We start from the raw sequence: 72,089 nt of genomic DNA, 5'->3' as shown, positions 1-72,089 counted from the left end.
TGTTGATATAATCAAGTTCTAGGAAGGAGACATAGTAGGGGTGTTTTGATGCTCAAATCAGCAATTTAACAAATGTAATTGTTAATTTTTTCTTTTTTCTCTCTATACCCTTTTTCCTTCTAATAATTATTTTTTAATATAATTTTATTTACTTAATATGAATATAATAATAAATATGTAATAATTTTCTTATTATTTTTCTTTTCATTAAAATATGAAAAATAAATAAATCACTTCTTTTCATTTCTTTTATTTGTAAGAAAAATAATAACTTTCATTTTCATAGGATTTTACTTCCCTTATAATTTCCTTTTTTTTTTTTTTTTCGAAAGATAGACACACGACTTAATAACAGGAGTGAACGCTTGTTAAAATTATGACAATTTTAACAAAATCCTTGTTCTCATATAAAGCACACACTTATATTTCCATTCACTGTACTTTCCCATCTTTCTTTCTATAGAATAGGCCGTAGGAGTTTTAAGCCAAAACATGAATGTTCAAGAGATCCTCTTCTTCAAGCATACCATATAGAGCTAAAAGTAAGTAATAACATACTAGGTTACATAATATGCAGCAACAATAAGGACAAGTAACCTTATATCTTGTGTCACAAGGGATATCACTATGCTCTTGCATTTATATGATGCAAGGATATAAAAAGAAAGTTTAAATAGAGAAGTTGGTGAAACTAGTATAAGAAGTCTAGCACGTGTGAGAAATTGTATGGTGAAAATGTGATTTTATGTAGATATTCTATATGAGATGATAAATTAATTAAAAATAAATAACTGTATTATTATAATGATTTAAATTGCTTTTAAAATTTATTGAATAGTTATTATTTTTTTTATCTCAATATTAGATAATTATTATTATTTTATAAGAATTTTTTAAAATATTTATTATATATATATATATATATAATTTAACTTATCATTTTATGTAAATTATTCTCACCGTTTCATTTTAAACGCTTTTAATTAAAGTTTTTACTTAATAATTAAGAAAATAACTTAATAATCTCAATTTTATAAAAATATACTAATAATTAATTAAAATGCTTTTGTAATACCTTTAAAATATAAAAATGTCAAAAAAATGCATCGAAATTAATAATAGACAAGGATAAATTTAAAAAAAATATATTTTCTTAATTTTTTTAAAATGATAAATAAAGTATGAATGGGATGGAGGGAATATTATACACGATATCTACGCTGAGGCTAGGAGTGTGTGGTTTTGATTCTGATTTAGTTTTGGATCTACTTAGGAATCAGAATCGAACTAAAATTTTGGTATGATTTCAGTTCGATTCTTCATTGTTTTAATTTCAGTTTAATACGGTTCTCAGCTCTTTAATTTCGGTTTGATTCAGTTCGGTTATTTATTCTTGAAATAATTATATGTAATTATTTTATTAAAAAAATTATATTTAAATTAGTATTTAAGTTTTGAATTGAGTTATTCCTGCATAATGTATCATATGATACATTTCTATAAAATGCATTTATAATTTAAGATTAAGTATATAATGTAATATAATAGTATAATATATATTTCAATTATTTATTAATTTTATAATATTTAACTATAAGATATAATTATAATTATAAATTAATATATATATATATATATATATATATATATATATAATGATTAAAAATTAAAAGTAAACATTAAAGAAGAAAATTGTTCAAATACAAGTTTAATTGCTCCGTGCACAGAATGTAGCATTCATTTGTTCGGTTTCACTATGGATTAATATATTTATTACTAAAATGTAACACTCCTCCCCACTCAATCTATAGTGAAACCGAACAAATGAATGCTACATTCTGTGCACGGAGCAATTAAACTTGTATTTGAATAATTTTCTTCCTTAATGTTTACTTTTAATTTTTAATCATAAATTTCAAAGGGAAAAACTGCAAGAGTTTTCCCTAAACTTTTAATATCAACTTGTTAATAACACCTGTTAATAATGATATTTTCAATTGCAATAATATTGTTGATAAACTCTCATCATACTTGTAATCAAATTTATTTGTTCATCATATGTGAATAGTTACATAACACATGTGAAGATATCCCTTGGATCTTAACTTTCCAACAAAATAAGAATCACCTCATTTGGAGTTTCCTATGGTAAGTTATACCCATTTTACTCCAGACAATCCAAAATGCACTCCTACCAGGTTTCAGATTATGTGCTCTATTTTCGAGCCAAATTTAAGGTCACTTACATAAAATTTTTGGGCAGTATTCCTTCATGAAAGTTTTAACCTTATGTCTTAATTTTCATTTGCCACAAATTTCATATCATTTGGAATTATAGAATGCAAATTATAGGCATATAAATCATTGCTATCCCAAATTTCCAGTCAAATTCAGGTGAATAGGGTAGCAAAGTTAAAATTCTCCCAAAAATTCTAGTAATAAGGGTTTCATGGCATTTTTTTCAAAATTAAACTTTCATATGTTCGTTTCAATCTCCAATTTGAATTATTTTAAAATCAAGACTACAACTCAAGTTATGAATGAAAAAGTGCAAACTGTTCCAGACTCTAACTACAATCAAAGTAGTAATAAGAAATACAAAAATTTCACTATGCAGCCAACAAAATCAATTTTCGATCATAACTGCAAAGTTTTAGGGTATTCATTTAGCTTTCTAATAGTTCAAGAATCACCCTATTTCAAGTTTTGGAGCACAAGTTATGAATTTTCAAATTTGGGTGTCCTACTTCTGGAAATTATCAGGTCTGTTTTCCAGATTTGAGCAATAAAAAATTTTACCCTCAAACACCATCATAGTAGGGGAATTAGATCTAACACAAAACTACAAAGTTTTAGAGCATTCATCAAAGTTTTCATAAACATAAAGATCACAGGAATCCAACTTTCCTAGCTCAAGTTATGAATTTTTAAAATTGACTGATCCTGCAACCCTACTAGCAGTTTCAGATTTTCAGCTCACTTACAAGTCCTTAATGCTTTTAATTTATCAAATTCAAGAAGTCTCTATCTTAATATGGTAAAAGAGGGATGTAATGCCCTGAATTTATAGACCGTATTTAGTATATTTCAGTTAGAATTCAAATATTGAATATTGTATGTAAATTGGATTAAATGAGGGATTAAATTAAAAATATGAAAAAGATACTTATGAACTTTGTTGCAAAATTAATAAAGTTTGGGGGGGAAAAATTAAAATTTCCCAATTTAGCACATAATTAAGTTTAATTAGAATTATTAAGTATGATTTATTAAGTTAACTAATCACTAATTAAACAAGTCAAAGAGAGGACCAATGGCAAGCCAACACATGTAAAGAAGAAAGAAAAATCTAAGCATATGAAATAAAATGGTATTCTTCCTTCATCTTCATTCAGCTGGCCATACCTTTCCCTATTCCTCCATTTTCTTTTACCTAAACTCAAATACAAACCCTAATTCATAGATCTAAGATGATGCTTTGTGTTGGAATTAAAGGATTTGATGATCAAAGCATGAAATCAAAGTGAAAGTGAAGAAAGAATTCAAGATTGGTGAGGAGAATTTTTAATGTTACTGATCAAGATCCATACACTAATTTGGCTTGGGGATTCTTGGTGAAAAGTGGTTAAACTAGGTTGAGGTAACTGCTTGTTTAAGCTTGTTATAGAAATTGTTACTATATGAGTCCTTAGTGGTGGCTGCCAGGATAGTATATCCAGTGAGCAGTCTATACTAATTTGGTTAGAAGTTGAGTTATAGAGCTCCAATTGAGATGTAATTTATACCAAAATATTCTTAAGATATAGACCTACAATTTTTATGTTTCTACCCTGACCTAATTCTTAAGGCAAAGTGGTTGAAATTTTAGAGAAAATTAGAGTTGCAAAACTGGAATTCCTAGAATTCTAGCAATCAGTCCTGTGACCTCCGTGTAGTAAACAGGGCATATCTTTCTCTGTACAACTCCAATTGAGATGCTATAAGATTCTTTGATAATCTGAGACATAGGCCTAAAATTTTGACCTTGTACAAATTTTGGGTGTAAAGTACTTGAATGTTGAGTGCAAATCTATGTTAGAAATCTAGAAACCTGGAATTCTCAAAACTCTGTATTCGTAAATAGTAGGTGGTAATTTAGCTATAACTCATGATTTAAGCCTCTAAATTAAGTGATACTTGAACCATTAGAAACTTAAAACATGTAGGAACATATCTTATGAAGACTATTTTGATTGAATCTGTCTTTAAGATGATCAAATTGGCTTATGAATAGGAACCCTAAATTCTGATTGTATCCTGACCTGGTCAGGTAGAAACTAGACAGTATGTAGAAAAATGAGCATAACTTGAGATCTAGACCTTGAAATGGGGTGATTCTTGATTTAAATAAAAGGCAAGACACTAGGCTACAAATTGTATGAAGATCAGAGGAGCAAATTCAATCTTTAGGGTGCCCAAAGAATTAATAGAAAATAGGGTACCAAATAGGTGTCGCATGGTATTTTGCGGTCGCCTGGACGAGCACTCACCAAAGTCGGAAAGAGTGAGGAGTCGCCACTTTAATTTTGAGAGAAATTAAAGAAAACCATTTGTGATAAAAAAAAAAAAAACTAAAAAAAACCACTTTAAAAATAGAGATTCTAGGTTCAGGGTCCGTGTACGGGTAGGGAAGGTGTTAGGCACCCCACCTCGTCCCTCAGCGAGGGTAAGCAGATTTAATATTATGCTCTTTATAAATTAAAATGGATAATTAGAGGGTTAGAACGATGATGTTAATCCTTTGGACAGATAAAAGGAATATTTGATATTTCACTGGTTTGGGTTACCCAAGTACATAAGTACATGAGATGACCCTTAGTGAGTCGGTGTTGTGTAGAGGATTTTTGTTTAAGGGGGTTACTTTGTGTATTGTGATATTTTAATTTGGATTTAAGAGAATTCGGGTAAAAACCTCTCCCGATCTCTTAGAGTAATCTGTTTAAAGTTTAAGTGAGGAATCTCGGATAAGAACTCTCCTCCGATCTCCACATATTTAATAAAGTTTTTGGTTGAGAATCGGATAAGAACTCTCCTCCGATCTCTTCAAGCATTTAAAGTTTAGCGTAAGGAATCTCGGATAAGAACTCTCCTCCGATCTCCACATATTTAATAAAATTTTTGGTTGAGAATCGGATAAGAACTCTCCTCCGATCTCTTTAAGTATTTAATTTAGAGTTTAGCGTGAGGAATCTCGGATAAGAACTCTCCTCTGATCTCCACATATTTAATAAAATTTTTGGTTAAGAATCGGATAAGAACTCTGCTCTGATCTCTCATTTATTAAAATTTTGTATTGTACAATTTTATGAATTAAGGAATCTAGTGACCAAGGGCGCAAAAGACCCACGTGTAGATTTTTGAACCCACTGAGCCTTATCTAGAGGGTAGACACAACACCGAACTTCTTGCCGATCTCTTATGTGATCGCCTTATCAGAACTCTTGGTCCGATCTCTTTGGTTGATCGCTCGGAATCCGAACTTATCGGATTCCTGATTTATTACATCATCCTCTGGGCTCGCTCCATGGCCCGACCTCTAGACTTATTTGGTTTAACCCACTATTTGACCTTTTGTTACAACTTTTCTTTTTCATCATTTTTATTTGTTTTGAAAACTCTCACATCGAAATACCCATGCCTACGCTCTTTTGAATAGTTATAAGTTGCCTACGGGATGAACGTCTACTGTTGAAGAAAATAAAAACCAGATGATGATAAAAGGGATTTGCAAATAAAAATAAGAGAAGATACAGGAAATGACTACTGGCCTAGACAACTTGTTCTGAAATTTAATGTGACTGGATATGAAAGAAACCTTAAAAAAAAAGGGAAAACCAACCGAGGGTATTCAACAAAATAACAGTTTAGTGTAACTGTTTTGGGATTTTAATGTAACTGAACATAGAAGAAATTTTAAAAAGGAAAGCTGGAGAAGATAGACAAGGGCATTCAACAAAATGGCAGTTAAAAAACTTACCTGTGGAAGATTGAGGCTATTAAACTAACTCTGGAGCCACAAATATTGTTGCGTTGAAGGCTAGTGGTACAAGGACCGTCGCAAGGTGTTTTGCGGTCGCCTGGACGAACACTCACCGAAGTGGGAAAGAGTAAGGAGTCGCCACTTTAATTTTGAGGGAAATTAAAGAAAACCATTTGTGAAAATAAGTTAAAATGAAACCACTTCAAAAACAGAGATTCTAGGTTCGGGGTTCGTAAACGGGTGGGGAAGGTGTTAGGCACCCCACCTCGTCCCTCAATGAGGGTGAGCAGATTTAACTTTAAGCTCTTTATAAATTAAAATCGATAGTTAGGAGGTTCGAACGGAGATGTTAATCCTCTTAGTAAAAGGGAATATTTGATTTTCCACTAATTCGGGTTGCCCAGATACATAAATAAATGAGACGACCCTTAGTGAGTTATTGTTACGTATCGGTTTTGCTTAATGGGTTATTTTGCATATTTGTTAAAATTTGATTTGAGAATCGGATAAGAACTCTCCTCCGATCCCTTTTGGATTAAAATTTTGATTGGAGATCGGATAAGAACTCTCCTCCGATCTCTTTTAGATATTTATGAGAATTTTTTTATTGAGAATCGGATAAGGACTCTTCTCCGATCTCTTTAAAGTTTTTTTTAGATTGAGAATCGGATAAGAACTCTCCTCCGATCTCTTTTAAGTATTTATTAAAGTTTTTTGGATTGAGAATCGGATAAGAACTCTCCTCCGATCTCTTTTAAGAATTTATTAAAGTTTTTTTGGATTGAGAATCGGATAAGAACTCTCCTCCGATCTCTTTTACTTGAATTTATTAAAGTTTTTTGGATTGAGAATCGGATAAGAACTCTCCTCCGATCTCTTTTACTTGAATGGGAGTCGGATAAGGACTTTTCTGACCTCTTGAAATCTGATTACATCTACACATCATAAAGAGTCTAAGACTAAGGGTTCTGGCATTCAAAGATGCCGGGGACCTGAATAAGGCTCCTTTTAACTCATTGGTACCTCGTGACTAGATAGGGGATACCAGACTGAATTTTACCGACCTCCTATGTGATCGCCTTACAAATACCTTTCGGCAGGCAACATTTGCTCTATTTCATTTGCTATTCCGAAACTCGATTTTACTACGAACTCGCCCCACCTTACCCAGTCATATTCTCGAGCTAGTCTAGTGGTTCGCCTTCATAACTCTCTGATTTATTATCCGAACGTTTATTTAAAAAACTCTTTTGTTAAGACACTGTTACCAACGTTTTATCAAACTACCTGTACATTACTCGTAAACAAAACACCTACATTAGGAGATAATAATAAAAGTCCCAGAACAAATAAATAACATGAAATGATATCAAAGATAAACTCGAGAATAACCACCCACGTGGGACCTTCTAACATAAAACAAACTTTAACGAAAATTACGAGCGTAAAAAGAAAATAAAAGCAAACACTGGACGAGGCAAGGGTTCAGACACTCACTTGCAGGAAGTTGAACCTATTGAACTAACTATGGAGTCACGAATGTTGCAGAGTTTCGGGCTAATAGTCTGGAGACTAATGCTTGCCTTGAAATGACGAATGCCTAGTTAGCATGTAATCAAACCGGAATGATAATGAATAAGATTGAGCTTCAGAAAATAAAAGTGGATATAAAGGTGGTGAAAACAGAATTGAAACTTAAGAAAGGGTATCACAGAGCAATGAACAAACTGAAAATCAAGAGTTTCAGTGTCCAATATTTCTTCAAAGAAAATACTTTAGAAAACTGGTTTCTAAAGTCTTTCTAGCTTAAAAATGGCAGAGTAGCAAGACTGAATCAATTTTCAGAGCCTTTCCACTATAATCACCACCCTTTTTTTTTCAACAGTTTTCATGCAGGTATTTATAGGGAGCGTGTGCTCCCAATGAAGGGTCAGGATTCCCTTTGAGGGAATGGAAGGTTTGGATTTTAAAGGACACGATCTGATGGTTGGGAATTAAAGAGAATCAAAACGAACGACCGAGATCCTTTTCTGCATATTTATCCTTTCTCCTTTCTAATATGATGGCTCAGAATTTTCTTGTCAAGGGCGATCCGAAGGCTGAGAATAAAGAGAGCCGTTCTTATCGTCTTGTTCTTTGATCCAAGGGCTCTGGATTTGTCTTTACAAGCAAGATCAATGGTGGAGATTGGGATGTACAGCACTCTCATAACATACTCTGGCACCTGTCAGTAATGTGGGCGATTCTGAGGTGTGCGGTGGAGATTTTGTCTGCAACGCTTTAACTATCTCGGCTCTGATTATGACGACAGTTAGCGAAAGTTGTCTTATTACCTTTGTTTTCTGACTTCCCCTCCCTTCCGATCTTTCTAATATGATCCTTTTCTGATCTCTCATGCCAGGCTCCCCTCTTCCAACCTCTCCTACTCCGGTCTTCTCCTTTATCCGGTCCGATTCAGTCAAACCATTTATTCCTTCGATTTTCGAGGCATCCGCTTCATTTTCTGCTCGCAATAAATGCTCAGACTTTCCCTATATATATGCCTTCAACGAGAAACCCCTCCGTATTTGATTTTCTCCTCTTTCCTTCTCACATCTCCTGTTCTAACCACTCCGGCAAGTATGAAAAACATGTTTAGCCAAGTATAAATTGTAATGGCCCGGCCCACTAGTGATATTGTCTGCTCTAGGCCGAAGCCCTCACAGTTTTAAAACGCGTCACTAGGGGTTACGAACCAACAACTTATAAACCCAGCATCTCTCCCGTGTTTTGTCGATATGGGATTTGCCTAGGGTGTTACAATCCACCCCCCTTATGGGACTCAGCGTCCTCGCTGAGGTTTGCCCCACCATCGTTCAAGGTTGCACGCGGAGCGGCTCTGATACCACAAATGTAACGGCCCGACCCACTAGTGATATTGTCCGCTCTGGGCAGAATCCCTCACGGTTTTAAAACGCGTCACTAGGGGTTACGAACCAACAACTTATAAACCCAGCATCTCTCCCGTGTTTTATCGATGTGGGATTTGCCTAGGGTGTTATATAAATACCATGGAAATAAAAAGAAAATCTTGAGCAAAGAACCCTTGAATTTTTGGCAGCCATGGAACTTGAGGTTTGTTGCTTTTAAGTGATGAAAAAATGGTTCCATGAGAATGTGTGATGAGTTGACATGATTGGGAGTTTGATTGTGTAGTGTTTGTGTAAATTTGAAACTTTGAAAACTAGGGTTTGTGTAAATGTTGAGGACTTTGTGTAAAATGTTGAAATTGACCTATTGAGTTCAGATTGTTGCTTATAGAAGAGTATTGCATGCAAATTGAAGTAAGGAAGTTGGAAGAATTGAGATATTGGAAGTGTTCAATTTTCTGCAGGTTTGGACTCAATGAGTCCAGTGGGTTTATTGACCCATAACTGAAAATGTGTGACTCCAATTGGTATGAGGCCAATTGGAGGTGAAATTAGACTCAACATAGCCCATTTTCCATGAAGAAACTATGCCCAAATTCTATCCAAAACTTAACCTAAATACTGCCCAAATCCGGATTACCCTGCACCAAACTCAGAAAATGACCAAATGAACAGTACGTGTTCATTTGGCCATAACTCTCTCTATACAGGTCCAAATGACCTAAAATTTCATCAATAGAAAGCTTAGAAATAGGGCTACATTTTTCATGGAGTCCACTTACCCAGTTTTGCCTTTAACCAAATCAAATTGTTAGCACAATTTTAGTCACTAAAACTGCAAACCCAGAAAATGACCAAATGAACAGTATGTGTTCATTTGGTCATAACTCTCTCTATACTGGTCTAAATGACCTAAAATTTCATCAATGGAAAGCTTAGACATAGGGCTACACTTTTCATGAAGACCACTTGACCCAGTTTTGCTTTTAACCAAATCAAATTGTTAGTAAAATTTGAGTCACTAAAACTGCCAACCCAGAAAATGACCAAATGAACAATACGTGTTCATTTGGTCATAACTCTCTCTATACTTGTCCAAATGACCTAAAATTTCATCAATGGAAAGCTTAGACATAGGGCTACACTTTTCATGGAGACACTTGACCCAGTTTTGCTTTTAACCGAATCAAATTATTAGTAAAAGTTGAGTCACTAAAACTGCCAACCCAGAAATTGTCCAAAATACTGTTCCTTTAGTATGCTTGACCAGTTTTGGAAAAAATGCCATAACTTGGTCTACAAAGCTGAAAATTGAGTGAAACTAGTGCCAAAAGTTTTATAAGACATAGCACAACAATTTTTATGTTTTGACCAAGCTCTAGAAACCATTACATCCTAGGGAAAATATTAGCCAAAGTTAGAAATTGAAATTTGGTAAATGTAAAGTTGAACCCAGAATGCCATTTGATACCTGTGTGTTCATTTGGCCATAACTCCCACTAGGAAATTCCATTTGAGATGTGCCAATATGATCTGGAAACATGATACTTAGGGCTATAACATTGATTTAGACACATTTGCCAAATTCTAAGTGTAAAGACCTTAAAAAGAGGGTCAAACATAATGCCCTGAAGTTGGTTATTGCCTTTATAGGATTGAGAGTCTAGGTTAATACATTGACTATAACTTACTATAAAAAGCTTGTAAAATTATGAAATTGTACCTGGGAGTCCCTAAGACATAGAGGAACATATCTTGTGAAGGAACCTAAGTCTAAAAATGACCATAAAATGATCAAATGACTGGTCAAAGTTTATTGACCAGAAATTGTAAATTCTGGACAGCTTTGAGGCAAAGGGACCAGTTATGGTATTTTGACCATAACTTGAGTTCTATAATCCCAAATTCAGTGATTCAAAAACTAAAGTTCAAGTTTAAACATAGAGGAGCAATTGTTATGAAGGAAGTGTGACTAAATAGACATCCTAACCTAGTCAAATTCCTAGATAAAGATAACACATCAACATAAACCTAAAGAAAGGTTCATGGGAAAAATGCTATATATGATAATTAAAATACTCATAAGGATAATTAAATATTAAAAATGATATGAATATGTAAATTGGGACTAATGTCCTATTAATATGAAATTAATAGTACCAATAAACAGTATCAGAAAATAGTAACAGTGAATAGTACTAAAATAATTAAAAATATTTAATTGCCCATAGTATACCTAGACTTATTTATTTAGTTTGGATAAATTGGTATACCAATTAGGGACTACAGATAGCAGTACTGCCTATCGAGAAAATCATGAACTGACAATATATGTCTGGTATGATTGTTCTATAGGCTATATGCCTACTTACTGGCCATTGTGCCTATTTTATTTCAGGCTTTACAAGCCTGACAGCTGGTCTTGTACCCGACAGCTGGCCTCGTGCCTGACAGACGTATACTGGATAGACATATGGCTGTCTAACCAGTATACACCCGTGCATCCAGCTTTTATAATTTGTTATAGGTTTCTTGGGCACTGATAAAAATTAATTAAGACTTAAAATACAATAAGTAATCATAAAAGATCCCGATAATGTTAATTATTTCCAAAGAGCAATAAAAATGTAAAAGACCCATATATTATTTCAAATTGTTAAATTATTGTTATTATAAATTATGCACCACTAAGCGTTATGCTTAGCGTGTTGGTTTTTCATCGCGTAGGTACTAGAAATCAGTCCTAGCAAAGCAGCGAAGCACCGATGAGTGCTGTGAGCTCGACCGGATCGCCCAGCATCCGAGTCACCTCACCAGTCTTTTGTACTTTGGTAGGGCTCATGTTTAGACTAGTATTTTGGTTCGTTATGTCTAGTCATGATGTATTTCATTTTGGACTTGTAATTAAACTTTGAGATTGAAATGAAAACTTGTAATTTATTATCTATGAATTTCTATATGAATGCAATAGACAATACTTCATTTTGAGATCTCATAAATAGTGGTGAATGATATAATAAAAGAGAATATGATATGAAAATATGTGAGATGACTATGAATATGTTAACAGGTGATAATGGAACCCGCCAGATGCAAATAAAACAGAGGAGGATTTGTCCGGGTCTCCACAAAAATAAGATATATAAAAAAAAAATTCTACACATAAATTACCTATTTTAAATGACATTAAAATTTTCAATAGACATGACAAGACAAGATAGGGTGCACCGGTACCGAATGTGGCACTCATCGCTCGGCTACACTATAGACGGGTGAGGGGCGTCACAGAGAATTTCAATCATCTGCTCTTCATTCTCAATGACATCTCTCTAAAATGTTAAAGATAATTGCTTCAATTTAAATAGTAATAAAGTCAAACAAATAAAAATAAAAAATAAGAATAATAATTATCTTTTAAAATTAAGAAGCTTCAAATTCATTTAATGTATTAGTTTCACTATCTTTTTTATTTTTATTATTCTTCATTTTCATTTATTTTTCCATTTAACTCATTACTCTCCTTGGCAGTACTGCTCCAAAGGAAGTTGGCACCAGTTTTGGAATATCATGAACAGAGAAAGTTTGCAGAATCTTCGTTGGACTGCTCTCTGCGCTTTGTATAGTTCAGACTTTGGCCACAAAAGCTGTTGCAAATTCATTTTATTGAGTTTTTTTTTTAGTAAAAGGCTGCTTATTTTAGTGTTTTATGTATCACTTTTTTCTGTTCTTCTGCACCATATCATTTTATCACTATAAGACAAATGATAATTGTTTGCTATATAACCCACCATTATCAGCTCTACCTGTAACGGCCTGGCCCACTAGTGATATTGTCCGCTCTGGGCCGAAGCCCTTACGATTTTAAAACTGTCACTAGGAGTTACGAACCACCAACTTATAAACCCAGCATCTCTCCCGTGATTTGCCGATGTGGGATTTGCCTAGGGTGTTACAATCCACACCCCTTATGGCACGCAGCGTCCTTGCTGAGGTTTGCCCCACCATCGCTCAAGGTTGCACGAGGAGCGGCTCTGATACCACAAATGTAACGGCCTAGCCCACTAGTGATATTGTCCACTCTGGGCCGAAGCCCTCACGGTTTCAAAATGCGTCACTATGAGTTACGAACCACCAACTTATAAACCCAGCATCTCTCCCGTGTTTTGCCGATGTGGGATTTGCCTAAGGTGTTACACTACCTCCATTCTCCATTACCCACCATTATTAGCTATACCCCCATTCTTCATTATCAGCTATACCTCCATTGTGAAAATGCAAGCTTTAGGATCTTTCCCTCCCCTTACCCACACTCAAACCCCAAACAGCTCTCCAGCACATCCTCCACACACTCAAGTAATTTTGTTCATACTAGCTAAGGGCTGTTTATTTCCAGGAATGCTTCTTCAGTGGGTGGGTAACTTCAATGAAAACAATCATAAAATATCGAGATTTTTCTATATTTATGTGGGTGTGAGTCAATCTCTGTATACCATTCTTCTCTTTTTGGGGCACTTTATCAAAGCCTATACTTACTGGTTTATGACAATACAAGTTAATCAATGCAAACTGAAGTATGTAATGAACGCATTTACATAATATGTATGTGCTGTAATAATGGCTATATTTTATAAAGAAGTGGGCAAGGTTACGGATCAATATTTAGTGCTTGCTGCATTTTGCTATTCTCTGCATTGCATACTTTTATCCAGGGTCACGTATCCCCATTTGGATTTTTCACTCACAATCCTTTTCTGCGAAATATGCTTGAGTATAGGCATTGCTCAGGGTGGCAGAAGTAGCATAATAGCATGTTGCTGTGGTAGCTTCATTTTTATATTGAAAAACTATTTCAGTTTTTTGATATGACATGTGAGGAATCCATCCAAGGAACAGTAGATGCTGATATTGGTGGTTCAGGAGGGGATACTGATATTGGTGATGCAGGAGGAAGTGAAGGTGGTGCAGGAGGGAAACTGATATTGGTGGTGCAGGAGGAAGTGAAGGCATTGAGCTTGAAGATGTTGGTAGTTTTGGAGTTCCTAGGGGCAGCGGAGGGGGTACTGTGGGGAATATTGATGCTAATATTGGTGGTACAAGAGGAAGTGAAGACATTGAGCTTGAAGATATTAGCAGTTTTGGAGTTCCTAGGGGCAGCGGAGAGGGTGCTGTCGGGAATACTGATGCTGGTGGAAGCTCTAGCAGGAGCTTTAGCAGGAGTGCAAGACTAACTACAGGTCATGGAGGTTCTGGGAGTGAAGAAAGAATATCCATTCATCTTCACAGTTTCTGAAGAGATTTCTCCAAGCCTGATTCAAGTCGCAAAAGTCATTCACTTTGGTTTTGTATTTTCTCCTAGCTCCTTCTCTTTGCAGCTCTGATTGTCTGGTGAATTACATTTAACTCAATACTCTCCTTGGCAATACTGTTCCGGAGGAAGTTGTCACCAGTTTTTTTATTTTAATTTTGTTATATAATTTTGCTTATTAATCAAATATCTATTCGTCCCTACAATTTTACCATGCATCTCACTTCACTCCTAAACTTTTTTTTTTTTAAATATCATAATTCAAATAAATTTAAAAATAAATAAATAAATAAATAAATAAATAAAATTTCTTTAAATTTAGTGATGCAAAATGTGTACAACCATTATAAAATTGATTTTACCATAATATTAAAATAATATAAAGACATAATTTAACAAATTTTTGTAAAATAATTTCTATTGATTATTAATTGATAAGTGATATATAAACTTTCTTTCTTTTAGTAAGTCAAAATCGCATGGATATTTTATTTGTAGTAATTATCAACTCATCCATCAATGTATTTGATACTAATAAAAGGTTCATTGAGTGGTAATATACACTTATACGTCATGCATAGATGCAAGTTTGAGTAGTGGAGTCCCGTTTATTGGAAAGGCTTTAATATAATTGCATTCTCGCCATAGGAATTAGTCTTCCATTTAAAAAAAATTACAATATGTATCTTAATTCAAATAAAATTATTATTTTTAAATTTAATAATGCAAGTCATAAAATATCACTATATAATAAAAAATAACACTAAAACAAAGATTTATAAACATTTATTAAATAACTTCTATTAATTAGTACGCATATATATATATATATATATTAATAGAAGCTATTTATATACAATTGTTTTCAAATGTTAGTTATTTCCTCTAATTTCCACCCGTATGATAAACAATTAGCTATTCAAATGTTTGCACTATGATAAACAATTAAGATTCATTCAGAATATGCAGGAAACAAAGATAAAGGATGAGATTTCGTGTTATTTTCCCCAAAATCTCAAAGACTCTTGAATTGTTCGAGATCTGAAGTGTTTGTTAGGAGCATGGCAAAATATTATAATTGACAATGTTCATCGTCTTTGAGGAGAATTTCAATAATCTGCTCTTCATTCTCAATGACATCTCTCTATAATGTTAAAGATAATTGCTTCAATTTAAATAGTAATAAAGTCAAACAAATAAAAATAAAAAATAAGAATAATAATTATCTTTTAAAATTAAGAAGCTTCAAATTCATTTAATGTATTAGTTTCACTATCTTTTTTATTTTTATTATTCTTCATTTTCATTTATTTTTCCATTTAACTCATTACTCTCCTTGGCAGTACTGCTCCGGAGGAAGTTGGCACCAGTTTTGGCTTATCATGAACAGAGAAAGTTTGCAGAGTCTTTGTTGGACTGCTCTCTGCGCTTTGTATAGTTCAGACCTTGGCCACAAAAGCTGTTGCAAATTCATTTTATTGTTTTTTTTTAGTAAAAGGCTGCTTATTTTAGTGTTTTATGTATCACTTTTTTCTGTTCTTCTGCACCATATCATGTTATCACTATAAGACAAATGATAATTGTTTGCTATATAACCCACCATTATCAGCTCCACCTCCATTCTCCATTACCCACCATTATCAGCTATACCTCCATTCTCCATTATCAGCTATACCTCCATTGTGAAAATGCAAGCTTTAGGATCTTTCCCTCCCCTTACTCACACTCAACCCCCAAACAGCTCTCCAGCACATCCTCCACACACTCAAGTAATTTTGTTCATACTAGCTAAGGGTTGTTTATTTGCAGGAATGCTTCTTCAGTGGGTGGGTAACTTCAATGAAAACAATTATAAAAAATCGAGGTTTTTCTATATTTATGTGGGTGTGAGTCAATCTCTGTATATCATTCTTCTCTTTTTGGGGCAAGTTATCAAAACCAATACTAACTGGTTTACTACAATACAAGTTAATCAAAGCAAACTGAAGTACGTAATGAAGGCATTTACAGAATATGTATGTGCTGTAGCAATGGCTATATTTTATAAAGAAGTGGGCAAGGTTACGGATCAATATTTAGTGCTTGCTGCATTTTGCTATTCTCTGCATTGCATACTTTTATCCAGGGTCACGTATCCCCATTTGGATTTTTCACCCACAATCCTTTTCTGCGAAATATGCTTGAGTATAGGCATTGCTCAGGGTGGCAGAAGTAGCATAATAGCATGTTGCTGTGGGGGCTTCACTTTTATATTGAAAAACTATTTTCAGTTTTTTGATATGACACATGAGGAATCCATCCAAGGAACATTAGATGCTGATATTGGTGATGCAGGAGGAAGTGAAGGTGGTGCAGGAGGGGATACTGATATTGGTGGTGCAGCAGGAACTGAAGGCATTGAGCTTGAAGATGTTGGTAGTTTTGGAGTTCCTAGGGGCAGCGGAGGGGGTGCTGTGGGGAATATTGATGTTGATATTGGTGGTACAGGAGGAAGTGAAGGCATTGAGCTTGAAGATATTAGTAGTTTTGGAGTTCCTAGGGGCAGCGGAAAGGGTGCTATGGGGAATACTGATGCTGGTGGAAGCTCTAGCAGGAGCTCTAGCAGGAGCTCTAGCAGGAGTGCAAGACTAACTACGGGTCATGGAGGTTCTAGGAGTGAAGAAAGAATATCCATTCATCTTCACAGTTTCTGAAGAGATTTCTCCAAGCCTGATTCAAGTCGCAAAAGTCATTCACTTTGATTTTGTATTTTCTCTTAGCTCCTTCTCTCTGTAGCTCTGGTTGTCTGGTGAATTACATTTAACTCAATACTCTCCTTGGCAATACTGTTCCGGAGGAAGTTGGCACCAGTTTTTTTATTTTTATTTTGTTATATAATATTGCTTATTCATCAAATATCTATTCGTCCCTACAATTTTACCATGCATCTCACTTCACTCCTAAACTTTTTTTTTTCAAAATATCATAATTCAAATAAATTTAAAAATAAATAAATAAATAAAATTTCTTTAAATTTAGTGATGCAAAATGTGTACTACCATTATAAAATTGATTTTACCATAATATTAAAATAATATAAAGACATAATTTCACAAATTTTTTTAAAATAATTTCTATTGATTATTAATTGATAAGTGATATATAAACTTTCTTTCTTTTAATAAGTCAAAATCTCATAGATATTTTATTTGTAGTAATTATCAACTCGTCCATCAACGTATTTGATACTAATAAAAGGTTCACTGAGTGGTAATATACACTTATACGTCATGCATAGATGCAAGTTTGAGTAGTGGCGTCCCATTCATTGGAAAGGCTTTAATATAATTGCATTCTAGCATTAGTAATTAGTCTTCCATTTAAAAAAAAATTACAATATGTATCTTAATTCAAATAAAATTATTATTTTTAAATTTAATAATGCGAATCATAAAATATCACTATAATTATAGAATTAATTCACTATATAATAAAAAATAACACTAAAACAAAGTTTCATAAACATTTATTAAATAACTTCTATTAATTACTACGCATATATATATAGTAATTAATAGAAGTTATTTATATATAATTGTTTTCAAATGTTAGTTATTTCCTCTAACTTCCATCCGTATGGATTCAAATGTTTGCACTATGATAAACAATTAAGATTCATTCAGAATATGCAGGAAACAAAGATAAAGGATGAGATTTCGTGTTATTTTCCCCAAAATCTCAAAGACTCTTGAATTGTTCGAGATCTGAAGTGTTTGTTAGGAGCATGGCAAAATATTATAATTGACAATGTTCATCATCTTTGAGGTGAATTTCAATAATGTGCTCTTCTTTCTCATTGACATCTCTCTATAATGTTAAAGATAATTGCTCCAATTTAAATAGTAATAAAGTCAAACAAATAAAAATAAAAAATAAGAATAATAATTATCTTTTAAAATTAAGAAGCTTCAAATTCTTTTAATGTATTAGTTTCACTATCTTTTTTATATTTATTATTCTTCATTTTCATTTATTTTTCCATTTAACTCATTACTCTCCCTAGCAGTACTGCTCCGAAGGAAGTTGGCACCAGTTTTGGCATATCATGAATAAAGAAACTTTACAGAGTCTTTGTTAGACTGCTCTCTGCGCTTTGTATAGTTCAGACCTTATCACTATAATTATAGAATTAATTCACTATATAATAAAAAATAACACTAAAACAAAGTTTCATAAACATTTATTAAATAACTTCTATTAATCACTACTCATATATATAGTAATTAATTGAAGTTATTTATGTATAATTGTTTTCAAATGTTAGTTATTTCCTGTAATGGCCCGGCCCACTAGTGAAATTGTCCGCTTTGGGCCGAAGCCCTCACGGTTTTAAAACGTGTCAATAGGGGTTATGAACCACCAACTTATAAACCCAGCATCTCTCCTGTGTTTTGCCGATGTGGGATTTGCCTAGGGTGTTGCAATCCACCCCCCTTATGGGACTCAGCATCCTCACTGAGGTTTGCCCCACAATCGCTTAAGGTTGCACGCGGAGTGGCTCTGATACCACAAATGTAACGGCTCGGCCCACTAGTGATATTGTCCGCTCTGGGCCGAAGCCCTCACGGTTTTAAAACGCGTCACTAGGGGTTACGAACCGTCATCTTATAAACCCAACATCTCTCCCGTGTTTTGCCGATGTGGGATTTGCCTAGGGTGTTACAATCAAATGTAACGACCCGGCCCACTAGTGATATTGTCCGCTCTAGGTTGAAGCCCTCATGGTTTTAAAACCCGTCACTAGGGGTTACGAACCATCAACTTATAAACCTAGCATCTCTCCCGTGTTTTGCCGATGTGGGATTTGCCTGGGGTGTTACAATCCACCCCCCTTATGGGACTCAGCGTCCTCGCTGAGGTTTGCCCTACCATCGCTCAAGGTTGCACGCGGAGCGGCTTTGATACCACAATTGTAATGGCTCGGCCCACTAGTGATATTGTCCGCTTTGGGCCGAAGCCCTCACGGTTTTAAAATGTGTCAATAGGGGTTACGAACCACCAACTTATAAACCCAACATCTCTCCCGTGTTTTGCCGATGTGGGATTTGCCTAGGGTGTTACATTTCCTCTAACTTCCATCCATATGGATTCAAATGTTTGCACTATGATAAACAATTAAGATTCATTCAGAATATGCAGGAAACAAAGATAAAGGATGAGATTTCGTGTTATTTTCCTCAAAATCTCAAAGACTCTTGAATTGTTCGAGATATGAAGTGTTTGTCAGGAGCATGGCAAAATTTTATAATTGACAATGTTCATCGTCTTTGAGGAGAATTTTAATAATCTGGTCTTCATTGTCAATGACATATCTCTATAATGTTAAAGATAATTGCTTCAATTTAAATAGTAATAAAGTTAAATAAATAAAAATAAAAAATAAGAATAATAATTATCTTTTAAAATTAAGAAGCTTCAAATTCATTTAATGTATTAGTTTCACTATCTTTTTTATTTTTATTATTCTTCATTTTCATTTATTTTTCCATTTAACTCGTTACTCTCCTTGGCAGTACTGCTCCGGAGGAAGTTGGCACTAGTTTTGGCTTATCATGAACAGAGAAAGTTTGCAGAGCCTTTGTTGGACTGCTCTCTGTGCTTTGTATAGTTCAGACCTTGGCCACAAAATGTAACACCCTAGGCAAATCCCACATCGACAAAACACGAGGAGAGTTCTTATCCGGTCCTCAGTCAAAAATTTTAATAATTATTTAAAGAGATCGGAGGAGAGTTCTTATCCGATTTTTAATCAAAATTTTAAATATTTAAAGAGATCGGAGGAGAGTTCTTATCCGATTCTCAATCAAATTTTAAATACTCAAAGAGATCGGAGGAGAGTTCTTATCCAATTTTCAATCAAATTTTTAATAAATATTTAAAGAGATCGGAGGAGAGTTCTTATCCGATTCTCAATCAAAATTTTAATAAATATTTAAAGAGATCGGAGGAGAGTTCTTATCCGGTTCTCAATAAAAAATTTTAATAAATATTTAAAGATATCGGATGAGAGTTCTTATCCAGTCCTCAATAAAAAATTTTAATAATTATTTAAAGAGATCGGAGGAGAGTTCTTATCCAATTCTCAGTCAAATTTTAATAAATATGGGGAGATCGGAGGAGAGTTCTTATCCGAGATTCCTCACTCAAATTTTAAACAGATTATCCCTAGAGATCGGGAGAAGCTTTTACCCGGATTCTTTCAAATCCAAACTAAAATGGCACAATACGCAAAGTAACCCTCTAAACAAAAACCACTATGCAACACCAACTCACTAAGGGTCGTCTCATGTACTTATGTATCTGGGTAACCTAAAATAGTGAAAAATCAAATATTCCCTTTTATCAAAGGGATTGACATCATCATTCTAACCCCCTAACTTCTAATTTTAACTTGTAAAGAGCATAATATTAAATTTGTTTACCCTCGTGGAGGGACAAGGCGGGGTGCCTAACACCTTCCCCGCCCGTATATGAACCCCGAACCTAGAATCTCTGTTTTCGAAGTAGTTTCTTTTAATATATTTTCGCAAATGGTTTTCTTTAATATTCCTCAAAATTAAAGCGGTGACTCCTCACTCTTTCCCACTTTGGTGAGTGTTCGTCCAGGCGACTGCAAAATACCTTGCGACACAGGTATGTTGACAACTGTAAAGATATAGTTGTCAAATACATTCTCCATGAAAGACTTAGGGGAGGCAACCTATATTCTTGGGATTCGCATCTATAAAGATAGAGCGAAAAGAATAATTGGTATATCCCAAAGTCTATACTTGGAAAAGGTGTTAAAGAGGTTTAACATGCTTGATTCTAAGAGAGGATTGTTACCAGTGAGACATGGTATCCATCTTTCTAAAGAGATGTCTCCAAAGACACCTGAAGAAAGAGATAAAATAGCCAGGATTCCATATGCTTTGGCTTTTGCAAGTTTAATGTATGCAATGTTATGCACTAGGCCGGATATCACATATGCTGTTAGTTTGACTAGCAGTTATCAATCCAATCCAAGTTTGGAATACTGGATAGCTGTCAAGAATATCCTTAAGTACTTGAGAAGAACTAAGGATTTATTCTTGATCTATGGAGGTGGAGACTTGCAATTGGATGGTTATACTGATTCTGATTTCCAATCAGATATCGATGATAGAAAGTCTACATCTGGATATGTGTTCATTTGTAATGTAGGTGCAGTCAGTTGGAAGAGTTCCAAACAGAGCACAACTGCAGATTCCACTCCAAAGGCTGAGTATATTGCTGCATCAAATGCTACAAAAGAAGTTGTTTAGATAAAGAAGTTCGTGACAGAACTTGCAGTAGTTCCTTCCATTGAGTCAGTAGTTCCACTACACTGTGACAACAATGGAGCAGTCATACAGGCTAAAGAACCAAGGTCTCACCAAAAATCCAAACACATAGAAAGGCACTACCACATTATCAGAAAAATAGTTGGGCGAGGCGATGTAGCCATGCAGAAAATAGCATCAGCTGAAAATCCAGTTGATCCATTCACTAAGCCTATGTCACAGACTCAGCTAGACCGACATCTTGAGAAGATAGGTCTAAGATATTGTAATGAATGGCTCTAGTGCTAGTAGGAGATTGTTAGTAGTATGCCCTAGAGCATATCATTTAATATGTATCTTGTACATATTTTTATTAATAAAATGCTTTTCTACTTTTCTGTTTACATAATATATTTATGTGTAATAGAAAAGGTCCATTGATATTTTGTTAGAAATATTATTCTTAAGTTGTTAAGAGTATGAGTGACATTATTTCTAGCACAAAGTATCATAAATAGGTTCACAATCGAGGATACTTCATAATAAGGACATGACTTATCCAGAAAGATTTTATTCATGTTTGTTCCCAAGTTATTTATATGAGATATAAATAAGATGGAATGGTGAGTCTCATGCCATATGACAAACATGATAGGTACTTATAAATGATGAGTAGGCTGAACCAGTAACACTTATGATAAGCACATGGAGTTTATTCTTGTTAATGTTTTGTCATAAATCATATCAGTGCATATAATCTTTAGACCTGAGATAGCACAGTTATCTTGTATATAGGTAGTTTGAGTTTGATACTGCTTTCATACTTGTACTGTGTATGGGTATATGGGCATATGTTGGCTCCTACTAGTTATATATGGAGGTAGGTGTTGATCAAGATGGAATCTGTTCCTCTAAGTAAATAGAGATAAAATCCTATGTTCATTTAATTGTTCTTGATGTTTCAAGTTCCTGGCTAGGACAGATAGATTTAATCAGAAAAGAGTTTCTGATGAGAAAATCTTTTTAATCAAGAACTGGAATTAAAAGAGAACATAATATTCACAGCAAATGGAGTTTGACATAAACCATGACTCCAGCTTGAGTTGGGATTTTGTAACAGAGAGATTCTAGTGCATGGTAACATATGATTATAAGTTCATTTAAGGTAAACCTTAGTACTAATTGGGTGTCCATGGCATGCTATGCTAGGTGTTAACCATGGTCTATGAGGTGCATAAAATGATTTAGAGAAATCATTTATGGTAAGAAAGAGTTCTGATGATATTAAGAGTTGATATCATGTCTCATTGCCAATTAGTGATGAGCCTAGTAAGTCACACACATACATAAGTAATCACCTAATTAAATATGATTTAATTAATTAATTAAAGAGTTTAATTTATCAATTAAATAGGTTTGGTTTGCAATTAGATTGCAAAGTCCCTAGCATGGCTTGAAACCAAATCTAGATTATTGGATGTATAGTATAAGTTAAATTTATATTTAAAGTGTTTAAATATGAATTTAATTAATGAGAAATTAATTAATAGAGATTAATTAATTAATTTATATTTGATATAAATTAATTAGAAGAAGAGAAATAATTATTTTGGGGAACTAAAAATTAAGGCACAGGGGCATTTTGGTCATTTCGCAGTGTGATACGTGGCACCATGAGATGGTGACACATGGCATTACACATAAGCTTGCCAAATGTCTTTTAATCATGTAAGATGATTAAAATTAAGATTAAATATAGGTTTGACACTTGGCACAATGTGATTGGGTCACTTAAACCTAGAGCTAATCAAAGGGTGACATGTGGCAAGGGTTTAATGTGTTAACCTAGCTATTTAAGTGTTGTTATGAGAAAATAAAACACAACCAGCAGCCACACTCCTTTGTCATGCCATTTTGAAGCTCTCCCTCTCTTCCTCTTCATCTCTCATCAATTCAAAGAGATTAGCCATCAATCTCTTGAATTAAAAATACTAGAAATTGTTTCTAGTGTACTGTTTACATCTCTAATCTCTTAAAAGGCAGAACTTGAATTTCTAATTAATAAAAAAAGCTTTAGAAGCTGTTCAAGGGCTACCATAGGTGTTCTTGGTGTGGACAAGCTAGAGGGACAACATTTGGTATCCTGAAGACGAATCTCAAAGGCACAAATACGCTGCAGTGCATCAAGAGGTTAGTGTAATCATTCTTGATTTAATCTAGGGTTCTAAAATTAATCTGATTAAATTTTAAAAACTTAAATGGCAAATACAGATCCAAAAACATATTAAAAGAGTTTTAATATGTTGTTTATCATTGAAATCAAATAGTTAAAAATAAATCTTGCATGATGCATGTGACCCTAGGTGAAAATTTTTGAATTCAATGGTATAAACTTGTGTTTTTCACACTTCCGTTCCTTCATGGGTCTAGTAGCCTATAAGCTAGCATTACCACTAGAGTTGGATAAGATTCACAATGTATTTCATGTCTTGATGCTAAGGAGATACAGATCAGATCCCTCACATGTCTTATCAGCAGAGACCATTGATGTACAACCTGATTTAACATATGAAGAGGAACCAGTAAAGATCTTAGCACGAGAAATCAAGGAGCTAAGAAATAAAAGAATTTCATTGGTGAAAGTGCTTTGGAGAAACCACAAAGTGAAGGAAGCGATGTGGGAGAGCGAAGAGATTATGAGACAACAACATCCACAGTTATTTGAACCAGGTAAATTTCGAGGATGAAATATCCTAAGAGGGAGAGAATTGTAATGCCCAAAATTTATAGACCATATTCAGTATTATTCAATTAGGATTCAAATACTGAATATGTTATGTAAATTGGATTAAATGAGGGGTTAAATTAAAAATTTTAAAAAGATACCTATGAACTTTATTGCAAAAATAATGAAGTTGGGGGGGGGGGGGAATTAAAATTTGTCAACTTAGCATATAATTGAGTTTAATTAGAATTATTAAGTATGATTTATTAATTTAATTAATCACTAATTAAACAAGTCAAAGAGAGGACCAATGGCAAGCCAACACATGTAAAGAAGAAAGAAAAATCTAAGCATATAAAACAAAATGGTCTTCTTCCTTCATCTTCATCCAGTAGGCCATACCTCTCTCTACTCCTCCATTTTCTTTCACCTAAACTCAAATACAAACCCTAATTCATAGATCTAAGATGATGTTTTGTGTTGAAATTGAAGGATTTGATGATCAAAGCATGAAATCAAAGTGAAAGTGAAGAAAGAATTCAAGATTGGTGAGGCATAATTTTTGGTGTGGCGATCAAGATCCATACACTGATTTGGCTTAGGGACTGTTGATGAAAAGGGGTTGCAATTGGGAGTATATTGCTAGAACTAGGTTGAGGTAAGTGCTTGTCTATGCTTGTTACAGAAATTGTTACTTTATGAGTCCTTGGTTGGTGGCTGCCAGGATAGTATATCTAGTGAGCAGACTATACTAATTTAGTTATAAGTTGAGTTTGAGAGCTCCAATTGAGATGTAATTTATACCAAAAAATTTTTATGACAGACCTACAATTTTTATGTTTTGACCCAGATCTAATTCTTAGGGAAAGATGGTTGAAATTTTAGAGTAATTTGAAGTTGCAAAATTAAAATCCTTAGAATTCTAGCAATCAGTCCTGTGACCTCTGTATGGTAAACAGAGCATATCTTCCTCTATACAACTCTAATTGAGGTGATACAAGATGCTTTGAAAACCTACAACATAGGCCTATAATTTTTCTTTAAAGACCCTATACAAATTTTGGGTGTAAAGTACTTGAATGTTGAGTGCAAATCTGAGTTGGAAATTTGGAAACCTGGAATTCTCAGGACTCTATATCCGTGAATAGTAGGAGGTAATTTAGCTATAACTCATGATTTAAACCTCCAAATTAGGTGATTCTTGAACCATTGAAAACTTAAAATATGTGGGAACATATCTTATGAAGACTATTTTGATTGAATCTGTCTTTAAGATGGTCAAATTGGCCTATGAATAGGAACCCTGAATTGTAATTGTATCCAGACCTAGTCTGATAAAAACTGAACAGTATGTAGAAAAATTAGTATAACTTGAGATCTAGACCTTGAAATGGGGTGATTCTTAATTTAAATGAAAGATAAGACACTAAGTTACAAATTGTATGAAGACCATAGGAGCAAATTCTATCTTTAGGGTGCCCAAAGAATTGATAGAAAACAGGATACCAAATAGGTGTCCCTCCTGAAATGATAACTCACTTTTTTGAATACTTTGTGAATAAAGGGTTATAAATGAATTTCTACATATCTAAATGCTGATCAAATTGATTCTAATGAAAGTTAAGACACAAGTCTAAAACTTTCATGAAGGAATGCTGTCCAAAAATTGAGGGTAAGTAGCCTTTAAATTAACTAGAATATAGGATATAGAATTTGAAACCTGGTATAAGTGCATTCTGGACTGTATGGAGTAAAAAAGGTATAACTTACCCTGGGAAACTCCAAATGAAGTGATTCTTGTTTTGTTAGAAAGTTAAGATCTAAGGCATTAACTTTCATGGGAATTAATTAGCAAAATCTGATTACAACTTGTTCAAATCTAGACTCCAAAATGTGTCCAGAATCTGCCCTGTGACTAGTGAAGTTAAAATTTTACTGAAGGAAAGCTGTTGATTAATTAACCATAACTTTTGATCCTTGAATCCAAATTAAGTGATTAAAAAACTATATTAAAGTTAAGACATAGATTTAAAAATCTCATGAAGAAAGTTGAATTTAAATCCTGCAATTACTAGGTCAAAATGCTTGAGCAAAGTAATGCATAAAGTTTGATTTTTGTTGGAATTTGACAATGGACATCATATGTGTGAATTTTGTGTAAATGTATGAAATTTAAATGCATGCAATATGAAAATATGATAATGGCATAAGTTTATGTGCATACAAGTGTTATTGATTACATTATGTGAAAATAGAAATGATAATTACCTTATTAAGCCCAGGTAAACCTAGACAGTGAATTATAGTTTTGGATAGATTGGCATGCCAATAGGGGACAACATTAGCAGTACTGCATTAATTATGATACTGAATTGATGAATGTTTATTAGAGGCATCGAGTGCCCATTGTTGAACTGATAAGAGACACCGAGTGTTCAATACCGGGAGCTCCATATCCAAACAATTATATAGAGGCACCGAGTGCCCATTGTTAAACCAATCAGAGACACCGAGTATTCAGTATCAGGAGTCCCATATCCAGTTCATATAGTTCTATCATAGGTTCCTATAGGCACATGAAAAATCTTAAAATATGATTTTAATTAAGAAAATGCACATAAATATAATAAGAATTATGTTAAACCTTGAACATTATTTATAAAATCTCTTATAATATATATACAAGTTTTGCTTTTATTCTTTTAAAATTATTAGTGCACCACTAAGCTGTGAAGCTTAGCGCGTAGGTACAGACGGTAAAGAGTAGATAACCAGAGACAGAAGAGGAGGGATTAGATCTGTAGGAAAATCTAAAGTTACCTCATACTTGGACTTTATAGTAGATGCACTGCCAGAACTAGATTCAATTTTAGTCACTCATTTTTGTATTCCAATCATCATGTATCAAAATACTTGATGTAAATTTATTTTGGATGACTGGAAATTAAGTATAAACATACTTTGTCACATTTATAAATTTATGTTTTATGCAAATATTTACATATGATGAGGAAATGAATTGGATTATAAGTATGATAAGAGTTGATTATCGATATTGTTGAAATTGAAAATATGATTATTAACAGGTGTTATTAACAGGTGAATGTTAAAAGTTTAAGGGAAACTCTTGTAGTTTTTCCCTTTGAAATTTATGACTAAAAAGTAAAAGTAAACACAAATTAAGTAAATCATTTAAATACAAGTTTAGGTGCTCTGTGCACAGAATATGGCATTCCTTGCTCGGTTTTACTGTAGATAAGGTAGGGGGTGTTACAAGGGAAGATATAGCACTAACCTTAGTTGAAAAACAAGGGTTATCCCCTTCTCTTCAAGCCTCTACCAGACCAGAACACTCAAAGAAATTAGATTTTTCAAGCTTAATTTGCTAGTTCTTCTTACTCCTTTTGCTTGGCTTGTAAAAATTGGTAGGATCTAGGGTTTTAGCTAGAAATTTTCTCTTCAAATTTGAGAGAAATGGTTGTTGGAAGCATGAAAAAAAGAAGAGGAGAAGGTTGGATAAAGATGGTCAGCTAGTTTAGGGGAAAGAAGAAGATAAGATTGTTTATATTGGCTTTTGACCATTGGTCCTTCATTCTTTGTCCATTAGATCATGAGGTGTTTCTTCTTATTTTTAAATTTTTTCCAAAACTTTATAATCTATTCAAGGTAGTCCTCCAACCTTTTATTTACCCCTTAACATGTTGATTAATTCACTTTAGTCGTCTAACTCTTAGTGGCCAACTTCCTAAGTATGATAAGAAGCAAGTGCACAACCACTTGATTTGCCACTTATGTAAATATTTTTACTTCTTTTCATTTTTTTGACTTATTAATTTATAATTATATCTTAATTGAGTCTTAATTAAAAGTTTTGCAAAGTCCTACACTAATTGAAGTAGCAAACAGACCCAAAATACCGATCTTTAGTCACTTCCCAGAGGAGTTACTCATCGCCGGGACTTGTGCACATTTAACTGATTTCTAATCCATTTCTTTTTTTTTTCCTTCAACCTTATTTGAACTTTATTAAATTGAATTATGACTCTTTACTTTAATTTAAGGGTGGTTCAGATATTCTAGCCATCCGAACAGATGTTAATAACCGGAACAGTAGAATGTACAGAACTACCTAAAGTGAGGGTGTTATAATTCTTTCCCTCTTAATATAAATTTTGTCCTCGAAATTTACTTGATTCAAATAACTGTGGATGTTATTGTTTCATAATCTCTTCACTCTCCCACGTCGCTTCCTCTGTTTGGGGGTTTCTCCAAAGCACTTTCACTAATGGAATTCTTTTATTCCTTAACTCTTTGATTTCTCGTGCTAAGATCTTTATTAGTTCCTCTTTATATGTCAAATCAGGTTATATATCAATGGTCTCTGCCAATAAGATATGTGAGGGATCAGATTTGTATCTCCTTAGCATCGAGACAAGAAATATATTGTGAATCTTGTCCAGCTCTGATGGTAATGCTAGCCTATAGACTATTGGACCCATACGTTTAATGATCTTGTATGGATCAATAAACCTAAGGCTCCACTTACCCTTCTTCCCAATTCTGAACACCTTCTTCCATGGTGACACCTTTAAGAAGACTTTATCGCCAAAATCGTACTCAATATCTTTTCTCTTCAAATCTACATAAGACTTCTGTCTATCTGAGGCAGCTTTCAAACTATCTTTGATGATCTTTACTTTCTCCTCAGTTTGTCTCACCAAGTCTGGTCCTATTAACTTATCTTTATCAAACACAGTCCAACACAAAGGCATTCTACATTTTCTTCCATATAAAGCCTCATATGGTGCTATCTTTATACTTGATTGGTAATTATTATTCTATGCAAATTTTATCAATGGGAGGTACCTATCCCAGCTCCCTCCAAAATCAATAATGTAATTTCTAAGCATATCCTCAAGTACTTGAATCACTCTTTCTGACTGACCATCCATTTGCAGGTGAAAAGTTGTGCTAAAACCTTGATGTGAACCTCGGGTCTCTATCAGATATGATGGATGCAGGCACTCCATGTAACAGAACTATCTCATTTATGTACAGCTCTACTAACTTCTCCAATGAGTAATCAGTTCTGACAGGTAAAAAGTGAGCAGACTTGGTTAACCTATCAACTACCACCCAAGCTGCATTATGCTCTGTGTAAGAGGTAGACCAATGATAAATTACATTGTGATGCAATCCCATTTCCACTCAGGTATTGTGATTGGTTGCAATAAACCCGATGGAACTTGATGTTTGGCCTTGACTTGTTGACATGTCAGGCATTTTGTCACATAATTGGCAATGTCTTTCTTCATACTAGGCCACTAATAATGAGTCTTCAAGTCTCTATACATCTTGGTGCTTCCTAGATGCATGGCATAAAAGCTGCTATGTGCCTCTTTAAGAATGCTCCTCTTAAGTTCTTCGTAATTTGGAATATATATCTTTCCTTTATAATATAAGTGACCATCTCCTTTGATCTCATACTCACTCTCCTTCTCTTCTTGGATTTGTCTAATAATAGTTACCAATCTTTCATCTAGCTTCTGAGCTTCTTAAATTTGCTGCAATAAACTTGGCTTTACTTGCAGCCTTTTATTGCAGCTCAGCTACAACAACTCCATCTAGTGCTAGAGTCAAGTGAGCATTCATGGCTCTCAAAGCTGCCAAAGATTTCTTGCTTAAAGTATCAGCTACTACGTTCACCTTCCCAGGGTAGTAATCAATTATGCAATCATAATCTTTCAAGAATTCAATCCATCTTCCTTGCCTCAAATTGAGTTCCTTATGAGTTAGCAAATATTTGAGACTTTTGTAATCTGTATAGATATAGCACTTCTTCCCATGTAGATAATGCCTCCATATTTTTAATGCAAACACAATTGCTGTAAGTTATAAATCATGAGTTGGGTATTTCTTTTCATGTGGCTTAAGTTACCTTGAAGCATAAGCAACCACTTTCCCTTATTTCATTAGCACACACACCAGTCCATTGTGTGAGGCATCACTATAGATCACAAAGTCTTTCCTTAACACTGGTTGTTTAAGAATGGGTGCTTCTGTGAGCATTGCCTTCAACTTCTGAAAGCTTGCTTGACATTTATCATTCCATTCAAACTTGACATTCTTATGCAACAATCTGGTCAATAGAGTTGCAATGAGTAAGAACCCCTTCACAAATCTCTTATAGTAACCTGCTAACCTTAAGAAGCTTCTAACTTCTATCACATTCTTAAGCGGCTTTCACTCCACGATGACTTCTATCTTTTTTGGGATCAACCCTAATCCCATCAGCTGACACTATATGCCCAAGGAAAGAGATCTCATTCAACCAAAACTCACACTTGAGCAACTTAGCATATAGTTTTTTTCCCCTCAATGTCTGCAGTACAATTCTCAGATGTTCATCATGTTCCTCTCGATTCTTAGAATATACTAAAATGTTATCAATAAAGACCAATACAAATCGATCCAGGTAAGAATGGAAGATGTGGTTCATAAGCTCCATGAAAGCCGCTGGTGCATTAGTTAGCCCAAATGGTATCACCAGGAACTCATAATGCCCATAGCAGGTTTTGAAAGTTGTCTTAGGCACATCAGACTCCTTTACTTCCAATTGGTAATACCTGAATCTAAGATCAATCTTGGAAAAGATGCTTGCTCCCTTCAGCTGATCAAACAAATCATCTATCCTGGGCAAGGGATATTTGTTATTCACAGTCACCTTATTTAGTTGTCTTTAATTAATACATAATCTAAATGTCTCATCTTTTTTCTTCACAAATAACACCAGTGCTCCCCAAGGCGATGCACTAGGGCGTATAAACCCTTTATCAAGCAACTTCTATAACTGTATTTTCAACTCCTTCAACTCAGTGGGTGCCATTCTATAAGGAGCAATAGATATTGGTGTTGTACCAGGCATCACATCAATGGTGAACTCTACCTCTCTCTCTGGTGGCAACCTAGGCAATTCCTTTGGAAATACATCTGGGAAATCACACACCGTGGGTATGTCACAAATTCTAGGCTCTACCTTCCTGGTATCAACCACACTAGCTAAGTAAGCTTTATAACCCTTCCTTATCAACTTCTTTGCAGTAATGGCTGATATGACATTAAAGAGAAAATCTGTTCTTTCACCCACAACTATCACCTCTTCATTGTCAAAAGTTCTCAATGTGATTCATTTTAGACAATAATCCATAATAACTTAGTGTTTTGACAACTAATCCATGCTCAAAATCACATCAAACTCATAAAAAGGTAATGCTATCAAATCAGCTAGAAACTCATGTTCTTGAATTCTCAAAGGACAATCCCTATAGACCCTGTTCACTGTCACACTATGGCCTAAAGGGTTTATGACTAAAATATCTTGCTCAATTGTACCTTCTTGTAAGCCCCTCTCTTTTGATATAATGTATGAATGTATAGAACCTGGATTTATCAATGCATGTACTGAGGAGTCAAAGAGAGTAAATATACCAACAATCACATTTGGTGCGTCTTGCTCCTCACGTGCTCTGATGGCATAGGCACGTGCTAGTATCCGAGTGTCAGGCCTCTCTACTGTCTCAGGTGTAGCTCTCTGGGCACCCCCAGCTACCTCAAATCTACTAGGTCTCCTACCCCACTGTGCTGTAGGAATGGACCTCTCTTTCAGTGGTGCAGAGGTAATCCTCCTCCAGGGGCAATCTCTCTGAAAATGATCAGTGGCACAACATCTATAACAGGCTCTAGTCAATCTCCAACACTCACCTGTATGCCTCTTCCCACAATAGCCACATGTGGCTGGGGCTAGTCCCCTCACTGCAGACCCTAGAGCACTAGCCACTGAAGCAACTGGTTGACTTCTCCTAAATGTAGACCCTTGTCCCTGTCTCTAGGACTGTGCCTATCTTTAGGGTCCCCTGGGACTTTACTAGCTGTATAGGTGAAACTAGATTGCCCAATACCTCTTTTCTGTTGCTCTCGAGTTCTCCTGCTCTGCTCATTATCTCTAACCCGTTCAACATTCATAGCTACAGCAACTAGCTGAGTGAAGTCCTTCATCTGTAGTGCTATAATGTGGAGCTTAATGTTATCATTAAGACCCTCCGTAAATCTCTTGCATCTGTCAGCCTCTGTAGGCACAATGTCTCTAGCATATTTGCTCAGCCGAACAAACTCCCTCTCATATTCTGCCACAGTGAGGTGTCTCTGCCTCAAGTTAATGAATTCTTTCCTCCTATCTTCAAGATAGATATGGCTGATATATTCTTCCTAAACTCAGCCAAAAAGAACTCTCAAGTCAACTCAGTAGGCTAGACCACATGTAATACTATGTCCCACTACTGATATACATCTTTCCAAAGTAATGCAAATGCACACTCTAAACTCTGCTCAGGAGTATAGTACAACTGCTGGAGAATCCTCTCTTTCCTCTCTAACCAGTACTCAGTAGCTGCTGGATCATCTTTCTTCTTTCCCTTAAAATCCACTGCCCCATATTTCCTATGCTTCTCCAGGTGGGACTTCTATGAAGGCTGAGCCTATGGGATGGCTCCTATCATCTGTCTAAAGAAATCAATCATTTGTTGGAAAAAAAAAAAACTATTGTGGCTGTACAGGCTGTCCAGATGCTTGTGCAGCTAGATCTCTCATGCTTCTGTCACTCCTACTACCAGAGGCATGACTTTCTACCTCCTCATCAATAACCCTCTATGATTCTGACTCCATTCTTTAACCTAAAATGGATAGAAGAGTAGATTTGCATAAGTGTCACCACAATTCGTTATAGATGCAATGCATGATCACACACATGTCATGTCTTTCTATCTATCTAGGTCTAGGAATGCCTAAACCAAAGCTCTAATACCACTAAATGTAATACTTCCCACCCGATCTATAGTGAAACCGAGCAAAGGAATGTCTCATTCTGTGCACGGAGCACCTAAACTTGTATTTCAATAATTTTCTTCCTTATTATTTACTTTTAATTTTTAATTATAAATTTCAAAGAGAAAAATTGCAAGAATTTCCCCTAAACTTTTAACATCCACCTGTTAATAACATATATTAATAATCATTATTTCTTCATCATACATGAATATTTACATAATATATATTCAGACATAAATTTATAAATATAACAAAGTATGTAACAACCCTATTTGTATAGCCTGGTATATTTCACTGTTCTGGTGACCGGTGTCGGTCTGGATAATTAAGGGGATTAGAACCATACTTAAGATAACTATAGAAACCATAAACACAAATAATTAGTAATATTCAATTAGTTAAGTATAAATAAGAAAAACAGAACATAAGAAGTTAAACGAGCCGAGAGTCACAGCGATGGGTGACCTCCTCGGGAACGACTGTGAAGTCGTTTTAAAATCAAATTTCGAACCGTAAAATGTGACGCTGCGATCCTTAGGACCCTTATGAACACAGTGGAAAAGAGAAAATCACGAAAAAAAACTGTTAAGCTACCAAATAATTAGGTCGTGAGCCTAAGAAATATGGAATTATTTGCAAACAGGGATGAACCGGCGAGGGGCAATTTGGTCTATTGATCCCGAGAGCTGACTCCTGACCTAACTGTCAAATAAAATCGGAGAAAAAAAAATTTCGGAATCGAGAATTAAATTAAAGAACTAATAGAAAAAAAAAAGAGAGGAAAATGAAAAAGTAAAAAGGTGATGACATCATGCATGACCTCATGCATGATGCCATAAATAAATTAATTAATTTAATTATTAATTTAGGTTTTTGTGGTCTTCCTAAACCAAAATAGATAAAAGAAAATAAAAGAAAAAAAATTCATTTTAGTCATCTTCTTTCTCCCTTGTGCCGCCCCACTTTCTTCCCAAAATCCTCCATGAAAATTCTTCCTTTAAGCTTACACTTAAGCTTAATCTTCCTTTACTCAACCTTCATAACTCCCCTAAAAACCTTACTAGAGCTTGTTATTGCAACTTGAGAAGAAGATTACAAGAAGAAAGAAGAGTTAAAGATAGTGATTTGAAGTTTTAAGAGAGGTTAGTATGTTAACTTGTTATTTTCCATTTTAAATGCATAATTAGTTGTTGAAATGAGCTTAAAAACTAATAAAATGAAATAAAAATATGGGGGGAGGACCAAACTGAATTTTTGGCCAGCTTGAAGAAGGGACATAATTTGTATGGTTTGATGCATTTGAATGAGTTTAAAAGCCTTATTTAGTTGAATGGTTAAGCTTGAAATTCTTAAATGTGATTGAATGCAACAATTTAGTGTGATTAGGGTTTAGAGGCCTAGGGTTTTGAGGCAAAAATTAGAGAAATGAGTAAATGGTGTATTTGATCTATTGTGAAGTGAAATAATGTCAATTATGACCAAATGAGTTGTGTGGGAATGGTAGGAAATTAAGTTAAACTTTGAAGGACCAAAATTAAAATTTTACAAGTCCAATTGATATGGTACTAATTGAGGATGAAAATAGACATAAAATGATACAATTTTCATTTAGGAACCATGCCCAAAAAGTGACCAAAACTTAGTGAACCAATCGACCAAAGTTGGATAAGAGCAGTCTGCCACTGTACAAACTGACTAAATGAACAGTGTTTGTTCATTTGGTCATAACTCGAGTTAGACAGGTCAAAATGACCTGAAATTTTACCATAGTTTAGATGAGATATAGACCTAAAACTTTCATGAAGAACACAAGCCCAAATTCTGCCAACAACCAAGCCATTTGGCTACCCCAAGTTGGTGACTCAAATCTGCCAGCACCAAAATTTGCCTAGAAAATCTGGGTTGTGTCCAATCCGGCAGCCCTAGTTCAAATGGCCATAACTTGAGCTAAAAAACTCCAATTGGGGTGATCTAAAAATGAGAATAAACTTAAGACAATAAGGAACATTTTCTATGAAGAAAGATTTTCCAAATTCCAACAGTAGATTAACCAATGGAACAGTGCAACTAGGAGCACCAAAACTGAAAATTTGACAATTTTGCTTGAAGGACTTAAGCTTTGAGAAAATGACCAAAACCAATAAATTTAATGACCAAAATGTGGTATGTGGGTGAAGTTGGAGTTCCTATACCTATTAAGCCTTAAAAAGTCAACAATTTAACTTGAATAGTGTAGTGAATAGTAACCCGAAACACAAAAACTTCGAGAACGTCGAAATTAGTACATTAAAGCTAGGTAAAATGAAGTGAAATTTATTTTTGGATTTATGCTAAGTTATGGTATTGAAACACTGTGAAATTGTGTGTTTCAGCTGAAAAAGACTTGAAAACTCGAAGAGACTGAGTCAAGGCCTAAAGGCGACTCACGTCAGGTCTGTGCACAGTAATTTTTATTTGAATATATGATTCTTGAAAATTTGATTTTTTTTTAGCTAGTTACGAATTGTGTTGTCATTTATGATTGTGAATATGACTTTGAAAGTTTACCAGATTTCCAATAAATTATTTGAATAAATTGTTTTGAATTGATTTTGTGTTCACACTTAGCATGACAGTATCACACTATTCCTCCTCCATTTATGGGGTTGAGATCGTTTATTTTCCTCCCTCTCTGGTTTACCAGTTGAGGTTGAGATCGGATGAGTACTCATTAGCTAGCTAGCCACCTCCCTCATTGATTTCGATTAATGGGGTTGTAGATTGCTTTGTCGTGGTGTACAACACGGCATTGATCGGAAATTTTGTGTCATGGCTTAAGTTGTGTATGATTTTGGCAACACTGTGTTTATTAAATTATTTGACTAAATTGTGTTATTATGAGCTTTGATAATTTGTGAAATGTGATTGAGAAATATTTAAATTGTGTTTCATCAATGAATGATTTATGTATTATATTTTAAAATTTTTATTGTGCACCACTGAGTATTTTTATACTCAGCGATAGCTTATTTTGCTGTCGCAGATAAGAGCAAGAAGAAAGCAGCAGAGTGAGCTGCTATCGAATTGTGGACCACATCGATCATTTTGTACTGGTATTATTTTATACCCTTGTAGATAATTTTGATGTAAATATAGAAATGTTGTATGTATCAATGAAAGTTGAGCAGTTGTAAATAAATTGTAATAATATTATTTTGGATTTCCTTCTGTAAATTTAATATTTATACATGTGAATTTCATGTTTTATGCCTCGTGAATGAAGTGTTAAATATTTTGAGATGATGAATTTTGATTTGTATTGTGGAATTACTTTGAAGTGATTTGAATTGAGTTGATTGAGATTTATTGGAGGTTGGGAGTTGTGAAAAATTTTTGGAAGTGTTTTTCTCAGGTATTTGAAGAACTGTTTTCTCCAAGTACAAACGGAACTCTGTCAAAATTTGTATAAAATTTGCGGCAAAATTAAAATAGACAAAAAATTTTACTAGTATTTAAACTTTGAATAAATGATTTTTAATTCCTACTAAAATGCTCACCACTTCCAAAATATAAGAAAATTATTTTAAAATCCCTTGTAGGGTACTTAATGAGTTATCGGTAGGTGAAGTTCGGTAGTTCATTAAGTATTCTACGGGATCATGTTGTGCCTTACAGAGGGGTAAGGTGTGACAAAGTATGTTTATACTTAATTTACAGTCATTTAAAATAAATTTATATCAAGTATTTTGATACATGACAGTTGGAATACAAAAATGAGTGACCAAAATGCATCCAGCGTTGGTAATGCATCTACCACAAAGTCCAAGTATGAAGTGACTTGAGACTTTCCTGCAAATCCACTCCCTCATCTTCTGTCTCTGTCTACCTATTCCTTACCCTCTGTACCTGCGTGAGGAAAAATCTACGCGTTAAGCTTCACAGCTTAGTGGTGCACTAATAATTGGAAAAGAATAAAGGAAAACTTATATATATACTATAAGAGATTTTATAAATAATGTTCAAGGGTTAGCATCATTCTTATTATATTTGTGCACGTTTTCTTAATTAAATCACATTTTAAGATTTGTTATATGCCTATAGTAACCTATGACAGAAGCATATGAATTGGATATGGGACTCCCGGTACTAAACACTCAGTGTCTCTGATCGGTTTAGTAATGGATGCTCGGTGCCTCTATATAACTGTCAACATGTACTCTCGGTACTGAACACTCGGTGTCTCTGACCGGTTCAATAATGGGCACTCGATGCCTCTATATAGTCATTCATCAATCCATTAATATAATCAATGCAATATTGCTAATGATGTCCCCTCTTGGCATGCCAATCTATCCATACCTATAATTCATTGCCTAGGTTTACTTGGGCTTAATAAGGTAATTGTCATTTCTATTTTCACATGATGTAATCAACAATACTTGTATGCACATAAACTTTTGCCATTATGCTATTTTCATATTTCATGCAGTTAAATTTCATACATTTATACAAAATTCACACATATGATGTCCATTGTCGAATTTCCAACAAAAATCAGACTTTATGCATTACTTTGTTCAAGCATTTTGGCCTAATAATTGCAGGAATTAAATTCAACTTTCTCCATGAGATTTTTAAATCTATATCTTAAATTAAATATAGTTTTTGAATCACTTAATTTGGATTCAAGAATCAAAAGTTATGGTCAATTAATCAACAGCTGTCCTTAAGCAAAATTTCAACTTCACTAGTTATAGAGCGGGTTGTGGACACATTTTAGAGTCCAAATTTGAACAGGTTGCAATCAAATTTTTCCAGCTTGTTCTTCATGAAAGTTGATCTCTTGGATCTTAACTTTCCAACAAAATAAGAATAACCTCATTTGGAGTTTCCTAGGGTAAGTTATACCCATTTTACTCCGAATAGTCCAGAATGTACTCCTACCAGCTTCCAGATTTAAGGTCACTAACATAAACTTTTTAGGCAGCATTCCTTCATGAAAGTTTTAGCTTATGTCTTAAATTTCATTAGCCATAAATTTCATGTCATTTGGAATTATAGAATGCAAATTATAGGCCTATGAATCATTGCTATCTTAAATTTCTAATCAAATTCAGGTGAACAAGGCAGCAAAGTTAAAATTTCACCAAAAATTCTAGTAATAAGGGTTTTATGGCATCTTTTCTAGAATTAAACTTTTATATGTCCGTTTCAATCTCCAATTTGAATCATTTCAAAATCAAGACTATAACTTAAGTTATGAATGAAAAAGTGTAAATTGTTCCATGCTCTAGTCATAGTCAAAGTAGTAACAAGAAATACAAGAATTTCACCATGCAACCAATAAAATCAAATTTTGGCTATAACTACAAAGTTTTAGGGTATTTATTTAGATTTCCAATGGTTCAAGAATCACGCTATTTCAAGTTCTAGAGCATAAGTTATGAATTTTCAAATCGAGTATCCTGCTTCTAGAAATCATCAGGTCTGTTTTCCAAATTTAAGTAATAAAAAGTTTTGCCCTTAAACACTATCATAGCAGGAGAATTAGGTCTAACACAAAACTACAAAGTTTTAGAGCATTCATCAAGATTTTCATAGATATAAAGATCACAGGAATCCAAGTTTCCTAGCTCAAGTTATGAATTTTTAAAATTGATTGATCCTGTAACCCTACTAGCAGTTTCAGATTTTCAGCTTACTTAGAAGTCTGTAATGCTTCTAATTAATCAAATTCAAGAAGTCTTTATCTTAATATGGTAAAAGAGGGAAGATATAACACTAACCTTAGTTGAAAATCAAGAGTTACCCCCTTCTCTTCAAGCCTCTACTAGACCAGAACACTCAAAGAAATTAGATTCTTCAAGCTTGATTTGTTAGTTCTTCTTGCTCCCTTTGCTTGGCTTGTAAAAATTGGTAGGATTTAGGGTTTTGGCTAGAAATTTTCTTTTCAAATTTGAGAGAAATGGTTGTTGGAAGCATGAAAAAAAGAAGAGGAGAAGGTTAGATAAAGATGGCCGGCTGGTTTAAGGGAAAGAAGAAGATAAGGTTGCTTATATTGGCTTTTAACCATTGGTCCTTCATTCTTTGTCCATTGCTCCATGACGTGTTTCTTCTTATTTCTAAATTTTCCCCAAAACTTTACAATTTATTCAAGGTAGTCCTCCAACCTTTTTATTTTCCCATTAACTTATTGATTAATTCACTTTAGTCTTCTAACTCTAAGTAGCTAACTTCCTAGCTATGATAGGAAGTAAGCGCACACCCACTTAGTTTACCACGTAAGTGAATACTTTTACTTCTTTTCATTTTTTTGACTTATTAATTCATAATTATACCTTAATTGAGTCTTAATTAAGAGTTTTACAATGTCCTACATGAATTGAAGTGGCAAACAGACCCAAAATATTGATTTTTAGCTACTTCCTAGGGGAGTTACTCATCGCCGGGACTTGTACATATTTAACTAATTTTTAATCAATTTCTTTTATTTTCCTTCAACTTTACTTGATCTTTATTAAATTAAATTATAACTCTTTATTTTAATTTAAGGGTGATTCTAGATATTCCAGCCGTTCGAACATACATTAGTCGTCGAAATAGTAGAATGTATGAAACTATCTAAAGTGAGGGCGTTACATAAAATTATTAAGAAGATATAGATAAATGAAATATAATATAAAGTTGTATTTAATTCATAATTAAATATACAAATATATATAATTATGTTAAAAGAATATAATAAATTAAATAAAAAAATATAGAAAAACACATGTATAATTTCGATTCTTATTTTAGTTCTTTGTGAAGAATTGAAACCGAACCAAAACATCAAAATAACTTTGATTCGGTATGGTTTATGACGATTCGATACGATTGAGACTCATGAGAGTCGTCCATAGCCCTAACTTAGACATATAATTTTCTATGAATGGTGGTCCTTGAAAGCTTATTATCAACACTTATTCCATCTCATTTCAAGTGTTTTTAAAAAAAAAATTTACATAAAAATTAAGAAAATGATTGAATAGCTTATTTTATATAAAAAAAAAATTATAATTGACTAATATACTTATATTACCCTTTAATGTAAAAAGATGATAAGAAAAGATAAATACATGAGAATAATAATAAATAAGAATAAAGTTTAAAAAAAATAATTAATGCTTTCATAATTTTTCAAAATGACAAATAAAATAAGATTGAAATATGTATAAAATATCACTAGAAATGGAATGGAGGGAGTATTCATTTAATCCCTTAATTAATTGAGCGTGGACTTGCGGAAAGAAAAATCTTTCTTTTATTTTTAGTATTATTATTTAAAATATATTTAATATAAATTTAATTTTATATAAAATAAAAATAATATATATATATATATATATATATATATATATATATGTGTGTGTGTGTGTGTGTGTGTGTGTGTGTGTGTGTGTGTGTGTGAGAGGGAGAGTTTATAATACTTGGAACCTTATGTATTTGTCTTGAAACTCAACTCAATCATTTGTTTTGTTTTGGACTGAGAGGCCTGAGGTTTTTTCTACTTATAAACTCCCATTTGATTGAAAATTAATTGAGATCGGCCAAACTTCCACATTTGGACACCAATGGCTCCTCACTTCTTTGATCATTTAAATGGGTTAATTTCATTTTTTTTTTTTTTTACCTTTCAAATTTTTTAAGGATATTTATCCCCAAAATCACCTAACTTTATCAATTATTTTATAAAAATTATTAAACTTTAAATTGGTTTATAAAATTTATTCAACTTCAATTTAAATATTATTAAAATCACTATGATTGACTATTGTAAAGTTTCAGATTAACCTGGATTAATTTTTATTTATAATCACTCAATTTTAGGTATTTTTTAAGTATCATTAACTTTAATTTCTTTCTTAAATCCCAAAATCATACCAACTTCAATTTGAATAAACCTAAAGTTTTATTACTTGTAATTAGAGATTTACAGGATACCACAAAAAGGAAAAACAATTTCCCTTTCTCCTTATATGTCTCCTCTTGTAATCAAAATTTAATATAACAATATATATATATATATCCTAAAAATTTAAGAAGTATATAATTTATTAATTTAATTATTTTAATATTTTTGAATGCATTTTCAGATTTATTTTAAAATTTTAAAATTTAAAATTTTACTATTTTGAGTATATTTAGTGTGATACTATTTATTTGCAATTTGAATAAATAAATTAAAATAATTGGTAAAAATCTATAGAAAATATAATTATTTCAAATTATTTCTTAAAATTAAAAATAAATAGTATTATACTAAATACACTCAAATTTAATAGTAAAAATTTAAATTTGAAACTTTTGAAGTCAATCTCAAAATGTATTAAAAATATTAAAATAATTAAATTAATAAATCATATATATTTAAATGAAAGTATTATTTTATTAACATAATGATTTCAACTTTTAATTTAAATGAAAGGATTATTTTATTAACATAATAAAATTTGAAGAATGTAATTTTAAATTTAAAATAATTTGATTACTTTATTTAAAAAAAAAAACCCTCTGGACTCATTATATTTTTCCTTACATATTTTTTATTATTTTCTCATTTTAAATAGTAAAAAATTCATTTATCATTAAGAAAAATTATATTATTAAAAATAAGAGGTTAAATTATTTTAAATTGAAAATAGATTAAACTATTTAAAATTGTAAACAGAAATATTTAGATTATAATATCCTTTTTCTTAAAAGAAAAAAGAAAAGTGGGACCTAAGAAGAATTCAAGGAGATATAGATAATTTGGTTTTCATGAGGTCAAAACAAAAGTAGCCTACAGACATATATCCTTTTAAAGTTCAAATGAAATCCTATGATTCACCTTAAACATTTAATAAAGATATGGGATAAAAGTAGTGGACTTTGTTTGATTCAAAGAAACAGATAAACTTAATATATGGTTCAAGAAATAGTCAAATTCCACTTAGAAAAAATAACTGTGAAATTTATATTATTAATTTATCATATTCACTATTAAGTTTAATCTTTATGATCAATATATAAGAGCTAATTATTTTTCATATTATTAGTTTTGATTGGATTCAAACTGATAATTTTCAGTTTTATAAATAATTTTAATATTATTAAATTAGAATTTATTAATAAGTTATATATATATATATAGGTTAAATACTATTCAATTTAAATCGAATAAATCAAATTGAATAGCCTTAATTTAATAATTTAATTCCGTTTTTAAGATAATTTTGTTCGGCTCGATTTTAGATTGTAAAAGTTTTAGTTATATCGATTTGGTTCGGTTTTAAAGAGAAAAAATTAATTAAATCAAACTAAATAAAATTGCTTTATTGATTTTTAAATTGTTTTATTTTTATAGCGAATTTATGTATTATATGTATTTATATATATAGTTTAATTTTATTAATTAATGGTTATTAAATTTAAATTAAGATCAAAATTAAATTAAATAACTAAAAAATTAAATCTAAATAAAAAAATCAAAACTTAAAAACTGATGAATTCAAGCTAAACCAATCAAATTAGGACAGTTCAATTCGATTTATAGAATATAATAATTTGATTAATTCATTTTTAATAATTCAATTCGATTTGAACCAAATATTCAACATAGAAATACCAAAAAATGACAAACTCACTGAGTATAGTTGACAACCTAAGTTAAGCCACACCTTGCATATCCCAGCTTAACAAATCCCCTTGGAGAGGATCATGACGAACACGCTTCCCCACATCTGCGTCGACGGTTAATTTTGCTCAGTGTATCAGCAATCATATTAGACTCTGATAAAAATATTCAAAACCATATGCTAAAGTAATATCACTCGATTAGTAGATATTAAGCTCAAATTCTTACTCTCTTAATTTTTATAAAAAATATATATATATATTTAACTCCCTATACAAATATTCAGAGCCACATGCCAAGGGTGGGGTAGCAACATCTGACATTGAGATAATAAGTTAACAAACCGCAAATTGTGAACTACACCTCCTGAAATCAGATCAAGGGACAGTGTTCAGTCCACTTCAACAGAAATTTTATGGAATCCACGGTCCCAATAGCTAGCTGTAAATTAACTATGAATTAAAGCTTCAAATTCTACGGGCATGGAGTTGTAAACTCCCAATCTAACTAGAAATTCAACTTGTCAAACACAGAAATACACTATCTAATCATAAATTTTTGTTAAAGGAAATTCATATATCACTCAAATATGATAAAAATTAGCAATGCAAGTAGATCAAAATGATGGAAAATTTTCATGTAAAGCTTGGACCACCATCAAATCTGCTCAAATACTTAAGATTTGAACGAAATTTGAATGAAATTTGAGAAAAATTTCAAAAATAGCTAGAAATAATGAGGCAGTTAGGGGAGATGAGAGATTCTTATCTTGAGAGGTTTGAAAATGAAAGTAACGTTCGAATCTGGAAAATGGGTTTGGGTTTGGGTTTTGTTGTGAGGGAATCGGATGTGTCATGATCTTCCTTGTAGAGAGAATGTTTGTGCCAGCCAACTCCGCACGCGCGTGAAATTCACCCTTTTACCATTCTACCCTTTCTCGCCCGATTTACTCACCACTTTGCTTCTCCTTGAGAAAATCATATGATCCTCACGTGACAACAGTATCATTTATTATAATGCTTATACATCAACACCACCATAGTTACTACACACCTGATCACAATAAAGATGGACTTTCATTTCATTACCTACCTACGTCGTCTCGTTTCCTCACTTTCCAATCTTTGGAATTTCTCGCAATCTGAGCTTTCTCGGCTTCTCGTCAATTTGAATGTCTTTGCAGTGGGTGGGCCACCTCCGCAGGAAAGAATAATTATCATACGTCACAAGATCTTATAATAAACGACAACGTTTTAGTACTGCTACGCCTCAGAGTCTTAATCAACGTTGATTTGACCGTTTGTTTAGAATGGTCTGGCCGGATGGCAATTGGATAGTTATGAGAGATGAGTAGGGGTGAATTTGGAATAGTGAAACTGATTTTGGAAGAAAGATGAGATAGAAAAGGAGGGTGGCTTACTGAAGGCAGAAGCCAGAAGACAAGCGTTTGCTGGTTTTTTCGGCTTTCCAAATTGTTCTCTTCCTTTTTCTCATTTTTATTTTTTCATTTTCCTTTACTTATCTTTTCTTTTGCTCTCACTTTATTTCTGCACTTTACTTTGTTCTTAGATCCTCCTCTTCTTCTTCTTCGTCTTCTTCTTCTTCTTCTTCATATCTCTCTCTATAACAGCAAAGGTTCAGTAATGGCAGACATTAGCCACCCTCCTATGGAGCAACTTCAAGACCTTGAGTACTGCATAGACTCTAACCCTCCTTGGGGTGCGTGCTTTCTATTTTTCTCTTTTTCTTTTTTTTTCTTTCATTTTTTTTTGGTTAACTAACTGTTTCAACTTGTTCATTCTTACAATCATCTATTTTCTTCGCTACCGTTGTTAGAGTACGCTTAGATGCTTTGTTTTCCTCTCAAATATGAGTTCAGGAACTGTCGCATTACGAACTCTAATACAGTAAAATAGACATCGAAAAGAAAAAAAAATTGAAGGAAAATAAAAGAAAAAGTACGTGTCACGGTATCAGTATGTATTGAGTGAGAAAGAGTGTGTTTGTGTGTATTTGTTTTTTTTTTTTTTTTCGGGATTTGGAAGTGGGTTTATGCCGAAATTGTGGGTGAGGAAATTTTGGAACGATCAACGTCTTGAACTAAACGAAATTAGATGCATTTAGTTTTTTGCCTGCCTAATTTCTCTGGTTCTTAAATTTTGAATTTTAATTTTTTTTTTAAAGCTTTGTTTGGCTACTGACAGAATATTCCTATGGTAAACGGAGGTTTATACGGTGTTTGAATCGATAAGATAACTCGCTATTTGTAAACAAGACTCGCTATTCGTAAACAAGTTTCTTTGAAGTATTAAATTTCCCATTGGTATTTATGTGCTAAGTTGTCCATTTTTTTTTTTCAGCTGAAACCATCATATTAGCATTTCAAAACTACATACTGATGTTGGGTACAAGTGTAATGATCCCTTCCTTGCTTGTTCCAGCAATGGGTGGCAGTGATGTAAGCTTGTTATCTGCTTATCTAACCATGTTTTTGTATTGAGCTTGCATGTTCATTCTTGTAGTTTAGGATGCTTGCATTTTAGTTTTTCACTTGAAATATTGCGTATTGTGGAACTGAAATATTCTACTACTCATCATGGATTGGTGCATGCAATATATGTATATGGATAGATTTTGGTCTAGAATACGTGCTAAGTGGAACTTGTAATTGTAGTATGGCTAGTTTTTGTTCTTGTTTGCAGAAGGTTCCTTGCATTTTCATTTTCCTCCCTTGTTCTTTCATTTTCTTCCTTTGACAATATCATTGTTCATGCAACCAGGGGGATAAAGCACGGGTGATTCAGACCCTGCTTTTTGTAGCTGGCATTAACACACTTCTGCAAGCACTTTTTGGAACAAGGTTGCCTACGGTTGTGGGAGGTTCATTTGCTTATGTCATTCCCATAGCTTATATTATAAGTGACACCTCATTGCAACAGATTACTGATCATCATGAAGTAAGTTTTCCAATCTTCTTCCTTATCTTTCTTCGTATAATATTGGGGAAGCATGTACTAAAAATTCATAAAAACTTTTACAACTTGGCCTTTGAATACCCAAAGAACTAATTGATGATCAATTTACATGTGGAAAGATCCATCAAGGTAAGTATTTTTCTTCAAAATTGTTGCCTCTATCCATATGGAGATATATTTTGGAAGGGCAAATTGACAAAGATTGGCATTTAAGTGGAAAATGTACGAGGAAGCAGTCACAAAGTCATATTAATGCCCAATGTCTTGTTAAATGGTTTCCAACCAAAATCCCTAAAGTCTTATTAAGGCATGCTATTAGGTTGTTTGTTATAATCTTGAACTATCACCTAGATGTTAAAGTTCAAGTCCCATTCCATTTTCAAAAGTTGTGCTCAGTAACTCTTTTATTTGATAGGGTATTGAAAGAGATCTTCCCATGTGATTGGTTTGCAGAGATTTATACAAACAATGCGGGCTATCCAGGGAGCTTTGATTGTAGCCTCAAGCATACAAATCATCCTGGGTTACAGCCAAGTTTGGGGACTCTTTTCACGGTACACTTCTAATGATTGGAAAACATGATTAAATGATTGCCTATTGAAATTTTCTTTCTTTCACTACTTAATTTTCTATTTATTTTCAGGTTTTTCAGTCCTCTTGGGATGGCACCTGTGGTTGGATTGGTTGGCTTGGGATTGTTTCAACGAGGATTTCCTGAAGTATGTATTTCTATGAAGCATCATAAATACTGTTTTCATTAGATATCAGTTGGGCTAACCCTTCAGATTGTCTTTCTTTTATGTTGCTTGCATGTATTGGAGCTAACTTCTCATTATAACTAATCATGGATCCCAACATTTAGGGAATCATTTTGTAGTTCATAAAATCAAGTGTCTCATCATTTCTCAATGGTTTGGAAGCTGATCGTAATTTTGAGCCATGGTTTCTTCTTAAGCCCGTTGACAAGTATAACATTCTGATGAAGTATGCTGTAAAATCATACTCTTAAATATCTGTGTCTTAATTTTTGTGCAGCATTTCCTTTCAACTAGAAATATCAAATGAAGAATGTTGTTGTTTGCTTAAATGTACCATGCATATCTAATTCATTGTGGTCACAGTAACTGATAGGCACTTACTTTCTCTTTTACTATCTTTCTGCCAGTTTCTTATAAAGTTTCACTTAGTATTCATCTTACAATATCATTTTTCAGTTGGGCAATTGCGTAGAAATTGGGTTACCAATGCTGTTGCTGGTTATTGGATTTTCACAAGTAAGTACTTCTTCCATAATCGGAAATTCTGACCAAAGGATTTTCCTTTTCCCTTTCTTAAGGTTGGATTTTGCATTGCAGTATCTAAAGCATGTGCGAATCTTAAGAGAACTGCCAATATTTGAACGATTTCCAGTGTTGATATGTGTTGCTATAGTCTGGATCTATTCCATTATTTTAACTGCAAGTGGAGCTTACAGGGGCAAGCCAAGTAGAACTCAACTAAGTTGCCGTACAGACAAAGCAAATCTTATATCTACTGCCCCATGGTGAATCAAAATATCAATTATGAACTTACATTTAAAAAAAAGAAAGTTTTATCATGTTTTTGTTTTCTGGAATTCATGTGTTATGCTACTTCAGGTTCAAGTTCCCATATCCTCTGCAGTGGGGCCCACCTACTTTTTCGGCAGGTCATTCATTTGCTATGATGTCCGCAGTTATCGTGTCTATGGTTGAGGTATATCTTAATCCTCTATAAGTGGCACTAGATTGTTATCTTCTTCACAGCATGCTATTTCATCCTTCAAATTTCTGATGCGAAGATTGTATGAGAAACTTTATAGATGATTAATAATTACTGTCTTTGACAAAGTCCCTACTCAATCTTAAATTTTGGTGCTGCAGTCAACTGGTGCATACAAGGCAGCATCTCGATTGGCTATTGCTACTCCACCTCCTGCATATGTATTGAGCCGAGGTATTGGCTGGCAGGTGAGCTGGTTTAAAATAATTATTTCTACTAGTAGATACACCTTCTTTACATTTTTCTAATCCGCACTGAATTAGACATAAACTAAACACTGAGAGCTTTAATCCTCCCTGGCCCTCCCCTTCTTTTCTTTTCTCCTTTTTCTTGAAATTGTTTGTTCGTTTTGAAGAGCTAACTGTTACATGTGTTGCTTTGGCAGGGCATTGCTGTACTGCTTGATGGTCTTTATGGAACAGGAACTGGTTCCACTGTTTCTGTGTAAGGCACACTTGAATGAGCTAACTATCGCAGCTTGTATCCCGTGTTTTTATTATATAACCTTAGTCTTTACTTGGGAATGGCATAGATGATTCATCTAAGGGTAATCCCATGTGGAGGTCATTGGTTTGAAACCTAGGCCGGAGAACTGAGAAAAATACATATAATCTGGGTCTTTACAGAAATCTCTGTTTTCTCAGGGAAAATGTAGGACTACTTGGACTAACTCGAGTTGGAAGTCGCAGAGTTGTTCAGATTTCTGCTGGCTTCATGATATTCTTCTCTATCTTAGGTTGGTGTTACTTGTAAACCATGAAGAATTTTGGGGCATGAGCTAAGTAGGAAAGTATTACATTTGCTCTGTCTTGTTTTAACAGGGAAATTTGGAGCTGTGTTCGCGTCAATACCTTTTCCAATTTTTGCTGCACTATACTGTGTTCTCTTTGGCCTTGTTGGTAAGTCTATTTATTTATTTATTTATTTCCTGAGTAATTATTTTCCTTTTATATCCTCGTGAACAAGTGCTTGCCTGTTTCAGCGTCAGTGGGACTATCATTTCTTCAATTCACAAACATGAATTCAATGAGAAACCTCATCATTACTGGGCTTTCTCTCTTCCTTGGGATTTCAGTTCCCCAGTTTTTCAATGAATATTGGAATCCCACCCGTCATGGTCTTGTTCATACCAATGCAGGATGGGTAAGTACAATCTACACCAACTGAAGTCTCCTGAGTTAATCTAATGTTAAATAATCACTGTTAAGTAAACACAAATTTATTGAAAATAGTAAGAGTATGTGTTCATTTTGGTTTTTGGCCATAAAGGAAAACATGGTATGCATGCACTTGAATCCTTCCAAAGAATTTTGTGTGTTTTTCTATTAGAATTACAATATTTTAAGTACTTTTAGGCGTTGAAATTCTAAAATTTTGTCAGTAAATTTATACCAGTGATGTTGGTTTCATTCTTAATGATGTTTAGATTTGGTCGGTTTGCAGTTCAATGCGTTTTTGAATACCATATTCTCATCTCCGGCGACAGTGGGTTTGATTGTTGCTGTGTTTCTTGACAACACATTAGAGGTAGAGAAATCGAAGAAAGATCGAGGGATGCCATGGTGGGTAAAGTTCAGAACATTTAGAGGAGATAACAGAAATGAGGAGTTCTACACTTTACCATTCAATCTCAACAGATTCTTCCCACCTACTTAGCAGAGACCAGTAGACAATCACCCAAAATCCCAAAGCTAATTTGATTTACTCTGCAGTTCAAATTCTATTAAAGCCATGGATGAATTGTCTGAAATTGTATATCCATGACCATTTGACGAATGTCTCGCCAATTTTTTTGTGAACAGCAAGGTCCAAAATTGTAGAGCGTTGCACAATAAGAATGAAATCACCTCTTCTGTAAGCTAATATTTTAGTAGACCCTTTAATATCATTTTATTGCTTGAATTAATGCAGAATCCAACCAAACTCACTCTCATCCCCGAGGATCATTGACAAATTAATCTTGAGATTGAAAAATTAAAATTTTTTATGATTTTTGTTCCATTAAATCCTAAAATAAAAAAAAAATCAAATTTAAACTAATTTGAAGCCACAGATCGCCAGTCTAAAATTGATATCAAGTTGAAATTCAGTCGGTAACTCCAACTAAATAAATAAATCCTCATTGGCTTTATATTTCTTGATACAACTTACATTTTTTAAAAATAATAAATTATATGCATATGTAATTAAAAATTTGGTCGCCGAAATCGGCCTCGCGGATCAACTGAAATCCGGATATACAGGTTCCTATCAGCAAGCGAAACATAAAATCGATTTCCGTCCAATCATAGCATCACCGGTCAACGCCTAGCGGCTACCGGCGACGTGGCATTGGACATTTCTTTTAAACAAATAACGAATTAATACCCCCAGAGACCCGTTTCAAATCACCCACACAACGCCGCATCGCAGCCCACATAATCCCGACCAATGAACAATCCAAGCAGAAGACGAATCCGATGAAGGAAACGAATGAGAAGGATTGTGATTAGTTGATGGAAAAAGTGGGTTTTGTGAATGTAGCCGCTGCTGATTAAGTCTCATACGGCACTTCCTATCTATTGGGATTTCTTCCTCATCGGAATATTTGAGACTGTTTTGCTTGTGAAAGAAAAGAATCTGTTACTAGAAAACACGAAATCGATTACAATTTTACCTGAGCCTGATGTATACAGAAGGAGAAGAGAGAGGTTTAGAGGATGTTTATGATATACAGAGAAGAGAAAAGAAGAGAATAGTAGCGTAACCCTAACCCCCTGCCGCCTTTTAGTTAGAGAATTGGGCCGTTGGTGTTTGATGATGAATCCAGTGGTTGGAAATGTTTCTGGCCCATGTGGATCCATATACCGCAGCAGGCAGGCCCTTTAAGCATGGGCTATGGCGGTCCATTGTTGGTTTGATTTGAAAATTAAAATTGCCGGCCAGAAACACAGTCGCTCCCTCCAGTTCGCCACCAACAGTAACAGTAACACCTGTTGCTTCTTATGAGAGCGCTTCAAAAGAGAGTTAAGGCCGCGTTTGGGTAAATCAAATGTCGATGGTAACTGACACTACCTGGGTCGGAAAAAAGCCTCTCAGACGCATAGGAGGCATGTCCGATGCCCTTTCCATCGCCGCCGATCTTGGATTTGCTGTTGCACCTCCTCCTTCTCAGGTACATCTCTCTCGCTCTCCCTTTGATTAAAATTCTCTGGATTTTTATGGATTTTGGCATTTTTCATCTTGACTGATTTCATTTTCTATTCAATTCTGCACCTACATTTATCTTTTTAGTGATTTTTGTTCCGATTTGACGGATTTAATGCGTACTTGCAAAATGAGAAGGTAAATTTATTCAAAATGCAAGCCCTGGAGTAGGTTTAGCAGAGAATTTTATGAATGGTCAAACAATGTGAAAATGGGTATAACAGTAGAGGCTAGGTTGTGAAAAGAAATCAGAATATGATATGACTCAATTTCCTTGTCTTAGTTCTGTTGATAGCTGTTTTGAATAAATTTGCTAAATTAGCACGCATCGTATCTTATGAAGCAAATACTACAAAATGTAATTTTAATTAGTTCTTGATGTTTATGATCATCTATGGCTTATCGTATACATTCTATCTTATGGACTTCCAAATTTAAAATCCTTATATATGTTTAGGTCAAAGCAATAGCCCATTCCCAATTTAAATCCATTCTGTAAAAAATTATTATCAACAAAGTTGTATTTGCTAAAGGCAATAGCAACATTACACTTTATTGATGATTTCTGAGTGTATTCTCTTTTGTGCATGCTGGGTCTACTTAGTGGCTTACTCACTCAGGAGATTACTAAAGTGCCATTACTGCAGATATGCAATAAACAGCTTTATTAATTATACATGTGTATTAGAGGATTTCTTGACCTCACCATTTTTGTATTTTTATTTTTTTTTAAATCCTGTTTAGGAAGAACTCCAGAACTTATCCACGACCACTGGAGAAAAAGGTGATGACTTGATTAAGGTTCTAAGAGAATTAACTACTGTACAAAGAGAAATAGCAGATCTACAAGTGGAACTTCAAGGTCGAAAGGTGAACTATCTTTGTTCGAGTTCCCCCTTATATCATTTTGCAATCTACATGAGGATTAAATTTGTAATTGTAACAAATGGTTTAGTTACAGCATGATGTTTATGTTGGCTGCAAAGATCCATTGCTATTTTGTTTATGATTTGGTACATTAAAGCCATTAATTGTCTTGTGTCATATAATTTTAGGATGACAAAAACGTGGCACATTTGACACATGTGAGTGAAATGGAAAAGAAGATTGAGACTTTGGCTAGGATTACTACTATACTGAAGGATGTCATTCAGAATAAGGTAAGTTGTTCATGTTCATTACTAAGTTGAAACAAGTTTATACTTTGAGCAATGAGAGGGAGTTGCATTTCAGAATATGTACAGCACAGCGATACATGCATATGCATAAATTTTTGTGAGCTTTCATGCTCATGCATGCTTTCAAATATGAAGAACTATATACTCTCAAGGAATTTTTATCCTCTATGATTTGTATACTCGATAAATTACTTGAGATATATAATAATGTTCTAACTTCTAAGTTATTCTCAAAATTGTGGGTTCATTGCTATCTATTAGGGAATATCTAATTCGTAGCAAAACTCATTTCTTCTAGACAATTTTGACTATTATGCCCCCTTTTCTGTTTGGCGCCACATTTCATGGGGAAGGATGGCAGCAGAAGTTGCTATGTCTAAGAAACATTTTGAGGGAAAAGATTAAGATCAAGGCTCCATTTGTTTCACCAAAGTGGAAAATGTTTTTCCAAGAAAAATATTTTATGAGAAAATAAATTATTGTCCATTGTTTGACTGCAATGTTGAAAAAGCAAAGGAAATTTATTTTCTACTTTTGGAGTCCTCCTGAAAATGTTAATTTTCTTTCAATTTATGCTACAAAAATGTTGGGAGTATTAAAAACATCATTGTTTACCCTTTATTGTTAAACATGAGATAAAAATACCTAAAAATGGTCAATTGTGGCAATCATCACCTGTAGCTGATGATCGGTGGTGGTCACTGGTGGTCAAAGATAATCGATAGTGGCCTGTAGACTAATAGGTATTTGTTTATGTAATGCATCTATTAGTGTCTTCACACTTTAATAAGTTTGTCAAATTTCATAAAATGATTTCTCTTGAAAATGGCTTGGTCTTCTCTTTGACCCAAAAAATATTGTCCATTGCCAATTTTTTCCTAAGTGTCCCAAATGCCAAGAAATGAGGAAAATGTTTTTCAGGAAAATATTTTCCGTGAAACAAAGGAAGCTCAAGTTTACTTTGATTTTCCGTTGTTTTGCTAAGGAACAGCTATTAATGGGTTAACTTTATTTACTTTTCTGCTGGAATATATTTCAAATTGCATTGGCTAAGCCTATTCATGGACTTCAAACCTAAAGAGAGATTTTTGAAAGTGCTTCTTGGGGGAAGTTCTTAATAACTTATTTGAGGCATCTATCCTGGAGGGTTCCTATTGTAGTCAGGAACTTGGATGATGGTGTACATTGGACTAGTTTCATTTTTCTAGTCAAATAATGGGTTAATTTTGTGCTTCAATGTATTTTTTTTGCTGAAAACTTCTTGTCTAAGCATTAGACCTTCCTTATCCATTGTTTTTTTTTTTTGAATTCCATTTGTAATAATTGATGATCTTCTGTATTTTTTTTTTCACAATATTTACAGGACCGTATTATAGCTCGTCTTCAACAACCATATTCACTGGATTGTATTCCAGTTGAAGCAGAATATCAGGTTGTTTGTCCACTTATAATGCACTTTTGAGTAAGCTTTATAGGATTTTATATGTTATTTCATTTTACACTGTATACATTGTTTTTAGTGCAGTGATCAACACTATGAGTTGAGTTTTGTGTGTGTGTGTGTGTGTGTGTGTGTTGTGTTTGGTGTTCATGTTCTCAACTGATATCCTGACTGATGATTTATGGCGTCCAAATGAAAAGTTTTTGACCATGATCTTTTAATCAAAGGCTAAAAGGAATGGTTGTTCTTAGCCAGTAATTAATAATCATAGATCACCTCCAACCAAGAATGATTGAGAAGCATAGTCATGGTTCGCATCCAACTGGAGATGGTTGCAATCTGACTTTCTTAAGTATGATATTTATGTTACTTTTATGTCCTACATGAATTTTTTTTTTATCATAGATCAACTGAATTGTGAATTCCTAATCTAATAGCTGTTAGAAAATATAATAAAATTAAATTGGGATTCAAATCTTCAATTATGTAGGTAAGATGTAATTTCTTTGCTGAATGAAATTAAAGTCCCCCAGCTTCCATTGCTGCATTACACGAGAACTCCTCTTCTGCATGTTTACTGCCTTATGATTTGATTGGGCTTATAGTTCTAGGTCAAACAGTATTTGTGAAGTGATAGAATGTTACCGAAAGGCTTCCTATCTGTGTAAAATGAGGGAAGAAAAGTTAGCAAAGACAGCATGCACGTATTTTTTAGTTGAGGCCTTAAGATTTGGTCCATCAAAGATTCATATCTTAAATTAAGCTGCTATTGTTGATGAATTATAAATTAATCAAAATACTGCAAAAACTGAGTTTTTAGTTTACTCTTGAATTTTAAGTCTTCAATTCTGGGCTATTGAATGGTTATTTTGTTTTTACCTTGGTCGTTTGCATTTATTCTCTCAACAAATGTGCTACCTCGGGGTCCATGCAGAAACAATTTTCAGAATTACTGATGAAAGCTGCAAGTGATTATGGTGCCTTAACAGCATCTGTTGCAGATTTCCAGTGGAGTCAGAACTTTAAGGAGTCTCCTTCAGCATGGGGGGTATGCTTATGGAAACATTAATGCAGTACTTTGCATTTATTTATTTATTCTTACTTTTGTTGTAGTTGTTTCTTACAGGCTCTGAGCACATGTTTTATGCTGTTCTCAGGTTTTTTGCCATATTTCTTCTTTCATCAGAATTTCTTTTTTTTTTTTTTAAATATTATTGAAATTCACCATATCACTTTGAGTTGTTATGTTTATGAGATGTGGAAGGAATTGATATCCTTGAGAAACTGCCTAGATATGAAATTATTGCATTTTGTTGTCAATAGCTTTTGAATGCAAAATTAATTGTTTAACATAGAGTCGTACTACTTCCACAGGAAAAGAGGTGGGCAATTACATTAATGGAAAAATTGAAATTTAAACAATATTCATTAGGATGAGAATTTGGTTGGTTCAGTCTATTTGGTTTGAAATTTAGCGAAACTGAATAAGCCAAGTTTTTGGTTTGGTTTGGTTTTTAAACTCTAGCAACTCCATCTCCTTTATCTTATCAATAATTATAAAAAAAAAATAATAATAATAATAATAAAAAAATGACCAACTACATGTCATGAAAATATCTTATTATATTACTTGGTTGCTATGTGATATCAAACTTTGTCTAATGGCAGAGTGGCCATGTTTCTTGAAACAACTAGAGTATATGCAACACATCAGGGAATGTGTTGCCTCACATTTTCATTTTCTTTTTGGTTATTTTCATGCAGGAAATGCTACGTCCTATACCTGTTGCTTTAGCATCCTGTACCCGATTCTTTGAAGCAATGTCTGCCATGAGAGAATCATTTGCTACACTCCAAAATTTGAAAGTCGGCCATTTAGTTTCCCCTTTGCCAGAAACACCAGGAAATAATCCTTCTCATAGACTACTAAGAGATTCAGACTGTGTGACTCCTCCTTGGAGAAATGAATCTAGTTTTGATGACTTAGCAGCCAAAAGCCTAAGGAAACAAGAACTCGAGAGGCAAGAAGCGGGTGATGAAAGTAATGAAATGAGCGACTTTAATCAAGTTGATGGCACGAGTGATAGCAGATTGTCTTGGCCTCCATCAGTTAAAAAGAGTGGTACATAGAGAAAAGACCATGCGTCATTCAAATTATGTTTTCCTTAGAATGAATATTGTGTAAAATATTTTCATTTCAATGAAATTGTTCTTGATCTTGCATTAGAAGTCAAATATACATAGAATTCTTCATTCACTTGTCACTTGTGCAGTTAATGCAACTCGCGAAAATTCTTGTATTTGGTATAGACATCGTTTATTGTATGTTCAATATTGATGTTTTTCAGGCAAAGTTATTTTATACACTTGCTTTGTTATAATTTAATTTATTCTTATTATTTATTCACTTTTCATTGCTTCTTATGATATTGATGTGAACTTGTGCTTTAACAGAATTAAATAGAGAAAAAATATTCATATAATCAATTTTAACTAATTTTGGATTAAAACTTAGTTGTTTTTTTTTATTGCTTCTTGTAAAATCAAGGCCAAGAAAAACCATAAGGGTGCTTTTTTTTTTCTTTTTAATTATAATAAAAGGGTTTATGAATCAACTTTATCTTTTCAATTAGGTCTTAGGCAAACCATCTACTTGTCATATGTTGTCAAGCTTTTTCTTCTTTGTTTTTTTTATTTTTCTTTTAATATAATATATAGGAATGTTGTAGACAATTTATTATTATTTATCAATTAGGGATAACTTAATTGGTCTTTTTTTTATATTTAAGGTATAAAAAACTGAAAGATCTTGAATTCGAGCTTTTATATCTATCTATTTTAAAATTATTTATTTTTATAATAAAAAAAAAAAAATGTTTACAGTCCACCATGCAATTCATCATTTCATCAATTGTTGTTCAGCCTATTGTGCCAAAGCAATGAACAAACTTAGATTACCTCATTCAAGTTCAACTATAGATTTGCTTGATTTCTGGTTGCTTAGACCCTATTAATGACATTGAATTTTAGGAACAAAAATGCTACAAAACTCAAATTGAGCTAGCTCAAAATGGCATATTAGTAATTAAATTGAAATTCATTACCATTTTACCCTTTTAAGATATGAGTCATTTATGATGACTTGTGAGCCATTTAGCTCATTTATAAGTCACTTGACTATAAAATCTCTTTATTTAATATCTACTCACCAAACAACATTTTTCAATGTCAAATTAAGATGTTAGCAGTTTTTGGAACTCTAAAAATTAATGCTATGGGAAATATATAAATTTAGAGATATTGTATACTATAAGTTATTACATATAATATATTTGTTATAAGATAAGATATATTGATTTTTAATGATAAGTTATACTGTAAGTTATATTTATTTTTTTTAACTTGAAATATGATATAAATTTGATATATATTAATTGAAATGAAGTAAATAGCATTTCAAAAATAAAATTAAATATTATAACAATAAATATTGATATTAAAGTAAGTATCATATTAAAATTGGTTTGAAATTTGATAGTGGTGTTAGAGTGATAATGATGGCGGTGGTTGATGTAACACCCCAAAATTTTAATTTTTATGAGCATTTTAGTATTTTAATTTTATTTAAATTTTAGGAATTTTTTTGAGATTTTTCGGATTTTAAAAATCGGGTTCGATTTTCCGAAAATATAAATTTTGATGAATTTTAAAAATTTATTTAAAGACCACGTAGCAAAACTAAAAATATATTTGGAGTCTACGTATTTTTCTGAGTTTTCTAGAAATTTTTCGAAATTTTTGGACCTCGTTTTCGGTCCCGAGGCAGAGTAAAAATTCAAAATTTTATATTTCGAATCGAACCGGTCGAATCGAACCGGACCGGATCGGACCGGTCGAATCGGACCGGTCTTCTTCCCTTTTTCTTCCTCCCGCGCGCGACGTTCCCTCTCCCTTTTCTCTCTCTTTTCTCTCTCCTCCCCTCCCCTGCCGCCGGCCAGCCGCCTCCCCTGCGTCCCCACCTCGCCGGCGCCGCCTCCCGGTATCCCGGTAGGCCGTGCGCCCCAAGCGGCCGAAACGCCCCTCCCTGCGCGGCGCTTTCCCGGCCAAAATCCGGCCGATCCGGCCACCAATTGGACCGGGTCTTGTGTCTAAAATCATCTACTCGGCGAGAGCTTTCCATAGACACCAAGAACGCCGAAATCCATCGAGCGGTTTGTCCAATTTTTGCTCGGGAAGTTTTTAGCCCATTTCGACTTTTGGGCTAGATTTCTCGAAAACCGTGAATCCCACGAGAAAACCGAGGCTACCAGCACGCTCCACTCGTCGAGAGCTTCGCAACGACATAAATTTCGAATTTTTCCGACACCGTTTTTCGGTGGGTCCCACGGAACTTCGCAGTGTTTTTCCGAGCATTAAATGAGCTTAGAAAATTCTGAAAAATTTATGTACTAACCCCCGTGTTATGGGCTTCGTGTAGGTATCCTCAATTCGCGGAAATTCGACAGTTGACCGGGTCTGTGAATTTCCGGCCAGACAGACCCGTTACCGGAAAAGTCTCCGAATTGGACCGAGGTTTTGGCTACCCCCCCATTGTCAGACGTCCCGAGTGCGTCCCCGAAGTCGGAATCGGCAAAGGTAAACCCGAACCTTGCTTTTTCGTAATTTTCTAGTGCTTAAATAGGATTAAAAATCCATAAAATATTCGTGGTAGCTTAGAAAATTACGATTCTTTTTGCAATAGCTTAGTAATATTGCTAAGGACCGCGGGGCAAAGTTTTATAATTTTTAGAGCTTGTTTGGGCAGTTTTTGCAAAAATGATCAATAATAAGGACTAAATTGAAATTTTGCGTATTGTGATGGATGACTGATTTGATGGGCCCAGGAGGGGCTGTGTGATATGATTGAACTGTGGATATATGGATTGTGAATATAGAAGTGTGATTTGAACCATTTTGCAGGTTGGGTAGGTCCTAGGTATAGGGGAGACTCTGTCAGATTTTCGGCACGACTTAGGACGTATTGGTCTTTTTCTTTATTTGTATTGAGTCAAATTTATTAAATGATTGTAATAAAATTGTCAGGTGAGCCGGGACAGCCTTCTTCCTCCGCCCAGCCGCCTCAGTGACCATCGTCAAGTCTGTGAGTAGAATATTAATTTTAATTGTAATTTCGATATTATTATATGTTCAAGCATGCCCATGCATCACTTATATGCATATATTTATGTAGTTAAACTCTAGGCACGATTTATGTTGCATTCATAACTGTTGATGTGCCATGGATGTTGTTGTGGTAATTTGGAGCAGTGTGCGTGCGTTGTCTTGTTTGTGATTTGGTGTGGAATATGGACAGGTCGGGGTAGTCACGTCTTGAGTAATTATTGGGACCCGATCCTTCGAGGGTAGTCACGGCTTAAGTAATTATTTGGGACCCTCGATTTGGTTATTAAGTGGAAGTCCGAGCTTGAGTAATTACCGGCACCGAGTTGGATTTAAGAGAGCTGTATAGGGGATCAGCTCCCATATGTTATGATTGATACTACAGGGTGTGTGAGTGCTCCAAATTACCTTTTTGATGCTATGATGTGAATTTATTGCTGATGTTGCACTTCATTCCACAAGTTGCAATAGTTTTAGATAGTTATAGAGATTATGGTTAAAATTGATATTTTACTCTCTGAGTCGAACGCTCACTCCTGTTCAAAAAATTTTACAGGCCACAGGAGGATATTTTTTGAGGTTAACTTGCTTTCTCCCTCGCAGGTCAATTATTACTGTTTGTATAAACTTGTTAAATCTTAGAATTTCCGCATGTGTTAGAAATGTTTATTTGATTTGGGTCTGTAAACTAAATTATTATTTTGGGACCTGTAAACTTAATATGCTATGCATGTTTGATGGATTGGATGAGGGAGCTAAGCTCCCATTTATTTTTATGTTGATGAGTATGTGGAGGGTGAGCTGAGCTCCCCAAATGACTATATATTGTGTTTACAGGTCGGGTGAGTCAAAAACTCCCCGTTGGAAAGTCCATTTTTATGGCCGGACTCTGTCCGTTTGTTTTCTTGAAATTGGGCCCAAATGGGCCTTAGAATTGGGTAAATGAACAGCTAGGCTTACTACGGGCCTCGGGAGCTTTAGGCTGGCCCAGGTCCTAGTGCCGGTCCGGCCCATAGGTTGGGTCGTGACAGTTGATTAGTGTAGGTAGGGTGACGGTCAAACTAGTTATATTTATATTTTTTTTTCAGTATATAAAATATTAAAATATGATATAAATTTCACTATATATATTTTAAATCATATATACTCCATAAACACTTAAATCACTACAGTTTACAATCACCACTATTATCGTTATTTAAATCATTTACTTACAAATTATATGAATATAGGTAGATATAAATGTAAAAATAAATATTATTTGACATGATATACACTTTTAACAAATAAAATTTATATTTTCGAAAAAAATATTATATATATATATATACAAACATACACATTAGAGCTTGTATAATATATATATTTCATGCAATAAAATGTTGGATGAGGGCAAGTAGCTTGATTGACATAGAAACATGCATTTCAGCGTGGTTCAAGGTTTGAGCCCTCTCTATATTAGATATTATTTTTTTTCATTTATAAGTACACCTAACACAATACGTTCTTTATATATGTATATATATATATTTGTTGATTTGAAAAGTGGATGAGGGTTAATAGCCCGATTGCACATGCTCCCAAGTATAAGGTAGAGGGTTAAGGGTTCAAATCTTTCCTTTGCCATTTTTTTTTATTTATGATTCTTTATAATTATATTCATTAAAAAATATAATATTAAACTGTAATAATTGAAAATATTTTTAAACCCTAATTAACACTTTTCCTTAAAATTATAATATAACAAATGTTTAGATTTAAAATTATAAGATATATATAAATCATTTACTTATATACATCTAGTTTTATACTATTAACATCACTTCAATACTATTAGAATAATCACCTATACAATGATCAATAGTTAAATCAGCACTACTGCTATAATCACCACGTATACAATATTACCACTATTATTATCATTAAATCATTGTTTTTAATTTAAATATAGAGGGAAATAGTCAAAGATATTTAGAGAATGATAGAAATAAAATGAATTATAGATAGAGATATTAAGATTATCATATACATATAAAGATAAATAGAGGGAGAGAGAGATATATAGAAATGCATAAATCAATATATGTGTTAATTTCAAAATCAACAAATATATTGATTTATATATTTCTATATATCATATATATAAAGATAAATAGAGGAAGAGAGAGATAAAGATGTGGAGAGAAATATATAGAAATGCATAAATTAATATGTGTTGATTTATTGATTTATGCATTTCTATATATCTCTTTCTACATCTTTATCTCTCCCTCTATTTATTTTTAAATATATGATAATCTTAATATATCTATCTATAACTCATTTTATTTCTATCATTCTCTAAATATCTTTGACTATCTCCCTCTATATTTAAATTAAAAGCAATAATTTAATGATGATAATGGTGGTAATATTGCACACATGGTGATTATAGCGATGGTGCTGATTTAACTATTGATAGTTGTATATGTGACTATTCTAATAGTAGTGAAGTATTGTTAATACTATAAAACTAGGTGTATATAAGTAAATTATATATATATATATATATATATATATATATATATATATATATATATATATATATATATATATATATATATATCTTATAATTTTAAATTTAAATATTTGTTATATTATAATTTTAAGGAAAAGTGTTAATTAGGGTTTAAAAATACTTCTAATTATTATAGTTTAATATTATATTTTTTAATGAAAAGAATTATAAAGAATCACAAAAGAGAAAAAAAAAAAAAAAGGACAAATGAAGGATTCGAATCCTAAACCCTCTACCTTATGCTTGGGAGCATGTACCAATCGGACTATTAGCTCTCATCCGATAAATTTTTGTACACACACACACACACACAAGAGTTATTTCAAAATCAACACATATTGATTTATACATTTCTATATATCTCTCTCCCTCTATTTATCTTTATATATATGATAATTTTAATATCTCTATCTATAGCTCTTTTTATTTATATCATTCTCTAAATATCTTTAACTAGCTCCCTCTATATTTAAATTAAAAACAATAATTTAGTGATGATAATCGTGGTAATATTGTACACGTGGTGATTATAGCAGTGATGTTGATTTAACGATTGATCGTTGTATAGGTGATTATTCTAATAGTAGTGAAGTGGTGTTAATACTGTAAAACTAGGTATATATAAATAAATGATTTATATATATCTTATAATTTTAAATCTAAAAATTTGTTATATTATAATTTTAAGGAAAAATGTTAATCAGTATTTAAAAATACTTACAATCATCATAATTTAATATTATATTTTGGAATGAAAATAATTATAAAGAATCACAAAAGGAAAAAAAAGGGAAAAATGGAGGGATCGAACCCTAAAACCTCTATCTTATGCTTGGGAGCATGTGCCAATCAGACTATTAGCCCTCATCCACTTTTTAAATCAACAAAAATATATATATACATATATAAAGAATGTATTGTGTTAAGTGCGCTTATAAATGAAAAAAAAATGACATTTGACATAAGGAGGGCTCGAACCCTAAACCACACTGGAATGCGTACTTATATACCAGTCGAGCTACTTACCCTCATTTAACATTTTATTGCATGAAATATATATATATTATACAAGCTCTAATGTGTATATATATTATTTTTTTCAAAAATATAAATTTTATTTGTCAAAATTATATATCATGTCCAGTAATATTTATTTTTGCATTTATATATAATTATTCTCTGCAATCTAATTCATTATGCTAGCTCATCACTGCTGCATGTAGTAGCTCATATGTGCATGGATTAATGCAATAGATACACTTCTCGAATCATCAATTCTTAAATAGTGTGCATGACTGCAAGCAATAATAGGTTATTGCATGCACACTTTTCTTTATATGAGCCATTAAATAAGCTACCTCACCAACTCCAAATTTTAAAATTATTTTTAAACTATTTCTTCTCTTTTTTTTTAAGCATATAATAATAAAATTATATATATTAATATTATTTGAGTTAACTCAAATTAAATTATTTAACATTGCTCTTTTAAGAAATAGGAGAATAGCTTCTCCAATTCCCATTATAAATTGAGAAAAAGTTTTTGAAGGCCATATGGAATTGTGCTGCCATCATTAACGATGGATGGACCATAGAATAGATGTGATTTTCACATCATTATCCTCCCCTTTGGATTTCTCATTTGGTTGTGTTCTCATCTGCCAATTGGACAACGCTGCACTTTCTACCAAATGTGGACCAGATTTAACCAGTCTCTTCATCAATGCGGAAAAAAAGAAGGGAAATTATTTAATTATTATTGAGAAACTATGGTCTCTGTGCCACACTTGTTTCTATATGGCCGTCTCCTTCATTAAAGCTACATCCCTTTTACTGGGACGCCCATAAATATTGGTGCGAAACCAAATAAAAGAATGCTGGTGCTGATAGCGTAGGTATTAAAATTTTTAATTTCTTTTAAATATATTTTTTTGAATTTATTTCTATTGCATTTTGAATCATTGCTACTAATGCAATGGCTGCTTGCCTTATAATTACTATATTACATTTAAAAAAAAATAAAATCATTAATAATATTAAAATTTTAAGGATTACAAATAATCAAAAAATAACAAGATTTCATTCTTATAAATCAGACATACAATAACAAATCTAAATTTTTTTTATCTCAACATATAAAAAATAAACAATAAAATACTATTAAAAGACATAAAAAATATAATATTAATATTTTATAATAAAATTCAACAAATTTTAATACTCTGAAAATTATCAAAAATTATATTATTAGTAATATTATTAAATATATCCTCTCTTTAGTTGAATAGTGCTATATAAATATATATATATAACTTTTTTAATAAAAACGGTTAATTGACCTCTTATATATACGTAAATCGATTAGTGCAAACATAAAACTTATTATCATTGATAACAAAATTTGATGATCTTTTAATATAATGATGTTGGATCTTTCTATTTGAAAATAATCTCAATAGAAAGTATAAATTTTCTGAATGTTCATTATTCATTATTTGATTTAAACGATAAAATAATTCTTTTATATCTTTCATGCTTAAACTGTTTTTTAAAAGTTTAATACATATAATGTACATAAATAAGTTTAAATATCATGTGGAGAAATATACTGCACTATTAATTTCTATATTTGTAGAACATCTACATTCAAAAATCAAGATTTAAAATCTCTCAACTCAACTCAACTAAGCATTTATCCCAAAGATTTAGGGTCGACTATATGGATTCGTTTTCTTCGCTTTAAATAATTTTTTATTAAATCCTCAGAAATATATAATACTTTTAGGTCATGTTGTACTACTCTCCTCCAAGTCAATTTAGGAAGATTTAAAATCTCTAATCAAATAAAATTAATAATCATATTTTTTTTTTACATTAACTAAATACTAAACCCCCTCCCTTAATTAATAATAATAAAAAAAAAGTTAAACCCTGACAATAAGAGATTAAATTTGAAAATTATTAAAAGAAAACACAAAATAAAAAGCTGAAAATACAAAAACTTAAAAAAAAAAAATTGAGACCATATAGGGAGGGGCTATTACAAATGAGAAGCAATCCCTACCTTAAATTTGGCTGTGAGCTATAAGCTATTTTTTGAATCAATGATAATAGTAGCCCAGATCCTGCCCTATCCTATTAATTTGATGATCTTTTAGAAATCTAAAAACACAGACCATCAATTCTGAAAAAAAAAAAAAAAAGGACCACCAATAATTGATGGTAAAGAAAGATATAGCCAATCACACAGAAACCAACAAACCCATGAGGGTAGAGAAAAACCCAAGTGTTCTTTTGTTTCCATCTAATGACTGGTGCATTATTATTATTATTATTATAAAGATAGAGATGGCACATGCCTTGAAGCAACCTTCTTCTTCTTTGTGACCTATTTTGGCTATGGCTATGTACATGAACTATCAACTACCACCCCTGACCCTGAGTGAGAATCATTACTTAACATTTTTCTTATGTCAGTAATAAAATGGGTGTTGGTTATATCTTTAATTAATTATTTAAATTCTAAAAAATCCAAGGAAAAAAAAAAAGTTTGCATCATCAATTAGCTAACCCTTCTTGGCTAGGAAATCAAATCCCTATATTACAAAACTTAAAAACATGCATATCTAGGCAGGCATAATGTCATGTGCCTCCAGCTAGCCATGATGAACCTGATATTCTTCTCATAGTTTTTTTTTTTTTTTTTAATAAATTAGATTAGATCAACAAATTATTGCCCAACACACACACACCATGTTCAAACAAAATTAGGATAATTGTTTAGAAAATTTTTTTTAGTAAAATTAGAAAATAGAGTTTTGAATTTATATCTATCAGTTTTTTTAAATTTAATTAAAATTTAAAAAATGACTTTTTCTTTATAATAAAAATTATGCTTCTTAATAATTTTGTAAATAGAAAATAATAGCTTTTTTAAAATCAAAATTAAATTATAATTTTTTTATATTTAAAATTTAATAATTATTTAAAAAATATTTGTTTATGATGATAAAAATTAATTATATTATTATAAAATATATAAATAACACATCTTTAAAATTTAAAAAATAAAATAAGAATTAAATATATTGTACAATAATTTATTTTTTAATTATGAAATATATGAATATTTTGTTATTTTTTAATTAAAATTTTATTTTTTACGACCACATTTTTTATATTTTTCTACATTTTTCATAGAAATTGAAAATTGGATATTTCTTAAAAAATAAAAAAAATATTTTCATAAATAAACAGGTTTATGATGTTTCAATCTCTAATTAGATGAAGAATATAAATACTAAAGGTAATAAAGATTATTAAAATTAAATTAATATATTTTAGCAATAAAATTTTTAAAATAATTAGATGCTTTTTTAATAATATTTAAAATATTATGTTTAACATTAGTTTGATATGATATAAAAAAATTAAAAAAATAAAATAAAATGGAATCAATTACTAATTTAAATTGTACAAAATAAAATTGATTCCAAGCCAATCAATTACCAATCAGAAATATTAAAATGATTAATAACATTGCAGCAGGTGAACAAATGCATGGGGTGAGGAAAGGGCTGCTGCCTCTCTGACACAGCCACTTCCAAAAATCCAAATATATTTTTGAGTTTTACATTATTTGATATTATTATTAAATTATTATTATTATTATTTTTTACTATTTTCATAATTGAATTTATTTATATAAATAATTAATTAAATTAAAAATATATTTTTATAATATTATTTATAAATTTATATATATTATATTTTAAATAAATAAAATTTAAATATTTATAATTTTTTTAAATATAAATTATTAGTAAAAATATTTTTATACAAATTATTAATTAAAATATATAAAATTAAGTAAATTTAAATATTTATTAAGTAATAGTAATAAGATTTTGAACAAATTCAAATAATTAAAAATAAATTTTAATAAAATTTAAGAAATATTAAAATTATTAATTAGTTTCATATTCAGATTACCTTACTTCTTGTCATTTCTAATTCAGTGTTACAACCTTCCAAGGCTTACCCAACTTTTGCATTGCTAATTAATTTTTTAATTTGCTTTCAAAAAAATAAAATGAAAGCATAGCTCATAATAAAACTACAATTAAGCATAATGGAGATAAGAAATCTCATTTTAATCATGAGATAATTAAGAAAGAAAACTTGAGGGTGGATAACACAATCGAATAAAAAAAACCATAAAATTAACAAGTCATTTTAATTTTCATTTTTTACGAAAATATAAAATATTTAACTATGCGATATTATCTGTCTAGAATCAAGTCATATAATCAATGTTCAGATAAAGAATTCAACGTGATAGTCAAAATTTCAACGGTTGACTAAAAAGGCTGAGTCGAGCAGAATTGTGCTCTAGTAACCCAAATTGAGTATAAGCTCAAACCGAGCGTAAGAGTGCTAAAAAGACAAATCAAGTGGAGACCCTAACTCAACAAGTTGAACATCAACCATACCGAGCATTCGCCAATACCAATCAACAATAAAATCGGATCTCTAAAAGAAAATCTCGAAAATCTTGAATATTAGGCAAATATTTGATATTTATACAGATAGCTACAATTGCTACTTAACCCTTTTATTTATAAAATTAATTAGGTATGCTTACTCTATCGAATTTACTATAAAAACTTTGAATATTCAATTTATCATTTTCACGATAAATCTCTAAGTTGAACATCAAAGTAGCTGATCAATAGGCAAACGAGCTTACTATTTTCTTATTTTAGAGGTTTCCGTCACATTTGAATTAGTCTTTAAAAACTCATATTAGCATCACTATATTATTTTATATTCAGTATTTTTTTTATAAACAAATAAATAAGATTAAACATTATTTAAATTACTGTAAATAAATAGACACGAAATCGTCTCAAAAATCACTTTTGAGACAATACTGTTGAGATAGAAAAAGAAATTTTATTGTCATGTAAAAATAATATTTATCAGATTTTCTTCTGCAAGTGTTTTATACTAAATACAATATTATTTAATTCAAATGTGTAAGTATATGTCCACTTTCTTTTCTTTCATATTCATTGAATTAATTTTTCACATTTTAAAAATAACATGAGCTATTTTTATGTGTATTGAGCATCCAATGATTCCTTTCACATAATTGAATTTAAATTTATGAATAATTAGCCTAAATAGTTAAAATATTTTCAACTCTTTTTTTAAATAAATTAATTGAATACAATATTGCATCTTAAGTGTTACCAAGAAGAAGAAATTGGTCGAATTTTGATTCCATTTTTCGTTTCGCTGAAATTATATCTTTAATTTTTTTTATTTTTTGGAGTATTTAAAAAATAATTTAAAAAATATTTTTAAAATAAAAAATTAAATTATTTTTCAGACTTTGACATTTTTATCAAAATATAAAAATAATATAAACACATACTATTAATTTAATATTATAATTAAATAATAAAAATATTTTTATTTCTTAAAATTAATTTTTATAAAAAAATATTTTTATATTTAAATAATTTTTTTTTTAAACAAACAGAGCCTAAATACATAAAAACACAAAAATGGTCATTTTCTCTCTTAACAGCAACATCCTTCTCAACCCAATAGGTTTGATCTTCAATTTCATACTGTAACACTCAAAAATAAATGTTAGATTTATTTTATTTAAATTTGTTAGAGAATATTTAATTTGACTACTGTTTTTTAATTTTTGACTTAAATATATTTTTAACTTATGAATCAAATTAAAAGTAAGTAGTTAATTATTTGATAAAAAAATTATTACTTAAAAATAACTTTTATAGAGTTTAAGCGATTGATTAAAAGTTATTTAAAAGTAATTTAATTTATTAAAATTATAAAAAAATATGTAATTAAATGTTATAATTGTTAAAATAAAGATAATGTTGATATTTTTAAAAATTATTAGAATAATATAATTTTTTTATTAATAAAAAATAATTTTAAAATAAGTAAATAAATTATAAATCAAATAAAATATTAATTTACTTATAATTTTCTATTTATAAATATAATTAATTGATTGACAAATTAAATTAAATATTATTTTAGTATTTCAATCTTATCAATAATGATAATTATATTAAAATAAAATAAAATAAAATATAATTAATTTTATAATTATAAAGTGATCATTTCGAAGTTTGGTATAAGTTTGTTAATTTAATTGTTACGTACTAAAATGTCAACGGCACTAAGTTGATGATATCAACATCACAGAGTAAGTAAAGGATGCGATTTATTGTATTGACTTTTGCCCATCTGGATATGGAAATAGCAAATAATAAAGATGTTAATTATTGCAATCTATTGTCTCAGTCCTCTTTATCTATTGTTTAAGATTTTTTATAGTAATTAAAAAAATCTTAATTACTTAAATTATAATGCAATTATTTATAATTTGATTAGATAAATTTTTATTTTATCTAATTAAAAAAGAAAGATAATATAATAAAATGTGTTATAAAAAATTATAAAAATAATTATTATAATTAAAACAAGAGTAAATTAAAAAAATTAATATACCTTAATTTTTTTAAAGTAATAAATAATTTTAAATAAAATAATTTTTTTAAAGTGGCAGATAAAAATAGATAAATAAAATATTTCTTAAAATTGATAAATAAAACCATGCATAGCCTCTATATATATGTTTGCTGTTTTTTTTTTTTAATTTTTAAGAATATAAATTTATTTTTTAATATTATGAAAAGAACTATAATTAATGATATCTGAATTTTCACAAATATTTCAAAATAATTTAACGTTTTAATCAAGTGCTTATTTTAACTTTATGGAAAAAAGTGATTATTTTAACTTTAATAACTCTTTAAAAATTTTTTCTAAAAAGTAAAAATATCCTGTGAATTATAAAGATCATATTAATTAAATAGTACCCCCTGGGTTCTTTTTTTAGAATTTTTTTATTTTATTTGTTATTTAAAAAAAAATAAAGAATGATTAATTATTTATTTTAATTTTACTTTTATTTATTATTATTTTTTATACATTTATTTTTTTTATCACTTTGTTACATTTCAAAGCTATTTTAGTTAATTATTAACTTTTTTTTATAACAATGAAACTACTTAATTATTTCCTTAATTCTTAAGCAAAACTTTAAAAATCACTTAAAATGAAATGGACAAAGTATTAAATAGAAACATATTAATAAATAAATTATTATTTAAAAAAATGGTTTATAACTTAAAAAAGATAAAAAAAAAAAAGTAGAGGAAGTAATTGATAAAATTAATATGATATTAAAATCATTTTTAAAAGGGATAACTACTAGAAAAAAACTATAGAGTTTTTAACTCTTATTAATTCTACTCCACCGTTAACAAAATCATTATTTCACTAATGGAGTTGTCACATCAGATGTTACATTATGGTATAATTGGTAAAAGTTAAAAGGTACATGGGTTTAATTGGTAATTTTTATAGTTTATAGTATAATTGTAAAAATTTAAAAAATATAGCTTTTTTTTGGCAATTTTCCCAATCAATTTTAATTTATACAAAATTTCAAATTATTTTTAAAATTAAGAGTTTGTTGACAATTTAATTTGGATTAATTTGATTGACTTGAAAATGTTTCAACTTGAAAATGTTTCAACATAAAAATATGATAAAATAATGGTGAAAAAAATAGAATGGGAAGTGAGATAATTAAAATGGCATAAAAGGAAGTAATATAAAAAATTTATAACCTTTGAAAATTGAGACCAAAGTGATTCTGAATATAATTGAATGACAAAACATAATTCATACAATCAATTTTAATCATTTTTGAAAACTTAATTATTAATGGTATTTTGCAAAATGTGTGTTGCATATTATTATATTCATTATAAAAACTTGTAATTTATTTTTGTTATATAATTTTTTATTACTTTTATATATTATATAATATTATCATAGTTTATAAATATTATATTTAATTATTTAAATTAAAATATTAATTTTAATGTCATTTTAATTAATTATATAAATAAAAATATTTATTAATTTAAAATGTTTTATTCAATCATAATTTTTATGAAAACTATGTGTTATATTATTAACATATAATATTAACTTAACTATAAATTTAAATATAATATAATAAAAAAATATAATAATAAGTTTTAAAAATATAAATAGGTGAAAATGTTTAAAAAATAAAATATATTAATAATAAACAGAAATTACCTTATTAAATTTAATTCGTTTAAATTTATTATTTCGTTTAAGCTTGTCAAATGTCTTTGGAAGGTATGTCCATATCTTGTTATTTAGATTCTGATGATACTCATAGTTTATCTGCAGCTTGGGTTTTAGATACTGGTGTCAGTTCTCACATTTCTTATGATATGCAGGAACTAGCAAATAGTAGTAGCTTGCGTTCTCGAGATGTTAGAGTTCGGATTGGCAATAACTCAACTGTTAAAGCTTTAGCCATAGGATCTAAATCTTTTTACATGTCTGGACATTTTTTGTGTTTGGATAATATTTTATATGTACCTGATGATTTTAAGAACATCATTTCTATATCTAGTTTGACTAGAAATGGCTATGAATTTCAATTCACAGATGATGTTTGCAATATTTATTTTGGAAATAAATATGTTAGTTCGGGTTATATGAATGATGGTCTTTATTATTTAGATAATAATGACAAACACAAAATGAATGCAAGTGATATAAATGAATGCAATGCCACGGTGAAAATCAACTCAAGTTCAAAATATATTTGGCACTTAAGGTTATGTCATGTTGCAGAAGATAGGATTGCAAAATTGGAGAAAATGGGGATTCTATCCTCATTGGGCTCTGAGCCTACTCCAACTTGTGAATCTTGCCTTCAAGGCAAAATGACTAGATCACCCTTTGTTGGACAAGGGCTAAGAGCTGAAAATATTTTGGAGCTAATACATAGTGATGTATGTGGTCCATTTAAGGAAATGGCTAGAGGCGGTTTTCATTACTTTATTACCTTTACTGATGATAAATCAAGATTTGGGTATTTGTATTTGATGAAATACAAACATGAATCCTTTGAAAAGTTCAAAGAATTTAAATCTGAAATAGAAAATCAAACAGGAAAGAGTATTAAAGCTCTTTGATCAGATCGTGGAGGTGAATATTTGAGTACTGAATTTGATGAATACTTGAGAGAGCACGACATTGTTTTCCTGCTGACTCCTCCAGGAACACCACAGCTGAATGGTGTATCTGAAATGAGAAATCGTACCATATGGGATATGGTACGTAGTATGATGAGCTATACTGATATGCCAATCTCTTTTTAGGGATTTGCATTAGAATCAGCTTTGTACATTCTGAATAGGATTCCATCAAAATCAGTTTCTTCCACATCTTATGAGATATGGCATGGAAGAAAACCAAGTCTTAAGCATATTAAGATTTGGGGTTGTCTAGCTTATATCAAAACGCTAAACACTAATAAATTGGAGACCAGATAGAAAAGGGTCGATTTGTTGGATATCCAAAAGATAGTTTTAGATATTATTTTTTTTTGCCTACATCACAAAAGTTTGTGATGAGTAGAGATGTCACATTTCTTGAATAGCAGTTTATTCAAGAAGGAGGCAAAGGAAGGCAAATAGAGTTAGAATTGGAGAATTCTGACCAACTAACAGATCAGATGGATATAGATCTATCTAGTTAACCTACACTCATTGATGAAACATCTACAGTTATTCCTCGCAGAACAACTAGGGTATCTCTCCCACCAGTGAGATATGGTTTCCTTCATGAGGAAGAACAAGAGTTGTCTACTCATGAACAAGTAAATCATGGAGATGATCCACTTACCTATGAAGAAGCTATATCAGATATAGACTCTTCAAAATGGATTGATGCTATGAAATTCGAGATTGATTCCATGTATAAGAATCAAGTTTGGGATCTTGTTGACCCACCTGAAAGTATTGAACCTATAGGGAACAAATGAGTTTT

General features: G+C 31.9%; 3 protein-coding genes and 3 non-coding genes across 6 annotated transcripts; 2 read left to right on the top strand and 4 right to left on the bottom strand.

The window, feature by feature from the left end:
- Nucleotides 1-28,641: 28,641 nt before the first annotated feature.
- LOC110636478 (uncharacterized) lies at nt 28,642-29,049 on the bottom strand. Its single transcript, XM_021786235.2, has one exon. It carries the CDS (start codon nt 29,047-29,049, stop codon nt 28,642-28,644), a length of 408 nt encoding a protein of 135 aa, XP_021641927.2.
- Nucleotides 29,050-44,179: 15,130 nt separating this feature from the next.
- LOC110651735 (nucleobase-ascorbate transporter 1) lies at nt 44,180-49,430 on the top strand. Its single transcript, XM_021807123.2, has 14 exons — nt 44,180-44,516; nt 45,158-45,255; nt 45,578-45,754; nt 46,226-46,326; nt 46,416-46,491; nt 46,987-47,046; nt 47,128-47,315; nt 47,410-47,506; nt 47,674-47,760; nt 47,958-48,016; nt 48,217-48,308; nt 48,394-48,471; nt 48,555-48,715; nt 49,016-49,430. The coding sequence occupies exons 1-14, from the start codon at nt 44,441-44,443 to the stop codon at nt 49,226-49,228; spliced, it is 1,563 nt and encodes a 520-aa protein (XP_021662815.1). The 5' UTR covers nt 44,180-44,440; the 3' UTR covers nt 49,229-49,430.
- A 183-nt stretch (nt 49,431-49,613) lies between these two features.
- LOC131170144 (small nucleolar RNA snoR77Y) lies at nt 49,614-49,701 on the bottom strand. Its single transcript, XR_009141085.1, has one exon. It is a non-coding gene; the product is annotated as a small nucleolar RNA snoR77Y (small nucleolar RNA).
- Nucleotides 49,702-49,762: 61 nt separating this feature from the next.
- Nucleotides 49,763-49,910, bottom strand: LOC131170154 (small nucleolar RNA snoR2/U65). Its single transcript, XR_009141095.1, has one exon. It is a non-coding gene; the product is annotated as a small nucleolar RNA snoR2/U65 (small nucleolar RNA).
- Nucleotides 49,911-50,091: 181 nt separating this feature from the next.
- On the bottom strand, nt 50,092-50,156 carry LOC131170155 (small nucleolar RNA U49). The gene has a single exon (XR_009141096.1). It is a non-coding gene; the product is annotated as a small nucleolar RNA U49 (small nucleolar RNA).
- A 325-nt stretch (nt 50,157-50,481) lies between these two features.
- Nucleotides 50,482-55,743, top strand: LOC110651736 (AUGMIN subunit 2). The gene is made up of 6 exons (XM_021807124.2): nt 50,482-50,726; nt 51,503-51,628; nt 51,814-51,918; nt 53,300-53,368; nt 54,312-54,425; nt 55,142-55,743. The coding sequence occupies exons 1-6, from the start codon at nt 50,604-50,606 to the stop codon at nt 55,505-55,507; spliced, it is 903 nt and encodes a 300-aa protein (XP_021662816.2). The 5' UTR covers nt 50,482-50,603; the 3' UTR covers nt 55,508-55,743.
- Nucleotides 55,744-72,089: the final 16,346 nt, after the last annotated feature.

The sequence above is a fragment of the Hevea brasiliensis genome, chromosome 10, assembly GCF_030052815.1.
Source record: "Hevea brasiliensis isolate MT/VB/25A 57/8 chromosome 10, ASM3005281v1, whole genome shotgun sequence".
In the NCBI taxonomy this organism is placed as follows: Eukaryota; Viridiplantae; Streptophyta; class Magnoliopsida; order Malpighiales; family Euphorbiaceae; genus Hevea; species Hevea brasiliensis.
The sequence above is the reverse complement of the archived record's forward strand: the minus strand, read 5'-3'. Positions and strand labels throughout refer to the sequence as shown.

What these genes read in the sequence shown, in the direction of transcription:
- LOC110636478 (XM_021786235.2), bottom strand. Translation starts at nt 29,049, where the DNA reads ATGCCTTTGTGTTGGACTGTGTTTGATAAAGATAAGTTAATAGGACCA.
- LOC110651735 (XM_021807123.2), top strand. Translation starts at nt 44,441, where the DNA reads ATGGCAGACATTAGCCACCCTCCTATGGAGCAACTTCAAGACCTTGAG. An exon ending in CAGCAATGGGTGGCAGTGAT is followed by an intron (nt 45,256 to 45,577) that starts GTAAGCTTGTTA and finishes TCATGCAACCAG; the next exon opens with GGGGATAAAGCACGGGTGAT. An exon ending in GTTTGGGGACTCTTTTCACG is followed by an intron (nt 46,327 to 46,415) that starts GTACACTTCTAA and finishes ATTTATTTTCAG; the next exon opens with GTTTTTCAGTCCTCTTGGGA.
- LOC110651736 (XM_021807124.2), top strand. Translation starts at nt 50,604, where the DNA reads ATGTCGATGGTAACTGACACTACCTGGGTCGGAAAAAAGCCTCTCAGA. An exon ending in TGGAACTTCAAGGTCGAAAG is followed by an intron (nt 51,629 to 51,813) that starts GTGAACTATCTT and finishes ATATAATTTTAG; the next exon opens with GATGACAAAAACGTGGCACA. An exon ending in AGTCTCCTTCAGCATGGGGG is followed by an intron (nt 54,426 to 55,141) that starts GTATGCTTATGG and finishes ATTTTCATGCAG; the next exon opens with GAAATGCTACGTCCTATACC.